General features: G+C 37.9%; 1 protein-coding gene across 1 annotated transcript; it reads left to right on the forward strand.

Annotated features, from left to right (window-relative positions):
- The first annotated feature begins 25,602 nt into the window (after positions 1 to 25,602).
- LOC124166597 (sorbitol dehydrogenase-like) lies at positions 25,603 to 56,289 on the forward strand. Its single transcript, XM_046544187.1, has 8 exons — positions 25,603 to 25,792; positions 25,870 to 25,903; positions 25,982 to 26,146; positions 28,635 to 28,794; positions 43,754 to 43,938; positions 46,509 to 46,687; positions 51,863 to 51,984; positions 55,691 to 56,289. The coding sequence occupies exons 1-8, from the start codon at positions 25,733 to 25,735 to the stop codon at positions 55,845 to 55,847; spliced, it is 1,062 nt and encodes a 353-aa protein (XP_046400143.1). The 5' UTR covers positions 25,603 to 25,732; the 3' UTR covers positions 55,848 to 56,289.
- Positions 56,290 to 61,108: the final 4,819 nt, after the last annotated feature.

Below are 61,108 nucleotides of genomic sequence, written 5' to 3' on the forward strand. Positions count from 1 at the left end.
GAAAAGTGAAAATTTTCAAGCGCGGGAAAACGCGACGGCTAAGTATGAATGCTGGGAAAAGTCCGTGTGACTTCGTTCTGGTTCCCGCTGTCGCCGTGTGAGGTGACCTTGGGGCGAGGCTTTGGGCACTGATACGATGCAGGCTGCTAGCAGGTAGCAGAGTGCTCTGCTATCAGGTAGCGCTTGGCTTAAATAAGGATTATTAATACCCTATCAAACGAAGGAAACTTTCCGACCATAGGCAGTTTCAATTGGAGATTATTAAGGCATGTTTCCCTGAAGTCTGTGCCTCATGCATGCATTGGTAATGTCATACGATGTAAAACTCCTCACTACTCGTATTCAAACTAGGTCCCTATGACGTCAAGTGGAGTGGCATCGCATGGGCGCCAATCTGGCCGTTTTCAAATGCGGTTAAAATTGACCATTGCCATTCGTCTGAACTGGGATTTCTAAAACCAAATAACTTGTATATTATGAATACATTAATGGTGGGTAAGGAATCGCAATCAATGCCTTTCGTTTTCTTTGATGAAGGAAACTACCCTATTGTTTGCTGTGCAGCGTGCCTAAAATTCCTGCTATGTGACCGTGAGAACCAAGTTTCCCACTTCTCTGAGAACTATCTCTCCCGAACAACGCTGGGCGGCCTCCTAGTGTATTGTCTCCCTAAAGGAGTTTGAGAACTTCCAATTCATTCGGTGAATCGACCCGAAGACTTGTATTGATAGATGATGTTAGAGCTTATCTCGGACTGAGTCACAGGCGAGCGAATTTCACACATTCCGTGTAGTGGAGGCCAGTACCTTTCCCTGGGCCAATTCGCACTTCGAAGATTTTATTTTGGAGCGCCTGAATGCTTTACAAAGGGTATGAACCCGAGAAACTTCTATCAGCATCCTAATACTCTACCCACTAGGATATTACATTAAATATTAAAAATACATATACAGATAGGTGACGGCGAAAATAATCTTTTTCACTCGCTCATAATTTTAATATAAAAAAATTAAATTTACGGCCCAATTTTTTCGAGTAAAAAAAAACAAAATTACGTATAATGGAGAGGATGCTAAATAAATAAGAAATAGAACAAATACTTAAGGCCGTTTTACACGGGGCACGGAATTGCGCAGGTTAGAGTTGCATTAATTTCTAAAATGGCGTGGAATTGCGCGAATGCATGAACGAATTTAGAACAGGGGCTATTTTGCCGTCTCGCATCCAAGCATTCTCGCATGTGTTCTAGCAATTCACCGCTTTACACGACGCAATTTTGATTGCGCCTTCGCACGTACGTCAGACTGCGCAATTCCGTGTATCGGGTAAAACGGTCTTTAGAGCAAAGATAGCTTTCAACTGTAAACGTAAACTCTCTGCTTCCGTCACAGTCAAAATGTCGCTGAGGAAAAAGTTAGTGGAGATTTCGGTGTGGAGTGTGCAGTTGTGTGGAAGCGAAGCGTAGACCATTGGGCAAGCTGTGAGAAGAAAAAGAGTATGAAGATAATTTTGAGTCGTGGTGTGGTATGAGGATGTGAAAAATGATTTGGACCGATTGAGTGATCGATGAAGAAAGTTTGGGAGAAGTGAAAGAGCAGCAGAACTTGTGGAGAAATCTGAAAATAACATTTAGAAATTCGCAGAAAATATGTAGCATTTTTGTACGACGATTTAAGTAACGAGCACCGCTGAGAGATGTTATGATCACGATATACTATCTATGGCCTAAAAATTAGCTGAAAATACTTTTTTCAATAACGTAGATGAAGTAGTAATCTTGTCTACCCTGCTTAAAATCGTAAGGATGGTGATACGGCTAGATAAAAGTTGAGCAATTGAATAAATTTATGGTTTAATAGAATATTCTCAGCGTTAGCTTATGAGAAATATATATGTGAGTGCTTGATGTTATGCTAATGTACGTGATTAAGTCATAAGGATGAAGTTTTCTATCAGGTTGAAAAAATCGAAATTTACAGCCGCAGGAAGGCCTAATATTTCAGACCCTATTATTAGGGATAGATAAATTGGGCATATGCTACGTTTTGAAGGATTGGTGAAGATGATCCTTGACGTAATGGTTCAAGGCGGAAGACATAGAGGAAGAAATATTGGAAGCAGATTACCAAGTGTAAAAAGATGTGAAAAAACGTGGGAAAAACCTAAGGACTTTACTCCTTATCGGAAAAAACCCACTTCAGGATAACGCACGCACAAGTAGGGGGACGTGAAAAACCTGCGAAAACCTACTGAGAAGGAGCTAATGCAAACATGGATGTATACAAATACTAGAAAATTTCACCCATTACCTGGAAAGGATAAAAAAGATTAAGCAACAGGAGATATGTATTGAATCTTTCTTACTGTTCTCATGATGTTACGTGTCTCGTTGTTATTATTGGAGAAATTTTGTGTGGAGCCCTTTCGAAGGAGGCGAGTGATGATGATTCACGTAGAGGTAAGTCAGTGTTGTTCCACTAGCATGCAGTCACAATGCTACGTATTTAAATCGTAAGTTTATCAATATTTATCGTAAATTTATCGATCTGACTGCCATGGTGTTGTGGCATAACGAGTGTTTTCCTTTCCCCTCGTATTCGAGTTGTGTACCCTACAAAGTATTTGAAATTCGTCACTGAGGTACGCTGGTGTATTGTTTTGTAAAATTTAAAACATAATACCAAAGTGCAGCAGGAATCGTGAACTAGGTTTTAACCACCCGAGATTGTTGATATAATTGGTATTACTACCTGATATTTGTAAATTAAATATGAACTTAATACAGGCGTTGAAGGAACTTTGAAGTTTAGTCGGCTGCGCCTGTGATATGTCTTGAAAGGCAACATCGGCATAGTCAGAATGGGAATGTGGATGGAAATGAAGAAAATGGCAGAAGACAAGAGGGATATGGAGAACTGACGCCAAACAATCCTGAAATGGTTTGACTACTAAAGATGAAAACCCGACTTTTATTCCTCCAAGCTACAGACTAATTATGGGCGCTCCTGCAGCTGTAAATTTCAACCTGGCAGAAAATTTCATCCCCCTACGACCTGCATTGGTACACCATCTCAACAATACAAAAAATTGCCAAATTATTACCAAATTGAATGAAGATAGTCAACCTTTGTAAGTATCCACAGAATTATTTTCCAGATTCATTTACAAAGACTATATTCTACCTGAATTTCCACCAAGTGAAATCCGAATCGATCGGTTTTTACTGTAAAATTATTATTTCCAAGTTAATTTCTTCCTTTGGTGCTTATTTCTTCGTACCTGAACGCGTGACTGCGTTAAGAGTCACTCTTTGATATTGTGCTACAAAATCGTCTTCAATGAATACAGTTTCTTCTCCTGACCTTCCTTATTATTACAACAATGTAGTGTTTATGATCTTGGGGTATAGGTCATGATTTAAATTAAATACACATTTGGCCAACGTTTCGGAGATTTATTCTCCTTCCTCAGGGCTCTGTGATAGAAAAGTTTCGTTTCAGTAACGAAACTTTTCTATCACAGAGCCCTGAGGAAGGAGAATAAATCTCCGAAACGTTGGCCAAATGCGTATTTAATTTAAATCATGACCTATACTCCAAGATCATAAACACTACATTGTTACAAAATCGTCTGTCATTCGTGCACATATCGGAGAGCTTATTACTCCGATCGTGGCTAAATTATCACGTTTTCGTCGCTCAAGCCGTATAGTATACTTGTGACATTAAAATCCCGATCACTATAACCTATTCAGTATAAAGTTGTTTGACTTATCATGATGCGATTCTATTTGAATTAGACACAAAGTTACTTTAATGCATCACTTGAAATACTGTCACATATCAACTATCAGATACTGTCACAATCAAAAGAAGAATTAATTTCAAGAAACAAAGGCAATTGTTCGTTTCCTTAAGAAAATTTTTCTCATCACCTGTTGAAAAATTAATGCTTTAGAAGGCAAACTCCGGGTTTAATCTATCAAATTTTTTCACCCATCTTAATCATCTTTATCAGTCAACAATCCTAAGATTGATTTGACGCAGCTATACATTCCTCTCTCCTATGCGCTAACCTTTTCATAGCGACGTATTTCTTCTCTTTTACATCCCTTATAACCTGTCCTATGTAATATATTCATTCGGGGTTTTCCCTACCCTTCTTCCCTTCCACCTGTCCTTCTAAGATTGTTTTCATATGACCATCATACCTCATACTGCGGCAAACTAAGTTGACCTATCTTCTTCTTAGGGTTTTCAGGAGGCTTCTCTTTTCTCACAATCTTCTTAGCTCTTCTTAATCGTACGGTTCAAACAAATTCGTTGGTTGAGACGAGCAGAATGCAAGACGAAAGCGGGATTAATCGACTATGCCTTTATTTAACATGAAACGTAAATGTGAAATTTCCTTTTGATTGAAAGAAGAAGCGGGTAAGTGAGCAATTAAATTACGAAGATAAGTATTTTCAAAGAGAAATTCGTAATTATATTGTTATTACAGAATCAAAGGCTTAGAGACACAATATTCTGCCCAGTACTGCTCCCCAGATTGTAGTAAAAGTGCTATTTTTCCGTCCGCATTGTTATCCGTGTTGTCGGAAGTTGAGCTCTCTTTTCTCCTTTGGAGACCGAACGAAAAGAAAACAAAAGAAATTTTACGACGCGGCTCGACAAACAAATCGGAGCAGCCATTTAGCGGAAGGTTCTATTTGGATGGCCTGGGGATGTCCTAGAATCAAAAGGGATATGTGCAGGGAAGGAGAGGGAAGGTTTTCCCTTTTATTTTTCCCGTCGACGAAATAAAGGACTCACAAAACTATCGCTACGCAAAAAAAGAGGCACGTCACGTGACCGTCGGAAGCTGGGAGTAATGGACTGACGATGGGCAAGGAACATTACACGTGCTCAAGAGTTAGGGCTGAGAATCCATCACAATCAACGCACAATTACCTGACCCTCCCCAACGAAAAAACTCGTGTTTTGCGAGACAGCTTAGTGAGTTCGGATAATTTATATCAGGAATAAATCAGCAACGAAATTGCTGGTAAAATGTGAGGGAAACTACTAGTGGAAGAATATGATCATCTTCTCTGATTCCATTTTCAATACCTTTCAGCCTTTTAAAATCTTTTCAGTTTCCTTCATTGTAATTGATATTAATTTCCAAGAGTTGGATTTCGTTTTGGGCCTCATGCATTCAACTTGGTGATTTTTTTTCATTGTCATTAGTGCAGGATAGACGTGACTGCAAAAACCAGATAGTGACCAATTTTTTGCGAAAAAATGGGATTTCATAAGCTCCTCCTCCCTTTTACGATCAGATTTTTTTCAACAATAGTTTCCAAACAAGTTCAGCAGATATTGTTGAAAACATACGTCATACTCTGAATGCAAGAACCAATGATAAAATTTCACGGTATATACTGTGTGCAACCGGTTTCAAGGAAGAGCCCTCATCTTCAGGCATTTTATATTAGGCTAAGGTTTTAGCAGCCTTAATTGAATCTAAACTACCTTACCTGCCTGGAAAAACGAGGGATTATGCATTGACTTCGGCAGTAGTCAGCAATGTAACTGCTGATTGAATTTAAGGGAGCATGGTATCCGCTGACTTGAAAAAGCTGTAAAACCTGGAATACTCAGGGAAATCCAGTCTTCTGAAAAAAAACTCATGGAAAAAATTAGGGAATTCGGCAAGTTTCCTGTAAATATCGGTTTTTGTCTCGTACAACATCCGGCGAAAGCAAGCGCAATGGGTCGAATTCTCGCTATGCACACAAAACAGGCACCCAAAGCAAAGAAAAAATTTAGTTTCTCCTCTAATAACTTTCTATTACAAGAATTGTTTCTTTGTATGTGTGCTTAATTGAAAATTTTCATTTATTCATGTACACTAACAGCTCAATTCTAACAAAATTCACTAATTCTTGATTTACTTTGTGGTATTCCATTATAAGTTTTTTGGATATCAGACAATATGATTTAATTTGCGCCTGAAGATGATGATAATTCATTGAAACCCGGGTCGCGCTCTGATAAAAAATAAGTGGTATAAGTAATTGTCTGATATCCAGGAAAACTTAGCTCAATTCTAAAAACTAGCAGATCTGTTGGCGCACTTAAACTGATAATGTCTGTGTTTTTACTTCCCTCAGCTGTTAATATGAGTATATGAGTGGGCAAAACGGTACAGCAGAAAGGACATCAGGAAGAGGATTGCGGTAGCAAATAGAAGCGTTCATGAACAGGAAAGAGTGGAAGAGAACATGGAATATGTAGACTGTGTGTTAAATGGGTAACCTGCATGTGTGGATAAGTTTCCACCTTTTTAAAGTTTTTGCACACATCTTTAAAATAGTAACTCAAAAACTATGCATTCCTCTGGTCAATAATTTATCCTCATTGAGTAATATTAACTCCCAAAATGGTTATCTTTAGGATTGTTGGTGGTTGTTTTCGGGAACTGCTGCTTATAGGTAACATTTTCTAACTCGACGTTTTGACTCCTCCTACTGGGAGCGTTTTCAAGAGAATGAGAGGGAAACCGTTCTCGTCCCGAGCTTATGTATGTTTCGTTAACCCATTGTTGACCCGATTTTGAATTTTCACGGAAGGCGATAGCCGATGTTCATTAGATTGGGCCAGGAACCCTCTTCATATGCGGTTGTGGTGTTATCCATCCTCCAGTAGGAGGAGTGAAACGTTCGGTAAGAAAATGTTACCTACGCAGGAATTCCCGAAAACAACCACCAACATTGATAAAAGAAGCTGTCTTCATACGAAAATATCATTAGGAGTGGATAAAGGCCTGGAAAGCACATCTATTCCTGCGGAAAACCTGGAAATCTCAGGGGATATTTTAATTGCTACTCATTGGCCACCTAAGGAGTATAAGTGGAAGGAAATCATTATTTATCTTTGCTGTATCCATCTCTCAACCTTTTTAAAGAACTTCAGTATACTTCATTGTGTCACAGGCAACAATATCTTAACGCTTTCTTGTCTTAGGGTCTCAAAAGGCTTAATTAAATCCAATTTTCGTTTCGTGCCAACAAAAGCGTGGTTTCATGGTATTATTTATTTCGGGCATAAATCAGTAACCAAAGTCTAGTGTTAGGACGTTGGGAAACTCGAGAATAAAGACGCGATTATTTTTTTAACCACTTTCAATATAATTCTTCCTTTTAAAATCGTCTTTGTTCTATCCCATGTGTCTCAGCCAATATTCGCTATTAATTTGACCATACTTAAAGATGTTCCTTTGTGACGGCCTATTGTTAGAAGTTCTATTGCTTTTTACGTAATAAATGATTCGATACTTTGTAAAAATGCCGTTATTAATTACCTCAATAAAATTTCAAAATGATGTATTTTTAGAAACATTTTCAAGCTGGAAGTTAGGGCAATTACCCCTAAGAGTTTTGTTCTAATAATCTTATAATTAGTTGGAAACCATCATCTATAGTACATGTTATTCTTCTCATTCCAAAAAATTAATTTTAAATTAGCTTTTATTTTTCTCTATCGATAACTAAGGTTTATCTATTAGACGACTAAAAATATGCAGACCTTACCATTAATCGTGTGCCAATTTTTTATCCCAAATTTTAGGCACTTAAACGTGTAATATGAACAATGAAAATTGGCATGCCAATCAGAAAAGGTTGTGTTTTGTTGAGTACGTACTAAATTTTATAATTTGACCTTTTAACCCTATAATGTGGCTCTTAACGCAAAATCTGATTCTTCTTGTGAGGTTTCACTGTTAAAAATTTCCCGATAGAAAAAAAGGCCTTGAAATCTTGGTGAAGAAAATTCCATTCGTTTTTGGGATATGAGAAAACGATGTAACTACTTTTATTCGGAAAAAATCCAACTTTGACCTAATTGCGTAGTGGTCATTACCGAGATCAAAGGGGTGGAAAATGAGGAGTACGAAGATATTGCAAATTGGTTCATGCGCACCCAAGTGCTAATGGCACAGTCCATGTAACATATAATAGTGGCGGATACAGATGGGGTGCGCCCCCCCTCGTGGGGCCGCCCGTATTACCAAACATTGCAGACCCACAATTGTAACTTTTTTATATCATAAGATGGCATTGTCTTGCATTTTTACATAATCACTTTGATTAAAAACTTCTTGAATTTTGCATTTGACTGGATTATATTTTATTGCGATAAAAGTAAAGGTAACTCAAGGTGTCTTTTGCACCCCCTTGAGTTTTTTCTGTGTCCGCTACTGCATACAGTTGAGGTTTTTCGCCTCTTTCTGGACAACCAGCATGTCAAACCATAGGTTTTTGACGCTAATGTATCATTGACGTGATTTGCAGACACCTCTTACCAACCGATTGACCTCCAATGGCCACACGGAGATCTATGATCGATGGGGTGAGAGGGGGAGCTTCTTGATAACCAAGGCGTCGAACTCTAGGTTCGCAATTTGCACCAACGTAATGACGTATGAAACTCTCAAGTTGTGTAATTGACTTGTTAGGAACATGAGCAACCATAAAATGAACAAATTCCATCACTCAATTGGGATTTCTATACTTATCTTTCTAAAATTTATATTTTTAATTCATCAACAATCAAAATTAGTGATTCAGGTCGAAAAAATAGATCGATACCTCCACTGCATAAACGCTCAACAATCGCCCACCGAATCAAATCCGCTTATCTAGATATAATAGCACTTGTAGTACTAGATGAGCGGATTTGATTCGGTGGGCGATTGTTGAGCGTTTATGCAGTGGATGTATCGATCTATTTTTTCGAGCCGAATCACTAATTTTAATTGTTGATGAATTAAAAATATAAATTTTAGAAAGATAAGCATTGTATAAGTAAGTATAAGGTTATGCAGTTAAGGTATCGAGATACGTATGATTTTAAAATCTAATTAAATAATTTTCGGTTTAATTTGTAAACGAGCCTGTCCACTACCGTCATTGAGTTTTAACGTGCACGCTGAGGAGATGGTAAGAGAAGCGTGGAATGATTTGAAAGCTGAAGTAAAAGTGGGGGGAATGATATTTAAATCAGTGATGTTCGCGGATGATGAGGCGTTTATTAGCCAGTCCACTAGAGCCTGCAGCGAGAGGGGTTAGACTCTGGTGGATGTGTTAGATAATTATTGCGATGAGTATGGCATCAGGGTTAATCATAAAAAGATCAAGTTTGAGCTGTTTTGTAAAGTATCGCGAGCTAGGAACGTGAGACTCAAGACTAAAGTAGGTGGGCAAAAACTGGAGCTGGTAGAGCCATTTAACTATTTGGGCTTCACAACATAAATGGTGTCAATGGTGAGGAAACGCTACCTCTGTATTTCGTATATATTAGAACTAATTACCAGTAAAAATCTGCGAAATAATGCCAAAAATACCCTAATTCTTTCATCAAGGGGTCCGAGAAAATGAATTTTTAGGGAGAAGACACGAAAATTCGCTTTTTCATAAAACATTCATAATTTTTAAAAAGTAATCGAAATCGAGATTCCAAAATTAAAATTAAGTAATTAGTTGAAATACGTCTTTCTGGACGTCTTTGTGGACTGATAATCTGACGTACGATTTTTTGGGCAAAATTTCAGATACGATTGTGCGATTCAAATTTTACCCATACGATTTTCCGGATTAGAAATTCAAGACACACCTGAATGGAATGATTTTTTTGAGGTACAACTTTGCGGCTAGGAGCGGTGGAAGCGAATATAATTTTGACTACGTGCTTGGCGCCACGTGATTCCACACCGAAGTTCCTCACAATAGACGGGAACACCTTCAAGTGATATTTTACCAACAAAATATTAGCTGCCCATAGCTATTCCGCCTGCAGATTTTCCGGGATCCCAGAAGGGGATTTTGCTACTAACCCGCTGCCTCACAGAAGTACAGGCTAGACAACATTACCTCCCTCTGGGCATGCTCTTTCAATGTACTTATTCCTACTGCACAATTCAACACAGTTTCAACTTTAATATCTTGTCGCACGCTTTATTTTTATTGTAAATGCGATTTTATTTATAATATTTATACTCTAGGTAAATCGTTAGTATCAATTATGGCTGTATTTCAGGCACTTTATTGCCAGTAAACAATAAAACGTTTCCTCGCTTCCTATATTATTTCAATGGGAAACATTTAATTCGAGAAACATTTAAAATTATATACATTTATTCGCACGGATTATTTTACCGGCCTCTTAAATTTTATTTTACACAACAGTACGTTATTGGATTTTGAGGGAAAGAATGGACAGAATAAAATGGCAAATGAAAACCATTTCGATAGACGTGTTTCTTAGCTCAACATGCTAATGTATTGGATAAGAGAGTATAAAATGTTTCGTGTGCCAACAGTAACGATAACTTGATAGCTATGATAGTACCAATTTAGAAATTTACGGCACTAACAAAATGTTATGATGACCTCCGAAATGTGTTGCTACAGAAGAACGATGAAGATCAAATGATCAAAAGATCAACCGAGTAAGAAATGAGGAATTCCTAAGGAGAGTAGGAGAGATGAAAAGTCTCGTGGAATCCTTAATAAGAAGACGGAACAACCTTATAGGCCACATCTTGAGACATGATGGCCTGATGAAGACAATCGTCGAGGGACAAGTGGAAGGCAAGAACGGAAAAGGAAGACCTCGAAAAAAATATATGGAACAAATAAAGAAGGATGAGAAAGAGAAGAAATACGTAGGTGTGAAAAGATTAGCTGATAGGAGAATAGAGTGGAGAGCTGCGTCAAACCAATCTTAGGATCGCAGGAATAGAAGGATCGACAACTTTGCTATTTCCACATAGTAATTTATTGAGACCGACCATGGTTTCGTTACAGAGTAACATTATCAAGGTCAAATGATAATGTTACTCTGTAACGAAACCATGGTCGGTCTCAATAAATTACTATGTGGAAATAGCAAAGTTGTTGATCCTTCTAATCCTGCGATTATGGATTTCCACCAAGTTACGCCCGCTACTATTAATTACATTCTTAGGATTGTGAACCAGTGATGATGAGCCAAATATTAGCAGCTTAAATAGAGTTATAATAAAAAATATAGTTTCCAGATAAGGATATGCACAAAATCCTAACTAATTTCAAACAGATGACAATCTAAATTCGGATGTTCCGGCCTGTCTGAGGCCACCATAGCAACCCTTTCGCACGCGCATGCGTGGGAGGTAGAGAGTGGAAGGGTCGGACGCGACATTTGAAAAAAAAAGAAAGGTTAGTTTCTTTTTTTATTCAGTCAACCCTTTGGCCCTCCCCCACCCTATCCTGAGGGGGTGCGAATCGTAATGGGGTGCCAGACTTGAGGGTGGACATGGGTGGCGAGTCTGCGAGGGCTTTCGCCGCCTTTCAAACTCCTCCGCTCGCGAATTCCGTCCAAAGAGCACGCGTGGCTCAAAGGAGGAGGTGGGGCGACACTCTAGAGTGTGGACGTGTGCACGGTGAGGACACGTGGATAATTTCCCGGGGGATTCTTGGAGAAGATACGCGAAGGATGAGACATAACCGTAATTTACTGCTCAATGCTATTCATCTGTGTAGTCCATCCCGTGAACATCTTGTAATTATTGAATATACCAAAGGATGAACTTCGCCATGAAAAATTATTTAACTCAGCCGGGAACCGAACCCGGATCTCCCGATTGCCGGTCAGGCGTGTTAACCAGTTCCACCACCAAGCCATTTTCCCGAAGAGTTCGCTTCCGAAGCCATCCCGAAGTTCGCTCTGAGGAAATGGCTTGATGGTGGAACTACTTAACACGCCTGACCGGCAATCGGGAGATCCGGGTTCGAATCCCGGCTGAGTCAAATATTTTTTCATGGCGAAGTTCATCCTTAGTAATTGCAAGATGTTCACGGGATGGACTGCACAAATGAATTGCATTGAACAGTAAATCACGGTTCTGCCTCATCCTTCGCGTATCTTCTCCAATAAGCCCTGAGGGTTCGAATACCGGCTGAGTCAAATATTTTTTCATGGCGAAGTTCATCCTTAGTAATTGCAAGATGTTCACGGGATGGACTACACAAAAGAATTGCATTGAACAGTAAATTACGGTTCTGCCTCATCCTTCGCGTATTTTCCCCAAGAAGCCCTGAGGGTTCGAATACCGGCTGAGTCAAATATTTTTTCATGGCGAAGTTCATCCTTAGTAATTGCAAGATGTTCACGGGATGGACTACACAAAAGAATTGCATTGAACAGTAAATTACGGTTCTGCCTCATCCTTCGCGTATTTTCCCCAAGAAGCCCTGAGGGTTCGAATATCGGCTGAGTCAAATATTTTTTCATGGCGAAGTTCATCCTTAGTAATTGCAAGATGTTCACGGGATGGACTACACAAAAGAATTGCATTGAACAGTAAATCACGGTTCTACCTCATCCTTCGCGTATTTTCCCCAAGAAGCCTGAGGGTTCGATCCCGGCTGAGTCAAATATTTTTTCATGGCGAAGTTCATCCTTAGTAATTGCATGATGTTCACGGGATGGACTACACAAAAGAATTGCATTGAACAGTAAATTACGGTTCTGCCTCATCCTTCGCGTATTTTCCCCAAGAAGCCCTGAGGGTTCGAATACCGGCTGAGTCAAATATTTTTTCATGGCGAAGTTCATCCTTAGTAATTGCAAGATGTTCACGGGATGGACTACACAAAAGAATTGCATTGAACAGTAAATTACGGTTCTGCCTCATCCTTCGCGTATTTTCCCCAAGAAGCCCTGAGGGTTCGAATACCGGCTAAGTCAAATATTTTTTCATGGCGAAGTTCATCCTTAGTAATTGCAAGATGTTCACGGGATGGACTACACAAAAGAATTGCATTGAACAGTAAATTACGGTTCTGCCTCATCCTTCGCGTATTTTCCCCAAGAAGCCCTGAGGGTTCGAATACCGGCTGAGTCAAATATTTTTTCATGGCGAACTTCATCCTTTGGTGTTTTAGCTTTGCACCCGTGCGCGCGACTGCGTACAAAGTCACTTGTTCCTGCAGTGCATCTTGCAATTGTTTGAAAATTATTGATTAAGAATTTTCAACTGAATTTTCGGGCAGTTTATCCTATGAAGAGCAAAACAATGACATTCCTGGATTCAAAGAATGTGACTCGTTTATTTTTTTATTGTTTAAGTATTCGACCGATTAAGGTAGGGTTCCATTAAGTATTTCAAAAGAATTCAGACTATCTCCCATCCTATCAATTAGTATTTTTTTCTTCTTATCTTGACCTCGTTTAATTCATGGTAAAATAGTTCTCGGAGTATAGGTCAATGTATGTTATGCAAAAATGTTTTAGCCAACGTTTCAGTTTATTTTTAAACTATCATCAGGGCTTAGCTTTGCACATATTTATTAATATTTTATTCAGTCAACCCTCAATCATCATCAGTTAACCATCAATTCACATTAAGACCAACTGACTTTTAATTCTGTCAAAATTCTGTCTGAATACATGGGTAGCGTAACGGTCTATGCAGAGGCCTAGAAAGCTAAATCTTTGGTTCGAATTTCAGATTTGGGGAATTTTTTTCCCTGGCAATTATTGTGAATTCTGTATATTGATGAAAATGGTGATGCCGGATATAATGCTGATCCGTGGGAAATCGTGTATTTGGCGACCGCAAGTGGTGGTCATTTTGTTTTGTTGTCACGGAGACCTGATGTTTTTTATATGTATCTAATTCAGAGATTGTGATTGTAAAAGGCCTAGATTAGTAAGCACTAATAAAATAATTAAACAAACGTGAATATATTCTGACTTATTCATCTCCTCAAGTATACAACCACGGTTGTTCGATCCCTCAATCAGACTTCCCTAAAGCTGATGAGCAACGCTTTCTTCGAATAGTTGGCGGCGGTGGAGTTTTTAACCCGAGAGGAAGCCCGAGAAACATTCAGGGATCACGTACGCGGGGAAAGAGTCGCTTCATACATCATTGGAGGAGCATTTTCCGCTCTTCCACGCTGGCTGTCGAAATGAAAGTGGGGGAGGTGGTGGTGTTCCTAGAGATAGCGTTCCCACATCTAGCAGGATACGATTTGGTTGCACAACTCCCCTACCTTGCCACCCCCCCTCTTTCAAGATTTTGATTCTTTTAAATCGGTGATATCCAGACGGTAGACCTCGGAATCTTTTTTCGGGCACCCCGTTGAGCTAATTTTATATTTCTGCTCCACAGGATACACGTAAAATATCACTCGAAGGTGTCTCTGGGATGGGTTGTTTTCAGGCGCCGCCGCAGTCGCCGAGGGAACGAAACGCTTGGACACCTCTGGTTTATGTCATCGTAAACACGAAATACTCGCCGCGCGCATTTGTTCCTCGGCCTCCGTGACTCAGTCGCGTATTAATACATATCGCCATTTTATTTCGGAAAACTAATTTTGATGCTTCCCGAGGCTGTAGTAGTTTGATGTGGACAGGTGCATATCCCCCCCACCCCCCAGCTGCGCCCCCGTCTGTCTCTTGGCGGGAATCTCGCCCGCCAAAAAAAAAGAAGAAAAGTTCATAATGCCTGGCACTCCACAGAAGAATGAAATTCCTTCCGGATTATTTAAAAAGCGTGACCACATTGGCATGTCCGCTCTCGATGGCATGGTATTTGGAGCAGCAGACGATCAGAGGGGGCTGAGATCATTTATTCGACGGAAGGGTAAGGAAGGAAGGGTAGAGGGAAACCCGGTGCCGGCATTACCCGAGGAACACGCGAAAATAGCGTGCAATGGTGCCGATGGATGGCGATAGGGTAGTTTCCTTCATCAAGGAAAACGAAATGCAGTGATAGGGATTCCTAACCCACCATTAGTGTATTCATAATATACAAATTATTTGGTTTTAGAAATCCCAGTTTAGACGAATGGCAATGGTCAATTTTAACCGTATTTCAAAAAGGCCAGATTGGCGCCCATGCGATTCCACTCCACATGACGTCACAGGGACCTAGTTTCTATACGAGTAGATAGGAGTTTTACATTGTCTGAGATTACCAATGCATGCATGAGGCACAGAGCTCAGGGAAACATGTCTTAATAATCACCTATGAAAACTGCCTATTGTCGGAAAGTTTCCATTGTTTGATAAGGTATTAATAATCTTTCTTTAAACCAAGCGCTACCTGCTAGCAGCCAGCATCGCAGCGGCGCACAATATCCTCGCCCCAAGGTCACCTCACACGGCGAAAGCGGGATCCAGAATGACGTCACACGGGATTTACCCAGCATTCATACTTAGCCGTCACGTTTTCGCGCGCTTGAAAATTCTTAGTTTTCAATTAATTGGGAAAAATAGATATCGTCATTTAAAAAACTGAAAGCGTGAAATACGTACTCCATGAGTAATAATCTTTCAATTTAGGCAATAAAAAAATAATAGAAAAACCACCCTATTGTTGCGTCGCTTCTATGAGGAGTATATCAAAATGGGATGTAAAAAAATGGAGATAAAGGATTCACGTCTAATATGATCTCAAACAATTTTGGACTCCTTTTTCATACACGCCGTAGCAGGAAGCTAATTTTGTCGAAATTAGTGATTTTCCGTGGTCAATTTTGCAGCGTGAAAAACGAGAAATAAAAAGTTTACAACACTTATTTTAATTACTGATGTTTATTCTTTGTAAATGAGCATTAAATGTAGTGTGGATAGCATAGCAGAGGCCTCAGACGAATCCATCCAGTTTCCACATAGTTTTCACATCTACAACGTTGCTTATGGCTGAGGTACCCGAAAGGCTTAATGAAAGGGACCGTAGCCGAACGTCCCATCCGACGGACCTAGTGCTTAACTTGAAGTGCCATTCACCAAGCATTCAAGCAGAAATCGGGAAGTCCCTGAAGAATCTCTGTCACCGCAGGGGTATGAACTCATGTCCACGGGGTGGGAAGCAAAGACAATACCCACGAAACCAACCCGATCTCACTTATTGTTAGCTCTGAAGCGGGATGCTTCTTGGGTAACAGCTGTAGAAAGAAAGGGAAATTCCTGGTGACATATATTCCGTTATCTTTACATATTTTTACAGTTTTAATTCATCAAGGCCTAAGAATTTCTTGGTAATTTTTTGTTGTAAAGTCTATGTCATCATAATAAGTAAACAATCTGACGCAGTCTGACAATTTGACGCAGTTCTCCATTCCTCTGTACAAATCCTCTGGCCTTTTCATAACGACGTAATTCTTCTCTTTTACATTCTTTGTAACCTGTCCTATGTAACTCATTCGGGGCCGTCCCTTGCCCCTATTCCCTTCCACCTGTCCTTCTACGAATGTCTTCATCGGGCCATCATGTCTCATAAAGCGGCCAACTAAGTTTTTAGGCTTTTAGAAGATTTCTCTTGTCTCACTCTTCCTAGCCAAGAGGAGTGGGAGAAAAGAGAAGGCTTCTAAAAACCTTATGGGGAAGACGGGACAACTTAGTTGGCCGCTTTATGAGGCATGACGGCCTGATGAAGACATGTTGACGGGAAGAAGGGCAAGGGACGGCCTGGAATGAATTAGATGGGACAGGTTATTAAGGATGCAATTACAGCTCTCCACCACCCTGAAATCAGGACTCAACAATGAGGACTTCCAGGGTGTTGCTACAGCATTAAAACCATCTGCCACGTAGAGTTCATTTGACAGTTCAGACTATCCAATGTATCAAATTTGAATGTTTTGTGCTTCCACCTTATTCACCACTCCTCGCCACTGGTGATTTTCATTTGTTGGGCGCCCTCTGGAAGCAATGGGACTTCAGCATTTCCGAAGCGACGAAGTGATGAAAACGGCGATGCAGATTTGCAAGGGCGTAACTAGGAATGTGCCTTGGGGGGATGAGGGAACTTTGGAGGGGGATGTGGGGGCTTTGGGTGGTACGAGGGGGGTTATTGGGGGCTACCCCCAGGAAACGGGGATTGCAGGAAAACTTTAAAAAAATAACATGCCTGAAAATGTATTTTACATCATTTTGGCACTTGAAATTTAACTTTTAGCAGATGCAGTTATTATATATCAAATCCAGAAAAGATTTTCACATATTATTTGATTTCTCAGAGGCTTTGGGGATACACCCCATTATCCCCCCATAGGTACGCCTCTGCAGATTTGGCTACAGACACGACCAAAATATTTCTTTCAACGCTGTAGCAATCTACTTCCAAAGTGGAAGTTACTTGGAAAACGAGTATCGATCATCAGGGAGACTATGTAAAAATATGATTTTAAAAAGTTCATCTACATATACATACTACCCCGCCAGCTACCTGAAGAGGCCTGTGGCAGGGGGTGTTTGGACATCAGACGTTAACAGATGAAAAGTAAATGATCTTACAAAATTACGCCCTCCATTCATTAAAGTCATTTATAGTTCGGGGAAAAAACGAGTTTCCATACCTTTCCATTCCGCAAAACAACTCTTTTAATTTACCACTTCTGTCGGACTTATGGCCGGTCGAAATCTGGTGGAGTTCTAATTAGTGATGGACGGATCCAGGATATTTTTCAGATCCGTATTCGGATCGGATCCTTGATTTTCGGAGCCGCATCTTTCGGATCGGATATTTTCGGATCCAAATGCATTTTCAAATTCCTGACGCTGAGATTCCCCCGATGATTGTTCAATCTCTTGGGAAAAGTCACACTATGCGCCAGTCGTATTTTGCCTTTTTTATTTTCCACGACTGAAATTCTCCTACGTAACCTCTGCGAGGGCTTTCAAACAAAACGGTTCATGAATCGCATGCGACGGCGCATTCGAAGATAGGATTGGAATTCTTTCCACCCTTATGGGGCGTTGCATTCACTGAAGCTATTATTCAAAATTTCGGATTCAGATCCGATGTCTTCCGCGACTTTGGATCCCATGTATCCGATGAAGGGCAATATCCGCGAATATTTGGATCCGTGGTGTCCGATCCGACCATCCCTAGTTCTAATATGATGTTCCCCATGCGGCTCTTGAAGATATCCATTCTGAATTGATTAAGTAATCTAAGCCTTGTGAGCAGCATCCAAGTCTCTAGCGCCTCCCAGCCTATTGCTTTTAACGTCTTTGTTTCGCTTTCTTTACACATGAAGCAGTTTTGAAGGATCGCGCAGCTTTTCTTTGAATTTCATTAATTTCACGGATTAAGTCTTTCTGCATCGGATCCCATATGCTCGTTTATATTCAAGGTTTTGCCGGGCGAGTGCAGCAAAGCACCTTTCTTTTATTTTTCCATCCGAAAATCTACCCACAACACGCTTTACCAATCCAGGCTTCTTCAGGGCTCTACCAAAAATATTTCTTTTATGTGTTCCCCACGGTAGGTTCAAAGTTATCATAACTCCCAGTTACTTAGCTAAGGACCGGTAAAATAATGCCATCCTGAAGTATTGTTTAGACGAAGTAGTTGAAATTACACTCCGTATGATGGCTATAAAGATGTTTTATTAATATTATACGAACATCTTCAATATGTAACTATATTACAAAACCCGGGTCTTGCCCATATTAATAAAATAGAGAACCTTACAAAGTTTTATTCCTTTATTTCCAATATGGAGAGACTTCAAAAAGTAAAGCCTGAAGTCATCAGTTATATTTTATTAATATAATTGTTTTATTGTTTATAATTTAATAATAGGGTGGTTTCCTATTATTTTTTATTGGCTAAATCGAAAGATTATTACTCCTGAGTACGTATTTCACGCATTTAGATTTTTAAATGACGATATATATTTTTCGCGATCAAATTAAAAGTGAAAATTTTCAAGCGCGCGAAAACGCGACGGCTTAGTAGGAATGCTGGGAAAAGCCCGTGTGACGTCAGTCTGGTTCCGCTGCCGCATTGTGAGGTGACCTTGGGGCGAGGCTTTGAGCGCTGATACGATGCAGGCTGCTAACAGGTAGCAGAGTACCCTGCTAGCTGGTAGCGTTTGGCTTAAGTAAGGATTATTAATACCTCATCAAACAAAGGAAACTTTCCGACCCTAGGCAGTTTTAATAGGTGATTATTAAGAAATGTTTCCCTGATATCAGCGCCTCATGCGTAGATTGGTAATCTCAGACGATGTAAAACTCCTATCTACTCGTATAGAAACTAGGTCCCAGTGACGTCACGTGGAGTGTAATCGCATGGGTGCCAATCTGACCTTTTTCAAATGAGGTTAAAATTGACCATTAACATTCGTCTAAACTGGGATTACTAAAACCAAATAATTTGTATATAATGAATACACTAATGGTGGGTAACGAATCGCAATCAGTGCCTTTCGTTTTCTTTGATGAAGGAAACTACCCTATTTCAATAACCAATTAGCAAAGACTTTATTTTTGATACCCACCTTTCGTATGTATTGTATATGTTGAATAGCATTGTTAGATTTTTTCTTCTTGTCTTTACCTCTATTATAATATGATATTAAGTTCTTGGGGTTTAGCCTAAATAATTGAAAAGTGATATGCCTACGTTTTGGTTTATTTTAAACCATCCTTAGGGCTTTAATTTAAAAAAATATGTATCAGTATTTTACAATCATTTTTTTTCATTTAAAGCCCTGAGGATTGTTTAAAATAAAAGGAAACGTAGGCAAATCAATTCTGAATTGTGTTGCCTATATTCCAAGAACATTATATAACAGAGGTCGAGACAAGAAGAAAACTCTAATTATTTAATCAACAAATGAGGAAAATTAGTCATCACATTCATATCTTCATCATTTCATTCTACAATGTAGAAGTACATGGAAATTTATACGTATCAATATTGTACAATCATTTTTTTAATTTAAAACCTTAAATATGGTTAAAATAAACCGAAACGTATGCTAATCACTTTTGAATTATTTGGCCTAAATTCCAAGAATTTAAGATCATTATATGATTGTTATTTAGGAGATTTTTTAGTATTTTTTATTATATATACATATTTATTTTGTTTACAAAACCCAATGTAAAGGCCTTAGTGCTGTTTTTGGTGTTGAATAAATAAATTACCCTTGCTACTTTTCCGAGTGCCTGAGGATGGTCCACGGCAGTAGCGCTTACTCCAGGGGGCTTGAGGGGGCCCGGGCCCCCTCAAAAATTCGTTATGCGTGTGAGGAAAAAATGAGTCAGGCTTGTCGATTTTTCTCGGAGTGTCGAGATATCGAGATGTGAGCTATCAGGGTTCTAATGTTGATCCTATGACTTTTCCAAAATGCTTAAAAAACTTAAAAATCACTACTTATAAACTTTCCTGTGGCAAGTTCCCCTGTTTGCCCCCGCCCCCCAGTATTTTTTTGTAAGTCGGCATCCCTGAGTCCACGGTGAAGTGAGACTTTCATGAGGGCGACATCCGCGACCCCGCCCGGTGAGGGTGCGATCAAATGCGGTCACACTGAAGCCGAGAATTCCCATCGCCCCATTTATTTTTTAACCCTGCCACTGACTATAGGGGTCGTTTGATTAGTCAATAATTCAGTTCAGCAATCTTCTGTATTATTTCTTCTGTACCTTTTCCTCAACTTATACGCAACCAAACTCTACAAATGAAGTAACAAAATGCACAGAATTTACCAGAGAACATGCGACGGCATATCTTACTTCCTAAATATTGCTATTGTTTCCTAAAATTGGTTTTTAAATAATTAAAAAAAAACAAAAGCTGTAAATATTCCTGACGTTAACGGCGCACAAACTGATACATTTGTTCATTTGCAACAATATCTCGCATTCTTTAAATAACTTTTATCAAAATGCGGCTGATTCCACATTCAAGTCTCCTGTTAATACGTTAAGTATGAGTCATCATGTGCGTTTAACAGAGGATAGTGTAATTACTTCCAATATTGTGTTTAAAGAGGTCCTCTGACCTCAATTTGTACATGAACATTCCAATTAAATTTGTACATAAGACCCTGCCTTTTTTTCAACATTTTAAAATTAGAAACGCGCCTATCCCTCTGTGGACCTGCATTGAAAAGAGCGGGCGCAGCACGCTCGTTTTTATTTAATTTCAGAGTTCGAAAGTTGCTGTGTTCCGAAATTTTTTATATTTTTTATTAATAAATGAATGATTAAATAATTCCTGGACTATAGTTCATATATAATGCAACAATTTGCTAGCCAACATTTCGGTTTATTTTAAAAGGGCTAAGTTTTTATATGAAGGTTTTAAAATATACCGAAACGTTGGCTAGCAACTTTTTGCATTATATGACATGACCTATACTCCAGGAATTATTTAATCATTAATTAAATGAGGTCAAGATAAGAGAAAAAGAAAATTTAATTGATAATTAAAAATTAATCTGTGCTTTTTTGGTCATTAATATTATTCTGTTTCATCATGAAGATTCCAGTAAAATAATTTACAATTCCCTCCTCTACCTATTGTTTGTCAGACAAATTTTCAGATTCCTATCGATTAATTCTACTCACTTGTCAATTAATCGTTATTTCCCAATTTTGTATTATTACTTTTTTAATTTAAAACTATAATTTTTTTAATGTTCCATTAACTATTCACTATTAAAGAAAAAGGTTTTAACTTAGGAATTTTCATTTCACGAACCAGTAGATGATGGAACAGTTCTACCGCATCTATCTAACTACCCAAACACGTAACAAATCGAACGGTTTCAGAGGTAGGTCCTCGCGTGAATTTTTTCCCCAATGGAATAGAGTATAGCTTTCGATTTTTAATTCATAAATTTGTATTTTAACACGACCAGGACATGGTCTCGATACTGTTACGTTACTTTGCATCGAAACCTGGGTTGTGTTATAATTAAAATACATTTTAATTTGTCTTATTTATTTCCATGATCCTTCGAATGCATTTCCTAATATAATTTCAAGCATCAGTTGACTAAACTTTGATCGTCTTCATTTTCCGTCCGTCTTGAGACTGATTTGGCATGGGACAGCGGAGACAGTGAAGCTTATAGTGGTGATAGTAGGTTTCCCGCTGAGTGCTTGGCGAGCTCTTATAATGTGACACAAAGGCCTGTTGGAATCGGAGTCTACACAATCTTACAAAGCCCCAAAGAATGCTGGCGACGCGGAAGCACTTGATTTACGATATTAGCACGCGACGGGCGCCTGTTTTGTTAGCCTTTTTATAACGGAAACCACCTCAGGGCTCTGTTTTTATCGAACTCTAAATGCTTAAGATTTTTATTGATACTTGTGTCCAAGAATTGGTAAACCTATTGTTCGTAACAAATACTTTTTTAAAAGTTCAGTTTTTTGGCACTGCCATGGAGCATTAAAGGTAAAAACAAAGAAAATTACATATTTTACTTTCTTCTTGACATTTTGCTTATATCTATATATGAACTCTTTATGTTCATATCATTTATGAACAACATATCTTCCGAAGTTTCGGGGAATTTATTCTCCGTTTTCAAGGTTTATTTTAAGCAAATAGGAGAAGTAGATTAATAAAAAGTGGTCAAGTATTTAAAATTAATTTTGCAGTGCAAAAAATCCTTTATAACGTTTTAAAATTTAAATAAAATAAAACAAATAAAGAAAATTGATGTGATATTCATGTTGGCAAATATTTCTAAACATGAAAAGTTTCTATTGAAAAATGCACACTGAAATTGTCCAATGGTTCATGCTTGCCTAATAATAAGTACCGTGCTTTTTTAGGCAAGAGTTTACCCGCAGTTCGCGTAACTTTCTTCAGGTACCTAGTCTTTTCTGGTTTTTATTTTTGGTTAATATTTCATAGTATATACGAGAAAAAAATTATTATTGACTGAGAATTGAATTAAATTATAAAAACTTAAAATTTACTCATATCATAAAATACAAAAAAAATCAATTTCAATATTTCCCAGAAGCAGCGATGGGACAGAAAGGAGGATTTAGGTATTCTTCCTCAGGGGCGCAGCTAGGAATTAAGGCTAGGGGGGTTTTTAGGAGCAACTAGACCTGGGTTGTGTGGTATACCTACCCACCAGGATAAGAGGGAGGTGCGGGGGCCCTCCCCCAGAAATGTTTTAGGATAAATGGTTCAAAATGGTGAGTTTTATGGCTTTCTGAGGGATATTTTATTTATTAATCCTTACACTTTTCTATAAGTATATTAATCAAACGAAATAAAATGGATTAAACTTAAAAGTTGCTCTGGGGGAGGGGTTTCACCCAAACCCTCCTCTCGCTGCGTCAGTGTTCTTCATTACAACTTAAAGCGGCTTAACACGATTTGGAAAAGAATTGGTGGATAAAAACAGAAATCTGTCTGTAATGATCAAAAGATCCCCAATTACTGTAATTTTAATGTAAATGGAAAACATATTCACTAAAAATCCATGCATACTGGACTCGATCCCGTGACCACCGGTTTAGAATTCGGGGACTTAAACCCGCCGTTGCCGAGTCCAGCCGTCGCCATTTGTCTGTCGATCGAACTATCAATTTAACAATTAATACTCGGGTTGAGCTCTGATTGGCGTAATATTTCACTTTTAGTTCTGGACAATATTAATTAATGATGAAACCGCTTTCTTAACCATGTTAGATCAGATATATCAAAAGAATGAAACCGATATGTGGCAAATCAAAAAAAGAAATTCAGTTACATGATTAAAAAAATTTTTACCTAAATAGTAGGAATAATCAATTCATTAGAAGCAGAAATATTTTCCATCAAAATTTTACATTAAAGCAAAACATGTATGCAATATCTATGTAAAGTGTAAATAATACAATCAATATCAAATTGTAGATAAATTTACGTTGGTGATAAAAACTGTTCATGAAAAATAAACACCTTTATTTTACAAAGAGTAATATCTCGTTAGCTCAGTAACAGAGAAATATATTTTTCTTGGTAGGAGTTCCTTAAGTTTTGCCTTGAGTAGGCTGGTATTTCGCATTTTATTTTTAAATGAATAATAATTTTACTATAAACTGTAAATCCCATTTTTTGTGGTCTGCACTTCAACCTTTCTGTTCTTACAGAGAAACAATTAAGGCCGTTTTTTCTTCTTATGTTGCAATCACGAGGATCAGAATTTGTGGAGAAGTGAATCAAGTTTTTTTCACATTTAAAATGAGTTGAAATAAATGTAAGTAGGGGAGTGGAAGGATTTTTGAGGATTTGAAAATGGGCCTGGAGGGAGATTATATTCGATGGAAATTGATAATTCCAACAGTTGCTGTGGCCGGGGCTTAAATCGTGCTTTGATTCATGTCTGCAATTCTTTAATGCTCTCTGTTTCTTGATCGAGGGAGTGGTGGTTTGCGCTAGACGAATGATACAATTCGCACTTTTTGCTTGACGCTCCCCCAAAACCAATTGGGCACGTGTCCCATCCCCTTCCCTCCCCCCCCTCTCCTCCCAGATTGAAGACCCTGCCTGTCAGAACGTCTGCTTTCCGCCCTTGTTCCTTAACCCGCTTCCGAATTGGCCCAATGGTCTAAAAATGTATGAATATCACATTTCCAGCGGCGATTTCATTCAGGTTCCATTAGTCCCATTCCTCCTCAGGGATTAGCAGACTATCCCACTATTTTTTCAGTGGCCGTGAGGTCTTTAGTTTTTTTTTGAAACGATGAAATGAAAGCTCAGTGTGTGAACTCTATCCTCTTCCGATGAAGAATGCTAACTCCGACGAAGACCTTCAGATCTTAAAGGTCACGTGCTCATATGTCACTTGAATTTTCGCAATTTTTCATAATTATGCTCTTACTCTAACTTTAATGTTAATATTTTTAATTGGCTGAGGCCATATTATTTAGGCCATTCTTCAAACCTGATGAATGAAGTGAATAAATAACTAATTAAAAATAAGTCTATTGTAAATATGCTTATACATTTATTCTATGCTAATATTTTTATGCGTATTTTTATTTTATTTGTATGTTTACCGACGGCTTTCCCAGATTTGTCTACAGATATATTTGCAGTATTACATTTTCTGTATTAGAACAAAAAGAAGATGAATACATATGAAGCTGCATAAATGACCGTAAAGATTCATCTAGGCGAGTAATCTAATAGTTTCACATAATACATGTATACAAATGTTAGTACTTTAAAGTTAAAGATAAATGAAATATGCTTGTATTTTCATGTACGTATTTTCACAAATTCTCTGTAGCCTCCTGCGTTCCATATCTCCTCGTGCGCAATCAGTTTCCTTTTGTTGTTCCACAAAAATTGAGTCTCCCATAAATACATGAATTCTAAAAAATGGAGAGAGAAGTTTCAGTTCCATTGCAGATTGTTTCGACCTTGATTTTTAATGCTTTAGTTTGCTTGAGGCTCCTAGGATCTTAGTATTTTATAACTCATTCGTTATCACCTGTCCTGGCGATTAAGAATTAAGTCTCTGTGGCACTCAGCCATTGCGTTTTTGACCTCTAAATTCTGTTAACTTCTCTAAATTTCAATTGCAATAAACCTGCGTGACATATATTTGTCAATATACCATTGAGTCAATTAGTAAAATGTTATTGGAATAATGAGGACGCGTTTTCGCACTTTGAATTTAGTGGGGTTTATCTAATTTTACGGGAATATGATCCCGATGTCGTTTGAGGAATGCGATTGGTGGGAATGCTTCGTTCGTCGCGCATGCGCAGTCCATCTTTCAGTCACATTCGGGGAGAGGGACGAGTGGTTCTTTCAAGTTAGCAGTTTGCGTGCTTTAACCCGTTGTTGCGGTGGTGGTTGCGTGTGTTCTCTGTGATTGTGTGCCCTAATCGGAATATTTAATACTTCCTCGTGAAATTCACATAAACATTCAACTATGGATGCTCCAGAGGAAAATTTAACCGCAGTTCTCCATGCAGTGAACGATCTTAGGCTTGTGAGTTTATGAAATTGTAATTGAATTTCTGCCTTTCTTTTCTGCATTTTCTTTACAAATATGTTTTCATTACTTAGGAAAACCGACCTATTCCTGTTCCAAAAGATGATGGTAAGATTTCTTTACGTTTTCCTTTCTGATTTAGTTTTATATTCGACTTCTCTAAATTTGATCTTGTGTACTTCACAGAGGTGCTCCTAGAAATGCATTGTGTCGGAATATGTGGCTCTGATGTTCATTATTATGTGAAGGGGGCAATCGGAGACTTCGTCTTGAAAGAACCAATGGTTATGGGACATGAGGCTAGCGGTGTTGTTGTGGAAATAGGAAAAAATGTCAAGAACTTGAAACCAGGTGAGAGTTTAATCCGATTGTTTTTGTTGGTAGCCGCAAGGCTCGATGTCATTCCCTTAAATGCTGCATAAGTCATTTGACTTCCTGTAACGTGAACAGAGTAATTTTTACAATTCATCTTCTTCAGACTTCTTTTGGTTGGCTATAACTGGTAGCTACCAATAAATAAAAAGGGAATTAAGTGGAGAGGTCTGTATGGTGTTCTTGGGCCAAGGGATGCAATTTAGTTTCATTTCTTAACGGAAGGCAAAGAAAAACTATCCAATGCTCTGCATTCTAGGGAATGGCTCATAATTTTTAGAAATCATCTACCCTTGAATGATATCCTTTCTCATTGGATCTCACAGTAAAAAAAATTGCCGTTTTTATTAAACTTCATATAGTTTTAAATCAATTCGACATATTCCTGGAAGCTCTCGAATTTGCTCTGCCCATTCTCAAAATTTGGTCTTGTTAGGAACATGGTGCTTTCTATGAATCCTTGAAGTTCTCCATCTCCGTGGCATATACTTTGCATACATGTGTCCATGCATGAAGCAAAAAGGCAATAGATATGCCATAAATCACATTCTCTCCCTTGCACCTAGTGACCCCTTACTTATGTGTGCATAAGAAAATGTGTACATTCTTTATGTGCACTGAAAGACTTTGTCTCATCATTGTGCCACCTATTGAGGTTCAACCCTCTACAAAGGATATAAGTACAGTCAGCAGCATAGCTATGAGGGGATAGATCGCCCCCACAAAGCCTCAGAGAGATGAAAGAGTTATTTAAAACTATTGTCTAGCTTTGAAATTTGATTACTGCATCTGCTTAAAGTTAAATATTTAGTGCCAAAATGATGTAAAATATATTTCCAGGCATGTCGTTTTTCATAAATTTTCCCGGACCCATGTTTCCTGGGGGAGAGGAGTTGCCAACCCAGGCCATCCCATATTCCTAGCCCCCCAAAGCATATTCCTAGTTATGCCCCTGAATATGGTGAATACAGTAACGATGAGTATCCGGAAATTGTTATTTCAATGTTACTCTCAAAATAGTCTGACTGATAAAGCATATTTCTATGATAAGTTTCCATTGCCATAGTCTTATCCATCCATATTTCTACAGTTGCCTTCTTTTCCATAAAATAAATTTCCTTATATTTATTGATGTAGTGATAGGAAGATATTAGATTCATTTGGGAAGATTAACCTGGCAGATTCTCTACCCACAGTACATTCTCCACCATTCATAAAACCCCTTGACTGCCTTCTTCTTGTATCTGAAGCCGATCCCTGCTCCAGATTCTATGGCAGTGACTACTTAAGTGGATATCAAATTTTTCCTCTGCTATCTCAGCCAAAAATATTTGAATCAGATACGTACATTAAAGCTGCTCCATTAGCATCTATTCCTACATGTCGAGCTGCTTTAAAAGTTACTTTCAGTGTTCTCCTTCTATATTCATATTTCTTAAACGAAGTTCAATCCATCACATTACAGAAATTTTTTGACCGTTCCATTGCATACAATTATTTCATAAAGAATTCCATGCTTATTATAGCATTTAATTTTGAACAAAGAATTCTTTTTAATTTCATCCTAAAATTCCAGTACCTCATCAATTTTCATTTCAGTGATATTGTCGGAATAGGTACTTATAGAACTGATTACTCCGTGGAAAAGATTATACCACAGAAGAACGTTCAACGTAATCAGCATATGTTTTCATCCATCACATTAATAATAATTAATAAAATAAGTGCCGCTCATACCTACGAGTCAGATCAATGGCAGGTGAAGAGTTCATTTTTATTACCAACCTGTATTATCATTAGTTATAATCTAATGATAATTCACCATCTTTTGTGGGTAGCATCAATACAGTCAAGCCGTGTTCAATTCGTTTCTTTTGAGCAATTTGAGTGAAAAGGAAGAATCAATTCATTCGGTTCATTCCAGGCAATCTGAGGGAATTTTTATGAGAAATTCAGATGTGGCTGACAGGGTTAAGATAAATCCCAAGGATAATTGTTAAACTTGTGCGTCATTAACGCAAAACTAAGTACCTGCACTACTTCCTAAGATCTTACTCACCTTTTATTGGGCATTTGCATTCTCATTGTTATCCACATGTTGGTGCACGTGATGAATTCAGCTTTATTAAGGAATAACACATTGCTGTAAAACATGCAATTTTCTTTTATTTTTCATTTCTTCCAGTACATTTTTTAGACATAATATATGGAAACAATTAATTAAATACTTTTCAATGGTTTAATAATCTTGTCTCTCAAAATTTTTCTCAAAAATAATAATTATTTTTTACCATAACTATTAAGAATTGAAGTGTTGATTTTTGAAAGCTTTGGTGAAAATTTTAGAGCTTGTTTTAGCTTTGGTCGTAATATGTCCATGCTTTAAAAGTAAAAGTTTAAAATTTTGGTACTACTGGTAAGGCTTGTTTTAAATTCTGTTTCTCATAATTACTCTTTATGTGTATAGGGGACCGAGTAGCAATTGAGCCTGGCGTGCCTTGCCGAAAATGCAGCTACTGCAAGGAAGGGTGCTACAATTTGTGTAGAGACATCGTATTTTGTGCCACACCTCCCTACCATGGAAACCTCGCTCGTTACTACACTCATGCTGCCGACTTTTGCTATAAGTAAGATTTTCCTTTTGTGGACTGGACTGTATCCGTGCTGGGTATACATTCAAGTATGTAGTTAATAGACGACCGCATATTCTGTTTAACACGTTGTGTACCGGGGTATTTAAATTCCTAGGAACGCCGATTCTGGGTGTAGGTGTTGAGATTGGAAATATGTGCCTATTAGGGCGTAATTCCTTTGGTTTAAACATGGTCAAAAAGCTAATGTTTAGAATATAACTTTACCCAATCAAACGTTATGATGCATCAGTTCATTATGAATAGCGAACAACAACTGAAAACGTACTAACGAATACGTATTGTACGTTTTAAAATTGTTTAGGTTGACGCGCCGAAATGACGAGAATCTTCGTCATCCGTCCGGAACGTTCGGGAAAAAAATGACGAGAATTCTCGCCATCCGTACACAACGTGTTAAGCAAAGTTATGGTTTTTCCAGCTATAGAATATTTTAAAAGGTTATCTCTTTCACTTCTCATAAGCCATTTTATTTCTCAACGGCGACATATTTTCACAAGTGTGTGAATGCTCTTGGTGTGACTGCATGCTGAAATTTGTTGTTAAACGTGTTTTTATGATTCAGTTCTTTGCACTGTGGAAGTTCACCATCTCCAACAATTTTTTTATTTTAAAATAAAATACTTGTGTTGAAGTTGGATGGATATTGGTCTTGTATATTGGGAATTGCTGCAGAAGAGTTTTGCACTTAAAACATATTGGTTTATTTTATTTCTCGTCTGTTTCTAGTTTCAAACAGTATTAAAATGTTTGGTAAATTCTCTGTTGCTTTCCTGCTAATATTCATCCAATAGTCACCATGGTTTATAAGGCTTTCTGCAAAAATGTGCATTGGTCTTTTTTAATGCCAGATTAATTTTTTTTGTCATGATTGGTTTGATACTTTCTTTTAGGGTCTATTTTCACTGTGTCATATTCCATAAAACTCATTATGTAAATTTTGAAATGAATCGGAATGCTTCTGAATGGCTGCTGGGACTTCACGTAATGCTTTCTTGATGCATGGCTTAAAATTTGCCAAAATATTATCTTGTAATCTCTTGTTAAACTCATGCGATGTGGGTGCTCTGTACTTTTACCACCATTGCTTTTACTTGGAAAAGCATCATTTCTGTTCAATATTTGGTTAACCTATTACTCTCTGCAATTTCAGTACTAACATTTGCTTTTAACATTATGATCCATGATTGACCATGTGAAAATTAAATAAATTTAATAATATCACATTCCTGGAATTTAATTCTTAAATAACTTTGCTCTGAATACATATTACAAGCAATATATGACTTTTATAAATTGCCTTCATAAGGAAAAGGCATGTCAATATCTTTTAAATGTGTCTACTCCTGCAAGCAGACTTGGGCTGATTATAGTTAAGAGTTAAAAGTTAAATTAAAGTATAAATCTAAATGAACTTAAAATAGGAATTTAAATTGCTATTACTAAACGTTATTTACCTCTTGAATATTTCATAAGAACAAATGTAAATGCTGTTACTCATATTTGTTTGCTTTTGAGGTCCGTACAATAGATGCTTAATATTAGGTGGCTCGTAATAACAAGGAAGTTTAGCTTTCCATATTAAGATCGTCTTCTAGGTTTTGATTGGTTCACTTTACTGTGTGCAGTTGAAGCTAGATTTTATGATTGAGGGCCTCTAAATAGTTGAATATTATAAACTTTCTTTGTCGGCTACATTCAGTAAACATTTCAATCTTAACCCTTTTAGCGCTATCCGTCTTCCCGGGGTACAGTCGAAAAATGCGGAGGGTATTTTAATAAAATGTAGCAACTAGGAAAAATAAACATTATATAGTTACTTTTTTAGATATCTTCAAGCATTTATTTTTAATTAATCAAATTAAATTGGACTATAATCACAACATTTTTATACGTTTACTGATACATAAGTTTTTTTATTTCAATGTCCTCAAATTTAACAACAATAACGTAAAAGCCGATATATCGGTGCGCCGCACTTTTCAGCCGAGCGGTAAAAGCTGATATGTCGGCGCGCCGCACTAAAAGGGTTAATATATTCATAAAAATATGAATTTTCTGTTTTTGTAAAAAATAATGTGAAAATGTAAATTTAAGAGGGGATATATTTCAAGCTGGTTTCCTTCATTTTATAAGCCATTACTTATTTGATTGGCCAAGTTCAGTATGCCTTGAATTAGCTCTTTGTTTCTATCAAAATCTAATTGAAAAATAGTTATGACCTGCACAAACCTCAGCTTAGGCAGTTCACAGCTGACCTATAAATGCCGAAGTAAATTGAAAGAATAACACACTTTATTCCAACTCCTCATATGTATATCCCTAAAAACTATGGCTGCATTATTGTGAGTTTGTGATTCTCAAACTTTACTCTTAATTTATACCATAAAAGTAAATTTAAACCATAAATTAAATGTTATATGAAAGGCATTTTAAGAGGATTTGCTTTCAGTTGAAAATATATTATGCACTGCTCACTAATCTATTGGAGTATGAGCTTCTGTAGTTCTTCAGAGATATTCTTGGTGATTGATGTCACAATTTTCATTTTGAGATGATAAGCTTCGGGAAGCACTTCCAATCTGCCTATCTAGTAGCCCTAGTAGTGCTAGATGAGCGGATTTGATTCGGTGGGCGATTGTCGAGCATTGATACAGTGGACGTATTGATTACTCCCAGACATACCACAAGTTGGTGCAAGTTTGGACTCTTTTTTTATTTGTGTGTGCTTTGAATGCAATAGGGTAGTTTCAATCAAAGAAAACAAAAGGCATTGATTGTGATTCGTTTCCCACCATTAGTGTATTCATAATATACAAATTATTTGGTTTTAGAAATCCCAGTTTAGACGAATGGCAACGGTCAATTTTATCCTCATTTGAAAAAGGCCAGATTGGCGCCCAGGCGATGCCACTCCACGTGACGTCACTTGGACCTAGTTTCTATGCGAGTAGATCGGAGTTTTACATCGTCTGAGATTACCAATGCATGCATGAGGCACAGAGCTCAGGGAAACATGTCTTAATAATCACCTATTAAAACTGCCTAAGGTCGGAAATTTTCCTTCATTTGATAAGGTAATAATAATCCTTATTTAAGCCAACCAGCTATTTACCAGCTAGCAGGGTACTCTGCTACCTGCTAGCATCCTGCGTCGTATCAGCGCTCAGAGCCTCGCCCCAAGGTCACCGCACATGGTGACAGCGGGAACCAAAATGACGTCACACGGAGTTTTCCCAGCATTCATACTTAGCTGTCTCGTTTTTGCGCGCTTGAAAATTTTCACTTTTCATTTAATAGCGAAAAATAGATATTGTCATTTAAAAATCTAAAAGCGTGAAATACGCACTCCAGGAGTAATAATATTTTGATTTGGGCAATAAAAAAATAATAGGAAACCACCCTATTTACTCATTCACAGATAGTCATTATGAGCAGAAATGAAATTAAAGCTCCTTAAACTTTTACAAAAATTAAGTACTTATAGAAATGAGGAGGCATTGCCAGTGATTTGGAAAATATTCAATGACACCATATGAAAAAGCCTTACAGATAGGACATGGCTAATTTGTTGGGTTTATATGTTTATGCTCAAAATCTTTTTATTCAAACAGGTTAATTTGTTACAAATGACATTATGTACGTTTTATTTTCATGATATCAAACTGCCTTTCTTTTTCATTTTACAACCTAGAGAGCATTTTCAATTCGTTCCTCGTCGTTCCCTTGTGAGCATTGTCCTCCACTGTCCCATGATATCTCACTAATTTGTCCATGCAGTTAGAAATTGAGTGATGCATCCTAATCAGTATGCATAGTATGTATGTATATGAAATATTTTCACTAAAATTTTCACACATAGTGAGTAGAGGAGTATAATAGCCTAGAGGGATAGCCTGGAGTGCTTCACTATTGACCGAAGGGTACCAGGTTCAAATCCCAGATGAAGCCTTTGGACACCCACCAAACAATATTCTTGAAGGGTGACATAGCCCAATGGAAGAAACTGGCCCTATCCTGAATGTAAGAAATTCACATGTATCTGGGGGCAAGCACTACCCTCACCCATCCAAACCAACCTTTGGGTTGCATCACTGAGTGAGTGAGGGAATGACCGAATTTGACAGAATTTGCTATTATTTGATTCAGTAATACTCACCAAATTGATGAGATGTTACGTTATGTTTGTACAAATTTTCACTTGAAAATTTTGTGCCATAAACTGAATGGATCAACAGTAACCAGAAGGGACACACCTACTGCTATTATCTGTAATATGATAAATCTTTCTTTGCCTGGAAGTCATGATTATATTGTATTGCAAAGCGAAAGTTGGAAGCAAATCAAATGTAAGCATTAGCTCATGCGATTGGCCCATTTCACCCCGAATGTCCAAACTGACTCCAACTTGTGGTAATATGTATATTTAGGTGGTAAGTTAATCCACAGGTATGAAAGAATATTCAACCCAAAACACGTGCACCGTTTCGTATTGAACTAGTGAAATATCTAGTAACTTGCACCGGTTAACCACCTTTAAGATTATCATTTTTCATAACAAGTAATTTGTCCATACTATCATTAATCCATCGCTGTTTTTGTAACTTAATTAATCGAAGCACTTTGATGTGCTCTAATCAAGGGAAACTAGGTTGAGAATAATGATCTTTTTCAATAGGTGTGCCTTTCAGGATAATCATTGCTCCAGCAGCCTTTGAATACTTATTTGAATTCCATGTTCTGTGATCATTTAGTTTTTTGTATTCTCTTTGATTTATCTGATAGTATCTTGCAATGACTGTCTAGTGTCACATCTTTTTTTGAGGCTGGCACACGTTATTCCATCTGTCTTTGTCCATTATTCAAATGGTAGTGTATTCTTGATTTCACCTACATATGTGAATCTGAAATGTTCATTGCGGAGAAATGTGAATGGAGATATGAGCAGTGAAATGAGTGTGTGCTAACTACCGAATAATTTGTGTGACGATAAGGCTTAAAATTTTGCTGAATAGTGATAAGAAAATTTGTAGTTTAAATGTGCCAGCCCTTAATGTAAGACAACAATTTAACACTCATGTAATGGGGTAATCAAATATTTATCAAATGTTTATTTGAGGTAACATTTAGGTTGTTTTGTATGATAAATTCTTTGTGTGTATCTTTGTATACCATCCCGTCTGCTACTTATGAACTGAAAACCTTTGCCTGATAAATTTTCTCTAGATTTTTTCTTCTGTTTAATTTAGGCATCATTCTCCCTTATCAGCAGTATCTTTGATATCCATTTTAGTCTCATGTGTCTTACATAGTTCATTTTCTTTGGCAGTATGATACTTGTGAATAAGTCAATTTTCTCAAAGAATAGTTCAAAGGTTTCTTACTTACGAGGGAAGTCTCTCATGTGTCACCACCAGATCTCAATCAAATTTTGCAAGGTGATAGGATATGGATACCCATGAGGTCTGGTTTTTGTTTCAGGCGCCAACGCTCAATACTTTTCGAGATATTGGGGATGAAAAATAACAAGGAAATGCCTACATTTATGCAACCCACAGCACGACAATAACCCCTTTACTCTGTTGCTAGGATGAATAGCACTGACGGTGTATTGTTTTGCTGTGGGTTACATAAGTTTAGGTATTTTCCCATAACTTTCCGTTGAATATGTCTCAAATTATTTAGCGTTGGCAGCTGATATTAAAACCACACCTCCTGTACATCCATTTATATTTTTATTTATTGAATTATTCAAAAATAGCCAAAGTGGCCTTTACATTGAATAGATAACATAAAATCTGCAGCTTTAACAAATATAAACTATAAAAAAACGATAAAAAGGATATTAAAGAAAAAAAAGATTCAGAAGATGGCTTTTCGAAGCTGCCACTTGAATGATGTGATGGGCATTGAAAGATCCAGGGAAGGGTGAGTAGTCGAAATGGTATTGAAGGAGGTAGGGAGTCTGTAAAAAAGTGATCTCTGAGAGAGAGAAAGACAGAATTTAGGTTGGTGTAGTAGGTGATTATTACGGAAGGCGCGGGTGGGAATGTGGAGTGAAAATAAAGGCAGTATTTCTGAGGATCGGAACTTGCCATTTAAGGCATTTTAAAATAAGGAAATATCATGGAAATTCCTACGGGAGGATAGTGGGACCAATGATAGGGCAGACATTACTTCAGAGCGAGAAGAATTTCGTAGGTGAGGAACACGGTGTCGGACTACTGAAATAAAGCTATCACCTAGCAAAATTTGAATGGAATCTGGTGGTAACACTTAAGGTATTTCCCTTATGAGTTCCAGGGTTGGCCTGTACATTTCAACGGTGCAAAATGCCTTCATCCAAAGGATGAATTAATGCTGGGGATCAGATTGGTGTGTTGGCTGGAGTGTTAGCTTCCTATGCCATGTGCCTGGGTTTGAATCCCACCAGTGGTAGAGATTTTTCAGAGACTGCCCAATCCCTACTTGAGTGCTTTGTGGAGGGCACTTCAAGGGCAACACTCCGTCCGTCGAATGGGACGTTTAAGCCGTGGTCCCCTTGGCGCCATTCCTTAACAGCAGGCAAATGCCAATGCCAGGTTTCTCTTCACTATTCTGTCACTACCCTTCCCTATTGCACAAATGAGCTAAGTTGTCAGTCGTATCTTCCGAATACCATGAATTCAGTCAAACTGAAGACGATGGCCGTCTAAGCCTCTAAAACATTAGTGCCAACAAATCCCTGGGCCCGGTGAGAAACCCAAGAACTCTTCTTAGAGTGAAATCCTTACCATGTCCTCATTTTATAATCACCCTGAACTTGCTCTGTCTTAGCTATCTCTCTTCATCAAGGTTTATGAATTAGTGGTGCTTCTGAAATTTTTTGTACTCTTTTTACAAACCTAATTTGTACTCTTGATTTTAGAGTTGAGTTAGATAAGAAAGTCCACCATTTCTTTATTATCGGTTGTATATTATTGACAATGTCAAAAAATAGAGATATTCATCAACTTAAGTATGTATCTGTAAATAGTTTCCTATGTAGGGTTTTTATGTAATTTTTACTCCTGCAAGGGCTGTGGTAAGATCTTTTCGTAGTTTTCAATTATGTATGTACCTATTATATTTTTTGTCTCTTTTGATGGCAAGCCCGTATGTAGAGTTTTAAAACATATGAAATGATTTTTATAATTTCATCTTTGCAGCTTTGAACGAACCCTGTGTAGCAAATGGTTGTTATTCAACCAGGCAGTCTGCAATTTCCCTGTTCACAATTTTTTTTTTCATCTAAGCTTGCATCCATGCAATGAAGTTCATGGGTTTATACTGTACTGACCCTCATCCATGTGCTGAAGCCATCTTGTATGGACTTCATATTGGTATGGACTTCATATTGAAAATTCATACACATTACCATCTGGTGAGCAATAATATTTTTTTTAGAAATTTATTCTCTGCGTCTCTTGCCAATGTGAAAATTTCAGTGTCTTGTATTTAATTTTTTTTGTTTCCTAATTTAGGCTTTATGTGTTTGGCCCTGTTGAGCAATATGTATCACAATTAATGTATCTTGCCTAAGCTTTGTTTGAATTCTCCAGTCATATTTTTAACCTTAAATGTCCCTTATTTTAATTTGATCTATTTTTTTATTATTGCTTTTATCAACTGTGGGCTTCTTTAAATTGTACATGCACTTGATGGGTTTTTAGAACAAGTCAAGTGAATCTTCTCCTGCTTTTCATATTTCTCATATTTTATTTTCTCTCTCAAGAGTATTTTCTGTGGTAATCTAATCAAAAAAGTTTTTTTATGTGCAAGATTCAAAAGAGGTTTCTGATAACTGTAAATTACCTCTTGGCATTAGTGTTGGTGTCATATATAAATAGTTTTGTGAGTTTATCTTCTCAATCCTGATACAAACAATAGATATACTTATTTCTTGTTGGCTTTCTGAGCTTGTGTTATTCTTGAATGAATTCAGGTACTGTTACGAAATAATGCTTTCTCAAAAAATAATCAATTACTGACTAACCTTTTTTGTATTTATCTAAATATTTCCTCTTATGGCTGTGATCTGGTTCAGATTTGGGGTTTTCTCCAGATTTGGGCAGCCTGAACTTTCTGTCTAGCAAGATTCTTATATCATTCATTAGTTCTCCTTCTTCATTTACTTTTATTGATTATGAAAAGAGCATGTCAGTTCAGTGGTAGCAACAACATTTTAACGGTGGAATTTGCCAAATTTTTATTTAAAGTAAAACTTCTGCGTTAATTATGGTACCTAATTTGAAAGAAACCTTCCAAAAATCTTTGTAGGCATTGACTTTTTCTCATCATCCTCAGTTTTCTTCCTTTCTTTGCGATTTTTTTGTCTCTACGGAAACAGGATGATAATTTTTAAAGCTCCTTAAAAGAGTTCCATTATCTTCATTTGTGCAATGATGAAAATAAAACTGGATTCATATGTATTTTCTCCTTCTACTTTCTTAAAAACTAGTTTCTCTTTGAATATCATTTTTAAGGTATGTGCCTTTTGAAACTTACCTCTAAATCTCAGAAGTTGCACTCGTAGATTGAAACCATATGGTCAGTAAAAAAGTGTCTTGTTTTTATTTTTCACAGAATAGAAAATGAAGTTGATGTTCTGAATGAAGCAATTATGTATTCATTTCCTTATCTTAAGCATCGCAATCAATTATCTATTTAAATATACTGTAATTGACATCAAAAAAGGCATTTAAACTAATAATGCTATGGGTACCTCCGAATTCAATTTAGAGGATAAAATAATACAAATGTCCATGGCAATTAAGTTACATCTCAAATGAAACTAAAACAAAAAAAGATTAACAAACACGATTTTTCCGACAACAGTATCAAATGCACTGAAAAAATTAAGCTTTTCATAACTCGGAAAATAGAACGTGGGTGCTGATAAGGTTAATTAAAAATGAGTGTAGAAGATTGAGTTACGTGAGCAAGGATTGGCACGCAATATTCATATTCACGCAAGAAATTTCTTTGGAGAGTGATTTGTTAAAAAGTGATCTCATGAGATAATTTTTGGTTGTTAGCATAAATATGAGGAGTGTGGTAGCTTAGGTCAGGCATCTCCAATCTATGATCCGCAGGCCACATTTGGTCCACCAAACAATACCCTGTGTGTTCTCTCTTGAAAAAGGAATTACTGTACGGCTGGCATTGCTGAATTATTCAGAGCTGGGGCTGGTGACTGTGGTGTGATGATCATTTGATGGCTCATCTAATCTTGAACCTGATTGTAATGAAATTATGAAGTCAAAACAGCAGTTGCATTCCTCACACTAATTTGGTTGCATAAAACATATGGCAGGTATATATTTTATTTACCCTGATATTTTCTTACGAGATATTTTGTAATATTTCCATGCTTATACTCTAATTTTTGAGGAAATTAAATTACTGGAACTGATATTTTTAAAAATTCCTTTGGGCTGCATAAATGTGGGAAAAATATAGTGTAGCCTTGCATTGAAAAGTTTGGAGACACCTGGCCTAAGCATTAGACCTTGTCTACTGATCGAAGGGTCCCAGTTTCAAATACCAGGGAAGCTTTCGGACACCCTAAATAAATTACTCAAAGTTAGAGGTTGCCTTGGGGAAGAAATTACCCCCCCCCCCCCCTCCTTACCCTAAACATGTAAAATTCATGTACCTTTGGCCTAGTTAAGGGTTTGAAATGGTGAAATTTGATGTGGAGTCGAATGATGTCTTGGGTCCATATTTTAGAGTGCTCCTTTATCTTCAAGCTCCATTCAGAAAGTAAGGACTTTTTTAGTGTTTGGTTGCAATAATTATTATGTACGTAGTTATGAGAAAAATAAGTGTTGAGTGCATAAATATTGATCTAGGGGGAGGTACTAAAATCTGCTGTACATCTTATAAGGTTTCTTTCAAATTATGCTGCTATACATATGTTAAGAAATGACTCCCAGAAACACTTTTTCACCCATTTAATATTCAGACTTCCGTTTTTACATCCGTCCACCAGCACACACACTCTCTCTCACTGCCCTTCCCCTCTTCCCGCCCCCGTCCTTCCCCTCGTGTCCACAGTCACTCCCCTCCTTCCCCTCAAGTCCACTTGTCACTCCCCTCTCTCCCTCCATCACCTTACGGACCATTCCACGGGTCACGCGGCGGCCAGCATTTTCGCGTAACACATATAACTTATTTTCTCTGCAAAAGATAAATTTAACTCTTATTCTACTCTGTAAGTATTCCTGCTCGAACCTCTGCAATTCTAACTCTGGGGACATAAATTTGCTGGAAACCTGCAGCTCATAAGAAAGAGGAACTACTCCCTTATTAACTATCGGCCATAAAACTTTTCATTAATTTCAGTCATGCCCTGTCTGTCCAATTTTGGGAAACTATGAATTCACTTACAAGTCAAATGAAGAAAAAATTCAAATGAACATAAAAGTAAATCGTCCACTTTAATTAAGTCAACATTAAGTTATTTATCAATTAATTTTTTAAAGAATTACTTCAATATTTAAAATCAATTTCTTAGGATGATGGAAGTCCTATAAACACAATGAATCAATTTAGTACATGAGCACCTATAGTAGGTATGTTTTAGTATAGTTATGGTTAATAGTTAAAAGTATCACCTAAGAATGTTTTTTGGCTAGAATGATTAGAATGTCTTAGGATTGCTTAGAAATATGATATTGGACAAAGGTGAAAATAAATATCTTCTTAGAATTCGTATTGGTGTTGGAAGAAGAGGCTTCTTAGATATGTGTACTCACTTAATCTGCTTCAGCAATTGGTATACGAGCTACGTTTTTAAAACATTATTAATGAGAACCGAGGTTTAGATGTTGGGACAATATGTTTGAACTGGAGGTTTTGTAACATAATGCCCTCTAGGAGACCAAGTTCTTTCCAATTGCAAGAGACAGAGAATGAGATAAAATCAACATAAATAAATTAAAACATGCATTTGGAATTAGCTGGGAATATAGCCTAGTAAGGGGGGAATTTGAGGGCTTCAGTCTCCCCTGAAATTTTTTCCCATGTGATGATTACCTGCGATACACCTGCTGAGGTGACAGTGGCGTAGCCGCTGGGAGGGGCTAGACAACCCTCCCCCTAGAGCCTTTAAAAGAGGTGTCAAAAACAAGTAAGATGGCAGCAATAAATAACTCAACAAACACTTGTACAAAATTACTGTTTTTGAGTCCTAAGAATCATGTTTTCAATGTCAAAAATCCCAAAATTTTCCAGGGGAGAACCCCCATCTGCCCAGGGGTGTTTTCCATACATCCTGGAAGGGCCTCATAATCTCCAGTAAACCCCTTTCCCTGCATTTCAAAATCCTGGCTACGCCACTGAGAGGAGACCACTTCCTTAGGGTCTCCTATTCTCTGACACTCCATTTTTTAATTTACTAGTCACATTTATGATGTCTGCCATTAGCAAACAGTGAATTTAACTTTCAGAATTATCCAAACGAAATATGTAACTGATTTGATGAAATTTATTCTACGACGATTATAAATTGTTTCTATGATGCATGGGAATTGACAACAAATTACTAGTGTAGGCAACCTGGGTACCTCCCAACCAGAAGCAATTAATGGCTATGTGCCTACAACTAGGCACAATAGGGTAGTTTCCTTCATCAAAGAAAACGAATGGCATTGATTTTGATTCGTTACCCACCATTAGTATATTCATAATATACAAATTATTTGATTTCATAAATCCCAGTTCAGATGAATATTAATGGTCAATTTTAACCGCATTTGAAAAAAGACCACATTGGTGCCCATGCGATGCCACTCCACGTGACTTCACAGGGACCTAGTTTCTATGCGAGTAGATGGGAGTTTTACATTGTCTGAGATTACTAATGCATGCATGAGGCACAAAGCTCAGGGAAACGTCTCATAATAATCACATAGTAAAACTGCCTAAGGTCGGAAAGTTTCCTTCGTTTGCTAGAGTATTAATAATCCTTATTTAAGCCAAGCACTACCTGCTAGCAGGGTACTCTGCTACCTGCTAGCATCATGCATCATATCAGCACTCAAAGCCTCACCCCAAGGTCACATCACTAACGGCTGCAGGAACTAGAATGACGTCACACAGGGATTTCCCATCATTCATACTCAGCCGTCATGTTTTTGCACGCTTAAAAATTTTCACTTTTCATTCAATCGTGAAAAATAGATATCGTCATTAAAAAATCTAAAAGCGTGAAATACGTACTCCAGGAGTAATAATCTTTCGATTTAGGCAATAAAATTTAGGAAACCACCCTATTCAACCAATTCAAGATGACTTCAAATCATCATCAAGGAGTAGATGACCCTTAAGTATGCTTCCACTCAAAGTCACACAAGCTCCCAAATTACCTATGACAGTAATCCATGTTGCATGTTGGTTGACCTTGGATAGGTAGGTAGACAGCAGGATAGGAGGTTCAGTAAATTTTCATGAGTGGAGCGGGTTGGAAAGGAACCAGCGATAGTTTTGGTAGGTAGTGTTGTAGGGGAAAGGTAGGCGAAACAAACAAACAAACCGAAAGCAAGCTGCCTCTAATTAGGCCATTTTGGAAACCAGGGGCATCGGTACTTGCCATTGCTCACCCCACTGTTGACCCACCCAGGGGGGAGGGAAACTAGTGCAGGGAGGAAAGGAAAGGGAAGGAAAATGGGAGGGGAGCTTAACGTCTCTCTCAGAAGGGAGCTAGCGGGGGGGCACACTAGTGGTGAAACTAAGATTTTCCCTTGGCATGATCCATTAAGAAGTACCAATCCGTTGTGTGCCTAATCCAAGTCCCTACCAATGATTACGTAGTAAGTTTCGCAGTTAGTCTTCAGAAAGTGCTCAGCCTCTCTCTGGATCTACAGCGAATGTGACGGGAATGCCTGGGTCGGAGCAATGTTCATGAAAGAGCAAAAAAGTGACATGGAGTTTACCTCACGGACTAGACCTGAGCGAAAGCTAGAAAACAAATGAAAAAAAATGGGTCTGAGAGAGCTACCTAAACAAACAAAGACTTAAGTAAACCCTTGTTTTAAACTTACTCATATATCATGCTAATAAGTATGCATCAGTGTAGACCTGTACAACGAAAGTAAAATTCTGATGGCACAAGGGTTCATTATTTGTGAGAGTGCTCATTATCTGTGGTGTATGAGGAAAAAGTTTTTGTGTCACATATTTTGCATCACATGTGGCGAATGGGGCATCCGTCCTCTCTGCTCATATTATTTGGTCTCGTGTTTATTTCGATGGTCCCCTCTATTATTCTAGGATAGCATTTCCTCTTGAAGCAACAATTGTTGATTATTTAATTAGAATGTTGTGGCTGGGTTCATTCCAGACACGTTTAGCAATGGAGGGGAGTGATAATTGTATATCTTTAGAGGCACTTGTATGCTCCTGCAGGGTCTCATAGATAATCTTTTCCAAACCAACATGGCACTCTGTAGACACTTTTACATGTACTATTATTTTCTCATATATGTATTATCTTTTAAGCTTGTTGCAAAATAAAAGAAGCATCATTGCGTAATACCAGTGATGAAAATGGAAATAATGTGTAATAAATATGAATGATATTGTGTGGCGTTATTAAAGTGTGAAATTTTCATACCTAAAATAGTATATGCATATACATATTACTTGAATTTCATGCCTAAAATACTATATAATACTTGTCAACTATTAAAGGTAATTACCTCCTTGAGGAGATAATAATGTTTTATCCTATAATCTTTTATCATAAACTATAAAATGAAGTGTTTGGATTTAAATCAATATTTAAAACTAATTTTGGTAATTTAACTTTTAACTCTTCATAAATAAAATGGGTTCCTATCCAAGGTGATTTTAATAATTATCTTTCCCAAGTCTGCAGGTTAAATGTATGTTTTAATATGGTGTTGTTCCACAAGTGGGGAGAGTGTAAGCCAAGGCTACATACATGTGATGTATGAATGGTGTTCCAACACTCAATGTTTGTCACTCCTGACTTCAAACTGTAAGGTTTTAAGTTGTAAAAAAGCATGGCTTTATGGCTAACCCCTTTGCAACTACGTAAGTACATGTCATTATGTGTCATAACCATGTGTCTTTAAGAATTTGTTTTGCTTAAACACACTTATAGTGGACCTTGCCTCAACAAACAGTTCACTTTACAATTGATTCACATCATGAACAGTAAATTATTTTTGAATGCCATATAATTCCATTATTTTCACTTTACTCTGATCTTTTGCCTTTATAATATGTCATTAGTTCATGATTCTAAGCCTAATTTGTTGACATGATAATGGTTTAATATAGCCATATGTTTATAAATGAATTAATGAGATGTTTTTATCCAACTAATATGCTTTGCCGGTTCCTTTTATGGCAATTGAATTTTGCAATTGCTCTTTTGGAACTGATTAACATGGAGGTCCACTGTAAAATTATTGTTTGTTTGTGATGCTTTCGGATAGTTGTTATTCATGATGTGGCCAAAGTATAGCTGTAAGAGTGAAATATTTTTTTCTTAACATAGTATAATGAACAATTTTTGTTGCTTAAATACTTCAAATAGTTTTATTGGATGAGGGAGTATGAATATAAGGCTTTCTTTTTTTTATATATATAAACCGTTTGTAAAATTGTTTGCTTTTTTTCACGATGACCTTTAATTTGTTAATTTTGGGTATGATTAAATATGGATAAAAATATTTACTCTATGTCCCTCGAGCATTAATTTAATTTTGAAATACTGTTGATCACAATATTTAACGCCACAAAAAAATGCCATTTTTCGTGTTGTATTTAATTATCATCCCCGTTTATTGTTGATGAGATGCATCATGAGTTGAGAATTAGGAGTATATTTTTACAATTTATTCAGGGTATTATTATTAATTTCTATATTTTAATTTTAATGAAGGTTGCCAGATTATCTAACGATGGAGGAGGGGGCGTTGTTGGAACCCCTTGCTGTCGGTGTGCACGCATGTAGGAAAGCCAATGTCACGCTGGGCTCAACTGTTCTGATTACTGGTTCAGGGCCCATCGGACTTGTCTCTCTCATTGCTGCTAAAGCTATGGGTGCCAGCAAAGTTTTAGTTACTGGTGAGTAAATCTTCTAACTTCTCAGTGGCTTGTGATAAATTTTAATCATGAATTAAGCAACCATTGACTCCAATGTTGACGGAGACTTTCACGGGGTGGTTCAGCATGCGTAGCAAGGTTTTCGGGTTGGCCTCCACGTCGTTTCATCTTCATGACGACAGTTTTGCCGGTGTTGCAGCTGGCGTCTTCAGGTTCGAAGTGTTTGATGCAGGTTTTTGCCTGTCCTATATAGGCCTTGGTTTGGGCTAGGTGCGTTCTGATTGGCCCATTTGGGTAAGAGGAGGTTGTGGAGACTCATACATTGGCTGAACATCAAGAGCCATGAAATGCAGAATGCAAGAACACATAAGGGCCACCAAAAATACACAATTTCGGTTATCCGCCATCCCTGAGCACGTATGGGAAGTACCAACACACAATGTGGACTTTGAAAATGCAGAAATAATCGCTAGAGAAAAGCATTACTTTCCCCGACTCATACGAGAGGCTATCGAAATAGCGAAAACATTCACATTCAACAGGGAGGACAGCTATTCGCTCTCAAACACCTGGAAGAGACTCTTATCCAAAAGGACCAATCAGAACGCACCTAGCCCAAACCAAGGCCAATATAAGACGGGCAAAAACCTGCATCAAACACTTCGAACCATTGAATTGAAGACACCAGTTGCAACGCCGGCACAACTGTTGTCATGAAGATGAAACGATGCGGAGTCCAACCCGAAAACCTTGCTAAGCATTGACTGCAATGTTGAGATACCTATACTGATTGTTTTCAGAGGTGCCATTAATCGAGTTAACTTGATTTTGAGTTCACTTGATGACAAAGGGCAACAATCTCATACAAAATCGTACGAATTATCTCCAATGCAGAAGATATCTAGTGGTTCATTGCCTTGTTATAAAAAATTGCTCATAAAATTTCCAATAGTTCCAACTATACCAAAGTCATCAATCGCTTTTAAATTATTGGCACTTACAAGCATGACCTTAGTATTTCCATGTTGTCCATTTCTAATATTATATCGATAATATTTGATAAGATTATATTTGACTGGAAGTGTTTTTAATATCAAGGATGGGTCAGATCCTATTTTTTTTTGTTTCGATTAGGCTCGTTGGTATGGTTCCTGGTTGCAGTCCTCAGTTCTGGTTCTTAATTAATCACTTATATAAGCTCAATTTTTGAACAGTAACAATATTTTTTGGCCAAGTGTTAGCCTTATTAACAATATAATCAATGTCATGCACTAGATAATCTAAATAGCAAAAAAATCATCCAAAATACATTGGTGCTTGACACCAGCTATCGGTTCCCGTTCCTTTATAAACACTTTAATAATAATAATAATAAATTTATTAACCTTCAATTTTACAAGGCAAGTCAATAGTAATGATCAAGTACATAAAAGGTAAAAGTCAAGTACATAAAGTCAGTAAAGGATATATACAAGTCAGTACACTATGGTGTACACCAAGGCACAATATAGATTACAATCAAAATACAACATTACATTATAAAATTGACATCCTACAAATATGTATTTGGATTCGAAATCCTGTGGTTTATAATTATACCTATAGTGTGAAGGCATTTTTGTCCTTGATGAATTCATTTAGTGAATAAAAAGCCTTTTTACAAAGAATTTGTTTAATCACAGAAGAGAATTTCTTATTGTCTTTCATTGTGTCTGGTTCCTTATTGAAATACTGAATTCCTGTGTAAAGTACACTTTTTTCATAAAATGCTTTTTTGTGGAATATACTATTAAAATTATTAGGATGTCTGGTTTGGTATTTGTGACAACTCAAATGTGGTGTGTACAGAAGAGGGTTATTTTTAACAAATATAATTATGTTAAGTATGTAAATACAGGGAAGAGTTAGAATTCTATCTTTGATGAAATAATTTTTGCAAGATTCACATGACTTCAGGGCATTTAGGACCCGTATAGCTCTTTTCTGGAACCTGAATAATCTCTCTATATACACCATTGAGGCTTGTCCCCAGTATATAATGCCATATTGTAGTAGGCTGTGCATGTTAGCATGATATAATGTTAATGCTGCTGTCTTAGAACAGGTTTCCATGATTATTCTCATAGCAAATACAGTTTTATTCATTTTATTGCAAATATTATTAATGTGGCTGCTCCAGTTTAGGTTAGTATCTATATTTAAGCCTAAAAACTTTAATGCATTAATTTAACAATTGCTTAATTCATTTTGTTTGCTTGAATATTAATCTTACCCAAAAGAATCAATTTCATTCAATTGATAATCTGTGTTGCAAAGAATGAAATCCACGAAGAACTCTGGCAAGGATTATGCGGCCTGAAAAAATCTCTGCTACAGGTGGGATTTGAACCCGGATGCTTTGGGTGGGCAGCCAGAATTCTAAGTATCACGCCAACCTGATCCCCTTGTTTAATTGAGGATAACTTCTCAGTTGGTTCTGTGTTGTATCAAGTGAACAATGGGTCTACCCTGAGAATTTAAAATTTTGTTCATGCAGCAATTTTGTTACATATATGTGATCTTTATTTTAATGACTGTTGATTTTTTTGCAGATGTCGTCACTCAGCGTTTGAATTTGGCAAAAAGCTTTGGGGCCGATGGTGTATTATCAGTTCGTAAATATGATACAGAACCCATCCTGGCAGAGAAAGTGAAAGAAGCATTGGGTGGAATGCCATCGATTTGTATTGAATGTTCCGGAGTTGAGTCAAGTATTAGGCTTGCTATTGTTGTAAGTATTTGTAGGCCTATCGTATGTCTTGTCGAGAACTAGCATTTAATGGAAACTTTTAAGGAGAATTATTTAAATGGATTTTTGAATGCCCCCTGAGATTCTATTTCATATTAATTTGCTTTGCCTGGGTCCATAACCATCACAAAATAGAAGTAACTCGATGATTGTGAACCAAAAATTTCATTGGCTATTCCTGATTAAGCTTCAGTTATTCCCACTGTGTAATCAGTTTATTTAATCTGGAAAATGAGTGTTATCATTGATGTCTTTTTTTAAATTTGTATTAGCCAATGAATGTTTGTCTTCTTATATTCATCATTATTCATTCTGAGTTCATGGATGAATTTTGTGTTTTTAGCTCTTATAATGCCAGCTTCTTCTCCACAGCACTCATTGAGAATTCCTGGGCTATTTTGAGTGATTTTGCATAGAATTTTAAAAAAGTTTCAAAATAATACGAACACAATTAAATCAGGCAACTTTCCTTTTGCAAACAATTTAGAAGCCAGATGGCTGCAATGGGATATGGGAAAATTAGACATTTTGGTTACCTTTTGTGAGAGGTAAAAATATATGTAGATTTACAACTACACCCATGCCTCACTTAGCACAAATTCATTCCTCAGGGAAACTTCCCAATGCTGCTTTGCCTAATCAAATAACCTTGACATTCTCTTGATAAAACGTGAACTTGTGCTAAGTACTCTCAAAATTTTAGTTCTCATTTTATGCATATCAATAGTATTTCTTGCCTCAAATCTTATTCTTTGTTTATATGTACATATATTCGTCGAAATCCTTTGCCTCACAATGGCCAAAAACATTACTTGTCAGGCTGTCGGAGTAGCCAACCTACGGAAGTAATTTATCTCGTCTCCTTTACTGAATGATATTAGTTAATTTAGATCATTAATTAAGTTTGGAGCTAGTGGAAATGAGTATTTTTTAAAACAATATGGTTTGAGATGTATTTTTTGCCGTCCTATGTTATCAAGCGAATTGACTTCCACATAAAGGGTCCAGCTGAAAGCCTTCTAAGTCATAGGTATTCATGAGGGAGAAATGGAGCGGGGGCTGGGTTGCGCATGAATAACATCAATATGTAAAAGGGTCTGAGAGAGTTTCTCAAACACATAGGCTTATTTCCCTTTCAGTAGTCATAATCCCTTTGAATCTCAGGAAGACAATGTGGCAGTTGTTCAGCAGTAGAAGGTGATTTTTATAGAGCCAAATGGAGTAAAAACCTAGTGAACAATGGCAAAAATAGAAATTTGGAAAGATAAATAAAGAAGTTATCAAGAAAAAGCTAGGCCTAGAAGAGAAATTGAAATTTATCTATATCCTTGAAACTGGAGAGCGTCAAAGCGATATTGCATGTAAGTTTAAGCTCACGATGTTGACACGATTTCTGAATAGAGACGAAGTTAAAACGATATTGCATGTAAGTTTAAGCTCATGATGTTGACACGATTTCTGAATAGAGACGAAGTTAAAACGTCAGTGACATCAGCCACACCAACTGCAGTCAAGTGGTCAACACGTATGCAAAGTTCATATCTGTATAAAAAACGGAAAGATTTCTAACTATCTGGATTAATCATAAACGGTCGAATGATGTACCTCTATCAGAGGCAGTTACCGTATAAGCTCGTGTAAGAGGCGCACCTTTTTTCCCAGATATTGCACCCGAAAATGGGGGTGCGCCTCTTACACAAACTTCTTATCTTCCCCCCCTCCCCTTCACCGGTTGCAAGTTCAAGGGGAACTGAGTGGCCTTGGTTTTCAGCGTGAGTCAGTCATCTGAAACCCTGGGTCAAAATCAAGCGGCAGGCAGGGGAGTTTCTCCCTTAGTGACGTATTTTTAAAATGCTCCTGTTTGAATTTTTTGCAAGCATCGCGCCGTCACGTCGGTACCCCAGAGGTGAACATTGAAAAGATCGCGCGGGGTGATTCGCTCCGGAGCGCGCGCTAAATTTATTGCCGCGAGTGGGCATCCCGCGGCATTTATACTGCATATAGTAATATTGGTGTCAAAACCTGCGGTTGAAAAAATTCGAACGAGTGTGCTCATTGTTGGCCTTAATAGTGGATAGAAGAAATCGGAAATGCTTATAAGTGAAGAGCGCTGAAGGAGAGGTCGAGGGGAAGAGGGCTCCCTCCCCTCCGTATTTAAAGCTACGAGCGAAGGAGAAAGGGAAGAACACGTCCGATCTTGTATGTGACGTCGTTGCCTTTAAAGCAAGGGGCGAAGGCGCAGCAATGTGATATACGCAGTTTGCGTTGCCTGAGTTTCCAGTCCGTCTCGTCTTGTTTGAATGCGCTTATGCTACGCTTGTTTCTTCCGAAATTGTGCTGTTTGGACTATGTTGAATATTAATAGCCTTATTTTAGCTATAAATCTTTGTGTCAATCAATTAGAGCTCAAAAAACTTAAATGCTGTAAGATATACGTCGCGTTACGTCTAATTCTTTTTAGAACCTCGTGCGTGTCATACAATTGCTGAAAGATATCGAGATATCTTCGAGCTCAGAAGGTGACTCACGTAGCATTTGACCTCCAGAAACTCGGGGAATTGAACCTGGTAGACCGAAAAAGGTCAGTTGGTGGAATGGGGTAGGGATGAAACACGTTTCCATTGTTCCCCTGTAACTTGATATTTTCTTGTGGAGTCTCGGAAAGGAAAAAAACGGCAGAGGCATTAGCTGATGGAGAGCCGAGTGTAGTTCCGTTAGGCCCCTTGCACACACACCGATTTTGGACGGCCGGTAAAATATTGGCCGATATTTTACCGGCGAAGCGATGCTTGCACACACGCCGGATTTTTAACGGTCAAACGATACGTTGCTAAGTTTATGAGCCGGCGCCGGCGATCCACAGTGACAATAGCCGGCAGCTAAACGGCATTTTACCGGTGCCGGCGTGTGGTCGGTACGTGTGCAAGCTCCAATGCTCTCCCATTGTTCACCATTGGAATGTGGACGGCCGATATTTTACCGGCCGTCCAAAATCGGTGTGTGTGCAACAGGCCTTAAATCTACGACGTGGTTATTATCCTACGGCGCTGAGATTGCCCCGATTGTTGTTCAATCTCTTGGGAAAGCTAATGCCATTTGTCTGTCGTGTTTTGCCTTAAAATTTTCCACGGCTGCAATTCTATAGCAATACGCCTGCGAGAGCTTTTAAACAAAATTGTTCGTGAGTAGGACAAGCAATGTAGAGCGATGGCGTATGCAAAGAGAGGATCGGAACTCTTTCTACTCCCTCTTATGCCGCCGCAGTTATCAAAATTTCCTTTTTCAAATAGTACTGAAAGAGGACATTTCGATAACTGTTGAAATTCCTGGTATACGTCTGCAACACCGCACGATAGGACAAAAAAAGTCGCAAAATTTTTTTCTTTATAGCTTCGATCCTCAAAATAGGGGTGCGCCTCTTACACGTGTGCGCCTCTTACACAAGCTTATACGGTATTAGTGCAAAATCTGTGGCTTTATTTGAATCTATAAAGGAGGATGAGGGTGGTGAATTCTCCTAGGCATCAAGTGGAAGCTTCAACACAAAAGGGCTTGGGTGACACTGGGCTTTAAGACTTGTTTGTAAATTCTTCACCTGCTGGCAATGCATTGCAAACCCCTGAGCTAGCATGTTTTTTCCTAGATGTTAACCCGCACATAAGGAGGGAATTTTGATAGCATGTACGAATGTTTTTTAACGGGAAAAAATGTCTTTGAATATGTACCTATGATCTTCAAAGATATTTTAAACTATAAATGTTGTTATAAATAAGGTTTTCTTAGACTAATTATAGGAATATATGTATATGGTTTATAGGAAATTCGATACCCAGGACCTCTGCTACTGGGAATGCATTCCTTTCTTTCCCATGTTAAAATGGTCTCGAATAATGCAAATTCGATGAGCGCAAAGACCCCATGGAACACATCCCATGTGCCAACTGAGGCATGGGTGTACTGCTGTAATCTCTCATTATTCTAAGGGTTCGGGGTTAATCAAGGTAGTTTATACAGACATATGAGATGCAAATAGGTGATAAGATCTTGAATGAAAAGATGGAACTGTTTAACCAATAAAATATAAAGGATTAAGGCATATATTATTACTATTCAATAGAGAGTGTAAGAATGTAATTCCCATTTCCTTCCTATGTGGAGAGAGGGTGTGGAAATTGAGAAGTTTCCATTTATTTTCATATTCTCCCTCTCAATCTGGACCTTGAAATGAATAAATCTACATCTATATACTATCCTGCAAGCCTCCTCAGTAGGCATGTAGCTGTGGTTGTCAGGACACCTGCCGATTCCAACAAAAGGAAACGTGCATATGAATGTCTTCTTAGCATTTGTTAAAGTCCTTTATTGGTGGGGGAAGATCGAATTCTTGCACATATCCATTCGGCAAAATGACTCTCTTAATTTATAGTTTCTGCTATATCTGGCAATATAGTGGGGTTCTAATATGACGATCTCCATTTTGCTATACTTAAATGCTTCTCAGTTATCTACTGCAGTTAATTTCTTTATATCTAGTAATACTGCTTTCTAATTTCTTTAAAATATTTAATACTCAACAGTTAATTGTGGTGATCTGCCGTCAATCTTTCGATCATTTCACTATCTTGATTCCTTAGATTATTTTCCATCTTTTAGTCCCCATCCATCTTCGAGTAAGTCGTTCTCTTGGACTGATGAGTCTGTGATTCTTTTGATTCATTGTAAGTCACAAGAGCAAAGTGATTGAATCATTCAATTGACTTGATTCATAAAGATTGAATCTTTGAAAAGAACAAATCTGCGAAAGGGCCCCCCACATGTCAATCGAAGCTGCTTGCAGGGTGGATGTGGATTTATAGATGATGTAGGACCTTTTGCAACATTTTTCCTTGAATTCATAATGTGATTGCTTTTCCATTGATATAAAGTAGGAATATTTCAAAGAATTGGTCTGTGTGTAAGGGAAAAGTCAGTGATATTGAAATGGAAAGTTGGTGAAACACCTATATCCCTTGGGCCAGAAGATTGGCCAGCTGACACTTGAAGGGTCAATATATTTTAACGTCATTCGTATATTCTTGTGCATGTTATTTGTAAATATTTAGTAATGAAAAATGCAGCCAATTAACGTCATTCTGTTTTAATGTGCAATTTCCCCAGGCTGTGAGAGCAGGAGGTACAGTGGTTATGGTTGGAATGGGGCCTCAGGATGTGAAGGTACCATTAATCAACGCTTGCTGTCGGGAAGTAGTCATCAAAGGTGTCTTCAGATATGCAAATGAGTGAGTTCTTACTTTTTACTTGCTGCTTAAAGTATTATTTCAAAGTTAATATGATTCAACCACTACATAAAATGTAACTAAAGGTACTCACATAGTGAGGAGGTCAAGGTAAAGGTGGAGATAGAGGTAGAGATGGAGATTGAGGTGGAGGTAGAGGTAGTATCGCATAGTAAAGAGGTTTACGCACGCAGCTTTCCCATAGCCTCGACCACAATCCCGTCTTTCACCATGTGGCATTAAGAATAATGGCTATTTGGTTAGTTGTAATATTTTTACTATGGTAAGTGATAGTAGTGGTGATGGTGACAAAGCAAAGAGTAATGTATTCACACCAAAAATACTCATTTTGAAAAATCTCATACAGTGAGTCCTCGTTCTGCATCACCCCGTTTAACGTCATTTCGCGATAACGTCACAATAATTTTGAGATCGTCATTCGTTTATCGCACCTTCGCTTTGCGATATTGTCAAGTCTTTTAAATTTCGCGCAAGAAAAAAGGCAAAGTGGCAGGCAGGCGTTGCAGGTTGTTCGCTTTGTGGGCGGTAACACAATCAGTCTATACAAATTGTAAAACGGTGTGTTTATTGTTGATTGCGAATACGGTTTCAGCAAATTTTCTGCAAAATTAATTCTTAGGTAGGTGCGCAAGGTTTTACTTGACATAATGGTTTTCAGGAACCTAAAAAGTGATTTCAAGGAATTTTTCCGTGCAGAACTCTGAGTTTTTGTCGTCACTTTTTTCGCCGTGTTTACAATAATTTTGATTCCTGTAACTGCAACGATGTTTCAGCGACGATGATGCCTAGGCGACGCTCGCCCGGGCGTCCACCATAGCAAAGCCGAAAAGCAAATGTGGGAAGATACAAAAATGGAGAAGGATTTACGTCACTGCTGCTATTGTCGTGGATGAAGACAGGAACTCGTATTTATGCCATAGTTTGGCATTCCCATCGTAAAAAATGCCCCAGATATTATACGCTAAAATTTTTTCGCGTAGGAATTGTGAGGTCCAGGAGCCGATATTCACTTTTTACATTGTTTCTTATGGGATATTATGTTTCGATTAACATCATTTCGTTTATCGTCACATTTTTCAGGAACGGTAAGTGACGTTAAACAAGGACTCACTGTATTAGATTTGGACCAATTCTCACAGCATTCCACCGAAGGGAAGGTTTTTGATGGGGTAGAAAATTTTCAAAATTTGCCTCACATAAAAAACGTGCGGACAAATAGGACTGAGACTTTTTTGAATGGAAAGTTAAAATACAGAGGTGATATGTTGGTTGCGTTGTCAAAGGAGCAGGAAAGTGTTGATTTTGCCAAGGATGGAAATCACACTAATTTCTCTCACATGGACATAAAAATCGATATTATAATTCTGTCTATCACTTATTATTGGCAGACATCAATGTATAACATTGGTCAGATCTCATCGTAAGAGATGCATAGTCTTAGGATGCGGAGGACTACAGTGAATCCTCTTTTAATGTCACTCACCGTTCCTGAAAAATGTGACGATAAATGAAATGACGTTAATCGAAACATAATATCCCATAAGAAACAATTTAAAAAGTGAATATCGGCTCCTGGACCTCACAATTCCTATGCGAAAAAATTTTAGCGTATCATATCTGGGGCATTTCTTACGATGGGAATGCCAAACTATGGCATAAATACGAGTTCCTGTCTTCATCCACGACAATAGCAGCAGTGACGTAAATCCTTCTCCATTTTTGTATCTTCCCACATTTGCTTTTCGGCTTTGCTATGGTGGACGCCCGGGCGAGCGTCGCCTAGGCATCATCGTCGCTGAAACATCGTTGCAGTTAGAGGAACCAAAATTGTTGTGAACACGGCGAAAAAAGTGACGACAAAAGCTCCGAGTTCTACACGGAAAAATTCCTTGAAATCACTTTTCAGGTTCCTGAAAACCATTATGTCAAGTAAAACCTTGCGCACCTACCTAAGAATTCATTTTGCAGAAAATTTGCTGAAACCGTATTCGCAATCAACAATAAACACACCGTTTTACAATTTGTGTAGACTGATTGTGTTACCGCCCACAAAACGAACAACCTGCTACGCCTGCCACTTTGCCTTTTTTTCTTGCGCGAAATTTAAAAGACTTGACAATATCGCGAAGCGAAGGTGCGATAAACGAATGACGATCTCAAAATTATTGTGACGTTATCGCGAAATGACGTTAAACGGGGTGACGTAGAACAAGGACTCACTGTACATTGGTGCTGTGTGGAGTTGCCTAGCTGTGAGGACAATATTTTCTTCACTATGGGCATTCAATGATATAGTCATGGAGGCTTCTGTATTGATTAAGTTGATAATTTTTTTTTGTGTTAATTCCACATCGATTCATTTTGGTAGATGACAGTTTCGAGTGCTTTCCAGCTCCCATCTTCGGGTTCAAAAGATGGATTAATATTGTTATGCAAGGATCTACTGTACTCCATTGCAAAGTTCAGGATAAGTGTATCGCTCTGCCTCAGCTGCAGGCATTTTACAAAACCGATTAAATTGTGCCCCAAAAGGGGGGCATCCATTTATTATGTTAGGTGAAATTGATGATTTTTTAGGACCCCTCCCCTCCCCCTATAGAGCAATAGCGTTAGATTTGGCTCGATCCTCTCCCCCCTCCCTCTAATCTCTCGTCAGGTTGTTCATAATTCGTATTTTCAATTTATATACGTTACTTATAACTTTGCTTCATGGCACTTGATTTATCAAAAAAAAAAACAATTTGTTTCATTTATTTTTATTTAACACGTTGCGTACCAGGGTATTTAAATTCCTAGGAACGCCGATTCTGGGTGGAGGTGTTGAGATTGGAAATATGCCTTTGGTTTAGGCATGGTTAAAAAGCTAATGTTTAGATTAACTTAACCCAATCAAACATTATGATGCATCAATTCATTATGAATAACGAACAACAACTGAAAACGTACTAACGAATACGTATTGTACGCTTTAAAATTGTTTAGGTTGACGTGCCTTAATGACGAGAATCTTCGTCATCATGTCCGGAACATTCGGGGAAAAAAATGACTAGAATGCTCGCCATCCGTACGCAACGTGTTAAGATTTGTTAAGACTAGTATTTAAGATTACTAAGATCATAGTCTAGAATCATATTTTGCTCTGTTTCTTGTGAATAGAAATAATATGATACTTGACAGGACCTCCCCTCCCACCTGAGATTAGGTGAGAATCGACTTGATCCCCTACCCCCTTAGTTGCCTCACTTAATTAATGTATACCCTCTAAGTGGCAGCGTTAGCCAAGCTTCTACAGGACGGACTGGGGACTACTCAGCGTATTCACCTTATAGGATGGAATTCGCTTGTCGATCAATCCATTGGAATGGATCAATATCATAAAGTGAGGGTCTACAGTAATACTTGCTTACAGTAGAAGATCCAGGATTGGGACTAGGGGGGGGGGGGTCTAAGTATGGGGTAAACTCCCAGAAGTATTGCAGGTCCGAACAAAAATTGCCATTCTATGTAGTGTGAATTGGATGTCCAAGGGGGGGCTCTATCCCCCTTAGCCCCCTCCACAGATCCACCAATGCTTGCCGAAATGAATGAATTGAATTCGAAAATTTTTGACTGCAGATCAAAAATGTCTTTATTCAAAAAATTTGAGGGTAGTCATTCCATTAATGATGGTATTTGAATTTTATTCTAGTTACCCCTTGGCCATGGAGCTGTTGTCAACTGGCAAGGTAGACATAAGAAAAATGATCACACATAATTACACTCTTGAAGAGACACTCCTGGCGTACGACACTGCCAGGACGGGCCAAGGTAACCCCGTCAAAATAATGATACATTGCAATAAATAGTGCTGATATTTTTAGCATATGCCATTTTAGTACAATGATGACATCTGTAAGATGTTTGTGGGTGCATTTGTTAAACAAATATGGGGTATAAATTTTATTGTTTTCGCATTGCTTTTTTTATGAATGCCTTTTCTGTTATGTTAATGCGTAAATGAATTTTTTCTACTTGTTGAACTCGTTAATGTCAACTCTCATGCCCCTGTTATTAATGTTGGTGGTATTCCTCTTTCCTGCATTTCTTTGTTCATGTTATTACTCCCTATCTTCATTTATGTTTTCACGCATTAGCCACATATTTCCTGTTAATGGTCAAACTCTCCAATGTTGAATGGAAGGAAATGTTGAAAATTTGATTCAAATTTTATCTTTTCATGTTAACATGCTTGTATTTATGGTGTTTAATTAATCATCCATGTACAATAAATATTATGATTAACCTGTACATTGTCAGAATTATTTATGGCTATTCATTGTCCCAATAGAATTTTGAGAGGGTATATACGAATTAAATATTTGTTGGTTGATGTTATGCAACTGGAATGTTTAATTAATTATAAATTCAAGTTTGCCGATGTTTTGAACATTTTAGCTTTTCAAAGTAATTCCATTCTCTCTTCTAGATAGATAGGTAGATACGGCATTTTTTAAAATTCCTTGATTACTTATGTACTTCCTGTGGGACTCAAATGAAGATAATAAAGATAAATGAAGTATTGTTGCCTGTATGACTTTAATGAAATCCATAAGGGCATGGCCGTGGCACATAGCTATGAGGGGGTGGCTTTGATAAATTTAGCCCCCTTCCGAAATTTTCCCAACGTGGTGACTAGCATCTATCTATTCCACTTTTTGAGCCTTGGTCTTGAATTTATTTTTTGGATCAGAACCAACCTGGGGGAGAGGAGGCGGTGGTGAATAGAGATGGGCATTGTGCGACTGAGTCGGTTCAAATGTACGACTCAGCAGATTGAACTGTGAGGTGAGAGGGTCTTATTTGGTGAGTCGCGACTCACTTCGCACACAACCCCACTTGACCACATACTGTGCGCCAGAGTTCGTGAAAAATAGATATTGTCATTTAAAAATCTAAAAGCGTGAAATACATAATCCAGGAGTAATAATCTTTCGATTTAGGTTATAAGAAAATAATAAGAAACCACCCTATTGTGCAAGGCGAAGTCAGACTCCGAGCCCTCAGGACTCACACAGTGTGCATGTTGGAGTCGTGTGTGGTGGTAGTTGGACTCCATGCACACACGACTCCTGCATGCATTTTCCATGGGAAGCCCATTGCTCGTTTTGCGGGTCAAAGGGAGCGCATGACACTTTAAGCGGGTAGCCCACTGCTCACCTTTTCACGTCTCTTGAAATATTCTCCTGATTCATTTTCTGAGTATTACTCTGAAGAATCTCATATGAACCTTATTGTAATTCTTTTTCCTGCAATTTCCATGCATCGTGAAAGAAAAAGGGTTGAAGGTGCTCATGCAAAAGTTTTCCTTGACAACAAATTTATGAAAATGAATACAAGACAAAAATGAAAATTTGTTCTAACACAAACAACTAACATTAATCAAGGAAATTAATTAGATTTGTTAACATGATCATATTGTTTCAGAGAGAATATTTTGTTATTATCAGAATTTGTTAAATTGTTGTCATCTCTTGCACAGGAGACAGAATAATTTTCCATCTTCCATGGAAATATAGCATATTGGTAGAAATGGTTCCTAAGTTATATCACCTGTTAAGCATTGTGACTATGAATACATGATTGATTTTAATGCAACTTTTAAAATTGTGATTTAGGAAATGCTTAATTTTAAATGTTCGTTCAGAAATCCCCCCTCACCTCCTTCCCCACTTCCTCTTTCTTCTACTCCCCACTTCCCCCTCCCCTCAACCCAGAAACACTTTGCTGTGTCGCACTGTGCGAGCGGCTCTCAGGAGTGTGCTGTGAGCGATGAGGCAGCTCCACAAAATGAGTCATTCATGCTATAACAAGTGCTGAAATCATTTATTTGTCTAAACTGGAAAAATGCATTGATCCAGTCCCATCACTTTCCACCTGTACTTTGGCTTTGGAAAGTGCTATCTATTGTAATCCACCGTACCTATGTTCACTGCTAACTACAACACTGTATCTGTCTGTCTGTTTTGACTTGCAGGGGTTATACTGTGTTACTAGAACCTATTAATTCTAGTATTGAGGAAACATTTAAACTAGCAAGAATAGAAGATTCATCAAATATATCAACCTAATGTTGATCCCAGCATTTGTAATTTGATATTTGCCACATAGTGCTGATGTATCCTCAAGTTTGCCCTTATGAATATGGTTACTTAGGCCGTAAAATTATTTTTCAATTGGTGGTTTTGTTTAAATATCAGAACTTTGATGAAATTATTCTGGCAAAAGATATTGGTCGATTTGGAATAAAATGACTTTTCTTTAATGAATAGAGCTGGGCATAACAATTTGCTCCTAGAAAATAAATAATGGTAAAAGATCAACTCATGTGGGTTGCTGTGAGCAGTGGTGCAGCTAAGAATTAAGGCTAGGGGGGGTTTTAGGTGCAAGTAATACTTCGGTGTGTGCGGGTATTGCATACCCACTAGGGTAGGCAGGAGTTGCAGGGGCCCTCCTCGAGGAAAATTTTAAGAAGGTTGATTCAAAATGGCGAGTTTTATGGCTTTCTGGGGAATATTTGATGAATCCTAAGACTATGCTATAAGTAATACTGATCCAATTAAGTGAAATGGATTAAGCTTAAAAATTTCTCTGAGCTCTGGGGGGGGATGTTTATCCTCCAAAACCCCCCCTCGCTGCACCACTGGCTGTGAGAGTCCTGTCTACCTTGTTCTGTTATGCTTTTCCAAACAGTATATAATATGATACATACACAGCATTGGAGGGACAATTTAGGGTCAGATGATTGGGTAGCCCATTGCCCCTCTTAAGAAGAAGATTTTGAAGAGTTGTGTAATAAGGCACTGGAATTGAAATCGAGGAAGAGATTGGTGAAATGCTATGTGTGGAGTGTGTTTATGTATGGATGTGAGACTTGGACGATGGGGAAGAGAGACAGGGACAGGATTGGGGCGTTTGAGATGTGGGTTTGGACGATGATGGAGGGAATACGGTGGACGGATCGAGTTAGGAATGAGCGAGTGTTAAATAGGATGGATGAGAAAAGAACATTGATGGACAAAATAAATGAAAGGAAGGGTAACTGGCTGGGACATTCGATGATAGGGAATGGAATTATGAAAGTAGCTTTGGAGGGAACAGTGGAAGTGATCAGAAGAAGGGGAAGGCTGAAGTTCATTGACAACGTTAAAATTGGAAGATGTGGAGACTTCAAGGAGATGGCCGGAGACAGGAGGGAATGGAGACAGCATTGGCGCAGGGGACCTGCCGACGGACAGAACACCACAAGATGATGATGTGCCATGAAAAGTGAGAACAGGCTCGAAGATCAGATAAGAGTTTTGAACCTCTGAGTACAATTTGCCCTCAGTTTCAATTTTACATGTGCAAGTTAAAGGTTAAAATACATGCTGTATAACTTACATAACATAGTTAATCCATCCAGGGGCGCTGCTAGGAATTAAGGCTGGGGGGTTTTAGGTGCAAGGAATACCGGGGTGTGTGGGGGTATGGAATACCCACCAGGATAAGCAGTAGGTGAGAGATTAATAACTTGTGGAAGTTTAAGATAAATCGTTCAAAATTGTGAGTTCTATGACTTTGTGAGGGATATTTTATTTATCCTTACACTATTCTATTAGTAATATCAATCCAAATATGTAAAATCGATGAAGCTTAAAAATTTCTATGAGCTCTGGGGGGGGGGGGGGTTTATCCCCCAAAACCTCCCCTCGCTGGATGGATTCACTGAATCCATCTAGCTCTTTCATACTGGCAGCACTGTTACCTGTTAGCCAATCATGTGTGTCTCTGGTGGCAACCACTAGACTAGTTTGCCTGTGAAGCCCTCCAATCGTCCCAAAATAAATTGAATTTGTCCCACCCAACGCAAAGCTGCTTTGACACATGCACATTTTTTCATTTATTTTTTAACAAAAGCAGAGTATGTACAAGCACAACAGCACTTTGGGTCTTGAACATTTTCCGAAGCTTAAAGGGTTAACTGTCCACCCTATTATCCTTATTTTTAAACCTGGGCTTCGGAAAATAATATTCTGGAATGGCCCAAAAAAAGATGTAGAAATGGAATGAATGTTCTTTTGGGGAAAAATCCAGTCTTTAATTGTATTCAAACTCATGCAAGGTGTTCTGATCGTTTAACCTTTAGCTGCCGGATTTAAATGCCCGATTGTCCCCCTTTGTTGCAAGATTTTATTCTAACCCAATAAGTAGAGCTTTGGCCTCAGATCCGCAGATTTAAGCATCAATCAGAACTTATAATGTGGCAGGCAGAGGCCCAATCACTGGTAGTAGGGTCCGTTCAGAAACTTTTGACCCCTTGATGCACAGAGCGACCGTGGATGGAAGGGAAGGCTCTGCTGAGGGCAGGAAGTCAATGGAGAGGAAGGCAAATCTGTGGTCATGTCGCTTCCAATGAGAGGTAAGGAAATGGATGGATGGTTGGCAGGGGCAGATCAAGGTTGTTGTTTACTATTTGTACATAGGTATACCGTGTATGTCTGAATATAGTCCCCCCTTTTATTTCCATAAATGCCTGTGGTAAAAGTAAAGGGGGGACTACATTCAAATGCATTTTTTTTAACTTTTCCCGAAACTGAAGCCTCAAAATTAGGGCGGGGACTATATTCGGAGAAATACGGTGTAAAGGTACATATACGTATAAATTCACAGGTAAGGAAAGAAAGGGAAAGGGATAATGTAATACTTGTGCCCTTGTCCATATCATCTGTTGGTGAGTGGTGAGCTGCCCCAGTGCCATCTATTATGGTTACTTTTGTGGGCCAAAGCAAAGGGAGATTTCTGTGCATAAACCCCCGCCGAAATCATGGTAATTCTAAGTGTCCCGGTGCCTCAACTGGTAGAGCACCTGGCCGACAACCAGGAGGTTCTGGGTTCGAGTCCCAGTCAGGCCGCATTTTTATCCTCTGATTTCTGGTTTTTACCATCTATCACAGCACCGTTGTCCTCGTCCTTTTTCTATGGCATGTTCCTATCCCTTTCTTTCCTTACCTGTAAATTTAATGTATGTTTGCACTTAAGGCGTCGTGTGAATGAATCAAGTAAGGTATATATAGGTAAGTGTATGTAG

This window comes from Ischnura elegans, chromosome 10 (genome assembly GCF_921293095.1).
Source record: "Ischnura elegans chromosome 10, ioIscEleg1.1, whole genome shotgun sequence".
Taxonomy (NCBI): domain Eukaryota; kingdom Metazoa; phylum Arthropoda; class Insecta; order Odonata; family Coenagrionidae; genus Ischnura; species Ischnura elegans.

What these genes read in the sequence shown, in the direction of transcription:
- LOC124166597 (XM_046544187.1), top strand. Translation starts at nt 25,733, where the DNA reads ATGGATGCTCCAGAGGAAAATTTAACCGCAGTTCTCCATGCAGTGAAC. An exon ending in TGTCAAGAACTTGAAACCAG is followed by an intron (nt 26,147 to 28,634) that starts GTGAGAGTTTAA and finishes TTATGTGTATAG; the next exon opens with GGGACCGAGTAGCAATTGAG. An exon ending in GTATTAGGCTTGCTATTGTT is followed by an intron (nt 46,688 to 51,862) that starts GTAAGTATTTGT and finishes CAATTTCCCCAG; the next exon opens with GCTGTGAGAGCAGGAGGTAC.